Source organism: Malurus melanocephalus, unplaced genomic scaffold (assembly GCF_030028575.1).
Source record: "Malurus melanocephalus ecotype Western Australia unplaced genomic scaffold, MMel_1.1 scaffold_375, whole genome shotgun sequence".
Taxonomy (NCBI): Eukaryota; Metazoa; Chordata; class Aves; order Passeriformes; family Maluridae; genus Malurus; species Malurus melanocephalus.
The window spans coordinates 536212-608300 of NW_026623607.1; the positions used below are offsets into that span (position 1 = coordinate 536212).

General features: G+C 39.2%; 1 protein-coding gene across 1 annotated transcript; it reads left to right on the forward strand.

Moving 5' to 3' along the window:
* Positions 1-24561: 24561 nt before the first annotated feature.
* AMIGO2 (adhesion molecule with Ig like domain 2) lies at positions 24562-33207 on the forward strand. Its single transcript, XM_057378794.1, has 2 exons — positions 24562-24924; positions 31485-33207. The coding sequence occupies exon 2, from the start codon at positions 31558-31560 to the stop codon at positions 33121-33123; it is 1566 nt and encodes a 521-aa protein (XP_057234777.1). The 5' UTR covers positions 24562-24924; positions 31485-31557; the 3' UTR covers positions 33124-33207.
* Positions 33208-72089: the final 38882 nt, after the last annotated feature.

Below are 72089 nucleotides of genomic sequence, written 5' to 3' on the forward strand. Positions count from 1 at the left end.
TCATATCTTGAACACTAATAAGAGTGCCAAGAGTCTTCATATTATCCAGTCAAAACCAACTAATGAACTCCTCAGGAAAAATAACCTGTAAAAAAAAARCCAAAGTAAATAAAATGTCTGGCACTTTCCAACATACAGTTTTCACAGATAACTTTATTTCTCCAATTCAACTTTTTATTTGTGAAGTCTTTAGGATGAAATACTGCTCCAGGAAGGCATGTGACTGTGAGAGGCTGAAAGATGAAGATGTTTGTAGCATCACAGACAATGAAACCACTGATAAGCATGATCAAGCATATATATAAAAGAGAAAACAAACAGGCTCCAGAATACAGCATCAGGCAGCTTTTCAGACACTTTTATGATCTCTAAAGGGTTATTTTAGAATGATAGAAGTTYACTGAATGGCAGAGATACAATACCTCCAATCAAAATTATTTCTCTGTTGTCATTTAAAACAGAAAAAATAAATTAAGTGAATAAATATTGTGTCAATGACTGTATCAAAATAATTCAGYCAGCAAGTCTTTTCTCAGGGCTGCAGAAGAGAGGAAGTAATTGTCACTTAATCTATGTTAAGTGTGCACAGTGGTGTATGGAGGTCAGAGAAAAGATGACACTTCCAGCTAGTTTTCAAATTAATGATTAACAGAGAGTAGGAAATGTCACAGTATAAGATAGACAAAACTTTTTGCATGGGCAGAGTTATTCCTTAGAAATCCCTGTTTCTAAATCTGAATCATCTGGAGCTCTTCCACTTTGGGAAGTCAAGGCAAAGTAGCAGTTACATATAAATTCACACCTTACCACTGGTGTCCTTAGCCAAGTATGCTCCAAAGTGTTGGAAATCTAGAAATATCCAATTCCACCCCATTTTCCKCCTAAGGACAAGGTAGGTTTGCTTTATTCMTCTGTTGGGAAGTCAAATTTCTGGRGRAAAGRTCTACCTGTAATAAAAGCACTTCTACATGGGAAGTGATAGGCAGTCATTCTCATGGTGTCAGTCGATACCCTTACCCTACAGTCACATGCTATTTTCCCTAAGCTGATAAGCTCTCACAACAAACATTGTCTTCCTCAAGGGGAAGCAGACAGCAAAACTGTACAAACATACTGTGGTCACTCAAATCTTTAAAAGGGAACATGCATAAATTCAGTCAGGATGGATAGGTTCTTGCTACTTTATGAGAAATCTCATTTATTATAGATATATTTTCAAGAATATTAAGATTTTGTTTAAAGAGTATTATTCAAGCTTGYCTATTTCTCTATTTGTTCAATTATAGAAGAGGCCATAAGTATTTACAGACAGAGGCACTGAAAACAACCASCTTCTGGCAGACAAGATATGACTGAACATACTGCATTAAGAGTGGCAATATTAATCTTCGCTGTTTAATACAGCAACCCAAAAAGGCCATCTGTTTGTCATTTGCAAATATTTCATAAAACCTACTGAAGCATGGGGATAGCTTGTTGGGACACTGATAAGAGACAGGAAAAAGAGCCACATGTATTAATTATATTCATTTCTAATTGCTTATCCTTTAAGAAATAAACAATACTGCTTCTGCTGAACATGAAACAAAAATGTTGAAAAATGCAGATGGGTGKATGGACACAATCAGCTGCTTACAAAATATTTTGTAGAAATGTGAGCTTCACATGCAAATTCCTTATCCAATTATTTGTTCTTCCTGTTTGTGGCTTATAGTAATTAAACAGCATCCCCTGGAAAAAAAAAATTAAAACCCCCACCAACATGCAAACAAGCAAACCATCAAACAAAAAACAGGGACAAAAAAATGAACCGAGAAAAAGTTACTTGGTATGAATACCATGAATACTTCATTATTGATAAAAGACAAAATGGCAGAAAGCTTTACAAAAAATAATGTTTTATTAAGCAAGGCCAGCCTGATTCTTGCAGCCTGATTCACCATTYGGACATGACGAACAGCACAATATGGGTTCACTGTAATCTAAAACCACACAATATGGGTTCACTGTGATCACTAATGAAAAAGGAAGTACTCAGAACGAAAAACTAAATCCAGCCAATGGGAGGGCCAATGCTCATGAGTCACATTAGCTCTTTGCTCCCCACAATTGTTTGCTGAACAAATTTCAGGTCTGCATAAATAGAAGGAGAAACTATATAAAGACACTTTCGCTCCTAATCCAGAACCTGTTATTTTTCTCTTGAACTCTGAGTCTTTGTCATTTCTATTATACTTGTTCTATTATACTTATTCTATTTTACAGGCAACTAGTTCCCTTTCAGTGAGCAAGGTTGGGTAATTAGCAGTACTGTCAAATTTATGTCTACTAGGGACTTTAATTATCACAGAGGAGGCCTAGTTTCTTTAGTGGGCAGCCAGGTTTGTGACACATTGTTGTGATCCAACTTTTCTAATACTTCATTTTCAGATTCTTATTATAGAAAGAAAAGTGCTCCTAAACTTGATATCTCAACTGATTTCTGTTGCACTGATTTCTATTTCTTTTTAACAGTATCGCAGTCCCTCTCTAGTTGAATAAATGTGGTTCAAAATATTGCCTAACCTGTCTTTTTACCTGATTTCTGAAAGGTTGAGTCTACCTACATTAGAAAGCTTCTTCCAGGGCCAGACAGACCTTTAGCCAACTAGCTGTGATCAAACGTCTGGAAGACACACCAGAGACTAGGATGATTACAGCTTCCCCTTTCTCTCCCACATTATCCAGCAGCACTTGTGCCTGACAACCCCTTTCACAGCATGTCTGGCTCAATCCCCAGATCAGATATATTTTCTCAATTAATTGATGACTGCCCACAATATGTTTTCCACAGTTCTGATCTTGTCTCTCATTAGCAGAAGGGAGTTTGATTAGCTTTTGGTCCAGAGAAGCATGGTTTAGTCTGTTACATTTTCAAACAGGATCCATTGTTGAAAATAGTCTTGCAGAATATTATCTGCGTGGAAGATTATATTTCATAGTGCTGGCAAAAGTTCAGACACTCACTGTCTGGCAGTTACATTTCTGCAGCACTCTCAGAGAGAAGTAAACTATTTTAAAGGTGACTAAGAATATTTATATGTATTTCCATTAAGACACTTCACCTGCTCCTACTGAACAGATGATCATTGATCCTTAAATGAATATGTGATCCAATAACAAGGTAAAGTACATTATTTTATAATGCCACTAATTCCACTATATCAGATACTTTTAAAAACTGGTATTAAGTACCCAAAACTACATTGAGTCTTTCTCAAGTACAAATGCCAAGAAAACTCCCAATAAGCACTTGCTTCTAGGTTACTACCTGCAGTATGACTCACTCCTTTCAAGTTTAATTTAAAGATCTCCAACATCTAAGCTCATCACAGAGAGTAGATACAATTCTTTTGAATAATTCCCAGAAACATTAAAAGACATAACCCAATCTAGGATTAAGCCAGGCTGTTGAAGTACACTTTAAAGTGGTTTTGGATTGCAAATCTCTATAACTGGACTGTCTTTGTCACAATGCAGGTAAATAAGAAGGGAAAAGATCCTATAACCATATAGAATTTGATGGCTATGATATCCTGTTAATAGAGGTCTGCCTCTCTGACAACTTTAAAGYTTTCTAATATATAAATATTTCTGGAAAATCATCTGTGAGGTGAAACTGTGATCTATTTTTCCACCTGATTCACTCCCTATGGCATTTTCCTAAACAAATAGAAATGTGTTTTAGAGACCTGTAGGGCATAGTATGACAAGCTGCAGYAAGTTTCAAGGAAAAATAATGTCCTCTTGATCAAAACCACTGATTACAGCATCTTTGTTAGAAGCTGAGACAGTGTGCATGCAATGCAGGTAGTCCAAAGCATTGCAAGATGAGCAGTGTTGAAAATCATGCTATATTTACTTCCAGCTCATTGAAGTCTTCCAGTGCTATTAATAGAATTGAGAAGAAGTTCTATTTTATTGCCCTCACCACTAGACGAGGAAGCCTAAATATTCATTATATACTTAGCAATTTTTGTAATACATGACAAACATTGCCTAACAACTATCCAAATTCTAAAACAAATTAGAGTCTGCACTAGTAGGTTTTCAGAGTCTACATCAAAGCAGATGCTGCATTGCTGTAAAATTAAGGCAAGATTTTATTTCTAAAATTTGTCACCATTCCTGCTCCTAACTCTGGCTCTGTTAAGTACCAAAAAAAAAAAAAAAAAAAAAAAAAAAAAAAAAAAAAAAAAAAAAAAAAAAAAAAAAAAAAAAAAAAAGTATCAGGTGATAAGCCTTGACTAATTTTCCCAGGAAAGGTAATAAAACTAGGAAAGCTGCTTTTCTCGTGGGAGACAGTATTTTAGCTAAGCTTCTCAGGCAATCTGAGTAACTTTTCCAAACCTTTCAACTTACATGTTTTTTCACCCTTGATAACATTTTCTGCAAATGCAATAGAATTCTGTCTGTATTCTTCTCCCCTTTTCCTAAAGCTTGGGGCACTGAAGTCTTTTAAGAGACCCATTGTCTTTCTTTTCCTCGAAAAAGAACAAATTGTTTCCACTGATCCGAAGATACCGTCAACAAAAGCCTTATTTTACCTATGATCAATTATATTAATCTATTTTGCTGACAAGAAATGCAGCTGATTTTCCCACACCAATTTAGTATTAGAAATATGAGTGAACAAGCTTGAGCTTGCAGATGGGAAAAAGATTAGCTTTGAGCTCCTACTTTTCCCTAGCGGGGCCCTAGATGGAATAACTAATTTTCTGCTCATCTCTTTCTCTCTCTCTCCAGTTATTGGGTCATGTTGAGCTTCTTGTCCACAGACACTCAAAATTCCTTCTCCCCAGGGCTGCTCCCYGCAGCTGAGGTGCAGCATCCTCCCTTGTGTGCAAAGGAGAGAGAGACAGGGGCAGAGGAAACCCTGCCACATTCACTGTATAATGGAGAATCCCTGTAGATTGCTTTGCAGAGCTTCCTTCTCTGGAAGAAAAGAAATGTAAACATTTTTTTAGAAAAAGTTAATGGCAACTTTTAAAATACTTTCATTCTCTTCAGATAGAGCTACTGCAATTTATGCTGCAATCAGCATTTAGCTTCAGGCAACCCCCAGCTGCTAATTTCTCTGGTATGTAATCTATTATTGCCCAGYTGCAAATAACACTTCTACCAAAATGCAGTGGAATTGTGAATGTAGTGCTGATAATTATCTATGACAAACATGTTGAACCATAGAGTCTTCCTACTTTATGTTCAGTCAAGCATCTCTGATGCAGCAACAAATTCATTCTCCCCAGTGGTTCATGAACTGTATACTGAATAATAAATAACACAACAGAATGCCAAGGACTCTACTCAGGAAATCATTTACAGAGATGATGCAGATGCTGTGATGGCAAAAAGTCAAGCTGTGTACAAATGCAGTTGGATTTTATTGCACTCCCTTTGAAGTACTCCTGTGYGCAGTCCTACTTTCAAGAGCCCTGACAATTATACCCTTGCCTTGGCCGTATTTTTTTAATATAGTTGAACATGTACTCAGTCAACAAGAAGTCCTTCATGAAGTGTTTCTCCTTATTCAGCCAACAACACAACGTGTCTGTCTCTGAGTTTTAGAGCTGTAGACATTTTGATCTGAATTCACTTTACCAAATACCCACATGTCTGAAGAGACATGGCTACAACAYGCTGCAGACTGGTTCTTGTCTCCTAAAATGTTTTTCCTTTGCTTCCAGGATGAGGTTGGCTGCATAAGCTAGAAGGGATAGGACTGAGAACCAGTAACAAATACGCTCCATCATACAAGCACAGGTTTCCCTCTAWAACTTTTTTCTCCATCATCAGCAAGTGATGAGGAGGCACAGGTCCACATTCTAGAGAATGTGTCCCTTGCTTCAGCTTCCATTTCAGGGCTCAGAGAATGAATCTCTCTGAAATTCAAGCCAATCTCTCTGAAATTCAAGCCAATCTCACAGCCTAATATTACTCTGTACCTCTACATCTGATTTTGCTGGGGCTCTTGTGCTTGTCTAACTCAGTAATTCAGTTTAGCTCACTGACACAGTGGTATTTGGAAGCAGCAGACTTTTATTCATTTGGCTTGGTCTGCTGATGATTTGGGAAACAAATCCAGCTTTCAAAGGACTGGACAAACACTGGATCCAGCTGTGGGGAAGMAGCAGAGATGTACAGCAGGAGAGGTGAGGAAGGAGGGCTATGACCATTTCTCTAAAAGCAGCTAACAGGGAAGCTGGTGATAGACTCTTTACCTTAAYGGGTTTCTCATTCTCTTCTTGAAACTTTTACTTCTTTTGGGAACAGAGAGAGAGGCTATAATAAAGCCTCCTTCCCCAGCACATTTCAGCTTAATATAAAACTAACGAAGGAACAAAGTTTGGGTTTTTTTTTTTTTTTTTTTTTTTTTTTTTTTTTTTTTTTGTAACATTGGTGGGGGGTTTTCTTTGGGATTTTGTTTTGGGCAGGGGTTTTTCAGTTTGTGTTGGGGGATTTTTTGTTTGGTTTTTTTTCAAAAGATGTGATTCACCTTGCTATCTGCCTTCAATACATTCTTTTGTGCATACCTAAGACACAGCTGATCTTCTACAGACCTCAAATATTACTTAATAATACGCTTTTGAAACCAATGTAGACGAAACTGTGTTGGCATGGGCAAATTAATTAAATCATCTGTTTATTCTTTTTCTGAAGCACATTCATGGCTTTCCTCTCAGCTCTTAACATAAAATTTGGCACCAATTGAAATTTAATACTAGTCACAATTCTTGTGTTATTACTAACTACATTGAAAAGATTATTAATTATCACTTGGAGGGTACTTGGTAGCAATTCTCTATCAATGTTTTTATATACATTATTTACAGTAAAATTTTAGGTAGTAGATGGATTAAACCTACCAAGAATGCTGCTGAGATGTGGAAAAACCTCAAAACCCCCAAAACCTAGAACTGCCAAATTTTTAAGTTTTCAATGAGGTAGGTCAAGAAAGTGCTTGCCATTATTCCAAATACAAAGTACTAAATTAAATGCCTAAAACCAGAAGACTGAAACAGTGCTATGCCCCTAAATACTACCCATCAGTCATACCGACCATAACAAATGATAGTCATTGAAGTAGTATAAGTTTTAGGAATTTTAAAGAAAGATGGAATATATTGGCTAATTGTCTAGAAAAGGAAGCCATTAAAATTTGTAAAACTTTTGTTTTCAATACATTRTCTTTTTGCCTGTGAATCAGATTATTTGGTTGACAAATGAAAAGTCAAGAAAGCAATAAATCTTACCTTCTTCAGCTCAGAAAAAAAATGAGATGGAGAGGATTTATGAAGTCTAAATCTTTGAAAGACTTGGTCTTCTCCTGACTCGCTTCAACCATTAAGTACTGTCAGAATTTCTTCCATGCAATAGAGTAATATAAGCACATAATATTTTTATTGCTTTTATTAAAGAAGTGAAGCARGGTTTCTAATTCAATAGAAAGGAATCTGGTTTTTGTCTAAGTGGGTCCTAATGTCCAATCAAATGCAGCTTGCCACAACTTCCAATATACAAATTAATTACTAAGTAATGAAGAAATATATTGTTTACATTTTTCCATATTGAAAACACCTAATGAACAATTACAAATAATTGTAACACCGTAGAAGTTGATCAATTATAAGATATTTTATCTTTYGTAAGTCAAGATGAATCTTCAAGTGAAATGGTTATATTTACTTGAAAGTCACAATTCATATTATTTATGTTGGGAATGCCACTACACAGAACTTAATTGAAATGTAAACATGTTAGAAAGGTTAAAAAATGTACTTTAAAGTCTTTTTGGTGACTAATTTAAATTTATGAACAGAGAATTATATGACTTAGATTACATTTTATTAATTTAAGGGAAGAGGGCAGAGGCAGAGAGCAGATAAAGAGTGAAGTGTGTAYTGTGATAACAGTCACTAGACTACATCTGAAACTGAAACAAGCAGACTTTTCTCTGAGAATCTAAACACTGAACTGCTGTTGTGTAAATATTAGACATGATCTGCACATTATATTTGAATAATAAAATCAATTTTTCAAACAAGTAAAATAATTAAGAAACTGTGCTTTCATTTCCAGTTATGGTAACACTGTAAAAAGACAAAATCATTATTCTTTCAGTTATGGATTAGTTAAAATGTCCCTTACAATCTTTGTGATTTCAATRTCAGTAGGTTACCAAAAGCTGCAGTTTGCTGGAGATTAAACTAGTGACTTCAACCATAGCCCTTTTCTAATTACACACATAAAGTAAGCAGTAAAGCCCTGGATTACACTTCTTCCTAAAAGTAAGCAAATTGCTGTTCTAATTCTGGCTTGTGTTAAGCTTGAATCAAATTATATGCATGTTAGACATATCCAGGATATACACACAATTTCACAATCAAAAGAATTCCTTRGAATTGCATGTTCTGCTCTTTTTCAGGCTCTGTCTCAGGAATGTTTATTACTCTTAAGCAATGCTGGATCAATTTTGAATTAATCGTAAAACAAAAATAACTTTTTTGTTTATTACATGCACAAGGACTTTTTGTTCCTATTCAAACATAGTCAGCCTTGAAGCTAAATTTTCGAAGCAGAGATGGCTGACTGAGTGATGTGTTGGCATGGTGTAGCAGAAAGGCACAATAATGGACTTTGACAAGGATTTTTGTCAAGGTCACGCTAGATTCTTAGCACCTTGGCAGGTCTTCATCTACCATGCCCATCTGCAAAATGCATGTGTCAAAAACATAACCCAGGCCAAAGACTTAAAAAGAAACCAAACCAAATCAAGCTGAAAGAAAGCAGGGGTTGCTATAGGTAGGATGAGTAAACATTGAAACAAACTATCATGAAAAATGGTGCCCCCMCCCCCATATTTTTTACTCTTGATAAATTGTGGCTGAACACTTTGCTGGAAAACACACATTAAAAATAATTGGAACTGGCAGGGTACCCTCATGGATCTCTCTGCCTGCTTGCATAGACAACAGAAAAAGGCATTGCAGTCCCTTGTTTCCTTGAAGTGTATGGAGTAAAGGAACAGTTAAGAATTGAAGAGTCACAGAAATTATCCTGCTGCTGGTTCTGCCCCTCTTAARTCAAATTATTTTCATTTATGTCACCATATTTCATCAGGCATTATGTGCCTGTCTGTGTTCTTGGAAATTTAGTACTGATTGATGACAATTTTGCTATTAGGAAATATTAGTTTTAAATCTGGGAAATTAACATTTGGTTAGTAAATATTTAAAAGGAAATCAAGTCTTTCAGAAATAGTGTTTACCTTGCATTAAAAGGAGGCCTGTTGTTTTCATTTCTGTGCAAAGCTCATTTAATTTAGTTAAATACTCATTTCACTCCAGAACAGAAACACCACAGCAAAAGCTACTCAGGAAGGAGATGGTATTAGGGTTTTTTCTGTAATCAGACTTCACTTTCTAAAGCCCTTATCTCTTAATAGATGTAAAACTAATTAGATCACTTTATTAACCTTCAAGAAAAGAGTTAGCAACTCTTTCCATGATGAAACCATGTGTTCATGGCTCTAAAACCCCTTCAGAAGTTACATCTCCCACATCAAAAAAGAAGAAATTGTTAGACAARTCCCTGTGAAAAAATGGCAAGGAAAAAGGCAATAAATGCATATACTTCCAGTTTTACCATTTACCTGATACTATTTAGAATGTCTGTTGTTATCCATCTTTGTTCCTTAAACATTTAATATGTGAAATTAAAATAGCCGTAGGACCTACCTTCACAAATATTTTGCAAATCTGTGCATAAACATTGACAAATGAGCTGATCAACATCACTGTGACACTGCCCTCCAGCTAACAATTGAAAGGAGCAAATACAGAGCAATGAAAATCCACTACAGTTAAGAAAAATTAAAAGACCAATTCTTTTCTCATCCTTTCATCTCAAAATRCTGGAAGGGAACCAAAACTACACTGAATGATCCCAAGTTGTCTGGCACAAAACACCATACAAAGCACTTAGTCCTCTGAATGCCCATGAGGAAGTTTGTCACAAAAACAATTCTTTTGTAGTACTTTCTTTAYGACCAGACTGCGAAGAGCTGAGGGCATTTCTCCATTCAAGGGTGTTGGAGATTTTTCACCTCATTTTTCGACATGTTTTGTCCCTTTTCCAGGAGCAGGTGTCCCTGAAAGTGTCTTTATCTGAAAAATGACCTGTGGCCTGGGGGAACGGTAGATCCTTCTGCCTGACTTGAACCTTACAGGACTCCAAAAGGACTTTCTTGACTTCCCATAAGTCTTTGGAAGGTTGGCTGAAGAACTATGGAGTTTAAAAGAAAAGGCCTCCAAAAATGAAACCATACAACCACATGCTACAACAATTATCTCACCACCAGAAATGATCCATCACTCATTTGGTCATACATGTTTTTTTACTATTGACATAAAAGTTTTTTCAGGTTTTAGGTACTAATGCAGCATATAAATATCATTGTGAATTCAATGTATTAAAGAAACAATTAGAGCACACAGTGTACTAATCAGTTTGGAATTAGTGTACTGGTCCCAGGTCAAACACAAACTCCCTAAAAGCATAATTGTGTGTCCACAGAAGTCCAGCAAAGCTTCAGAYCAGTGTTCAGAAGAACAGGAGTCTTATGTAGCCATAATGGATAGATCACTATAAAGTATCATCAAGGCTTAAATTTGACATCTCACTTTTAAGTTAAAAAGTATCAAGTTCTTTTGACAAAGGAATTATTGAGGTTTTTAATCTTACAGATCCTGAGATGCTGTATTTCCCCTTGTCATGACATCTCCAGCTTCTCTTGCTGCGATGAAGCCCTTCTGCCTGTCACAGTGCCACCCATYTTCCCCCAAACCCCCTCATCATCCACGCCCTCCAAACCCAGCACTGGGGTAGTTCCCAGCTGTGCTGTGCTGAGTTGCTGAGCAGCATTCACCCAGGGACTGGCCAGCAACAGCCCAAACAAAGCAGGCAGAAACTTGCAGCTTTTCTCCCAGGGAAGGTTTTCCTTACTCAGCTGCAATAGGAACTGCATTTAAGTAACCTAATAACAAAATGTCTGTTCATCTGAGTAAATGTTATTAACATTGAACAGCAGAGTAAGACTTTGCTCTCATGGAACAGAGATTCACAGACACATGGTCAGAATGATTGCATAACCCTTACTGCCTTGGAAAAGCTGCAGAAAGATTCTGTGTTAATGAAACCCACATAAGGAACTATGTATTTACCACCTTACACTTTCAAATGGAAGCTTAGCAACGGGGCTTTTTCCTGACTTGTTTTTGTCCATTTGTAGATGAATGGGCAAATAAGCAAAAATCTCAAATAAAAGGCAAGGCTGCTATTTCATACAACAGCTGACCATGCTGCCGATCCCAGATGCTAGATGCTACAYTGCCATGACCAAATCTGGTGCTGACATAAATACTGCCCATGCTTCTAAATTGAAATTATTTTTGGATGCAAAACATATGCACTGTTTTTTTTTTAATCTAGGAGGCTTAGACATACAAGTTTGAAACAAGCCATTACTGTTAATCAAAATATTGCTCTAGATTTTTCAAACATTCTTAATTACTTTGTATAACAGGGACAGGGACAAAACTAGCTTATTTTTTTTTTCTTTTTTTTTTTCAATGCTCTTAAAAAAGCTTACCTAACTTGCTGTATTATGTGATGTGCTTGGGTTGATGTGAGGATAAATTGTGAAGTTTATTTCTCTGAGAACCTTGAGCTCTGCCAAGTTAAATCTGCTGAGTGGGGTGTCCATTAGGAGTAGGTGGTTGTTCATGCAGAGGCAGGCTTAGCTGAAAAAACCTTAGTTTCCTGTAAGATCTCCTTCCCATTAGATTAGAAACAGGTAAACTGGGGAAAAGGACAGAAGACAGAGGAAAAAGTACATTTCTGGATGGAGCAAAAATGAGGGGAATACAGCAGAAATCTCCATAACTCTAGACAGATGCTGAAGGCTACCTGTACACCTCATTTTATACAAGCCTCACAGAAAATAACTGTCAGAAAACTCACAAAAAGCTGCCATCCACTGCCAATATTTACACTGAAATTAACAATTTCACCCCATGTTACTAGGCAGCATTGAGTGATTCAGAGGTTTTCCATTCAGGAGACAGCTTGTCAATTATATCTGCTCAGAAAGAGGCTCAAAGTTTTCTCAACTTGGACAAGCTCAAGGGATGTGGGAAAAAGCTGCTCAGAGAGTCTGGAACTAAGCAAGACCCTGRGAAACCTGATCTGACTTCACAGCTGGATCTGCTTTCAGCAGGAAGGTTGGACSAGATGATCTCCAACAGATCCTTCCCACCTAAAAATCTTCCACGATTACCCGATTTTTGGATAAATCTTGGGTTTTAGTAGAGTTTCTGATTGACACTAGTTGATCACACAGTGTCAACCAGAAATCTGCTTGCCTTGTTTACCTTCGCAATTACCCTATTGCCTACTAATTTTTCCATTACTCTTTTWCTCTCATAGCCACCTCTAAGCACTCCTCTGCTGTCACAGAAGGATCTCCCTTCTCCCAGCTGTGGTGAGATCTTGAGGAGTGATCATTAGGAAGAAAAAAAGAAAGAGCTGGACTCCCATTCAGATGTCAGGTTCAGAACCAAAGCTTTTTCCCCTTGCTCCATTTTAGACTAGGGCATTTCCATTGCCAGGCAGAATCTTTAAGATACTTGGTTTATTAATGTGCAAAACATAATTATTCAAAGATTTACAATTTGACTACTTTCGTACAAATTACTGTAAAATGAAGTGCTAAGGGAAAATTCCTCATAAGCGTTAACCCAGGCAATAATGGTTGTTCATTTTTCCTTTTTTCCTTAGATGTTTTTCAGAACATTGCAGAAATATCTGATGTTTCCTGATCAAGGACCAACKGAGGCAGATAGACAATGTGGGATATTTTTGCTGCAGCTGTGAAATATTTACAAGGCTACAAGCACCCAAAACCTGRGACGTATCCCAAAAAAAAAGGTTTTACCAGCCCTTCCAATATGAATCTCTTAGTCATTTCTTAAAAATTGATATGACAAGCTAATAAACTGGAGCATAAGCTTAAGTGAAAACATATCTGCTCTGTAACTTTAAGTATCTATCAGCCATATACCGTCAGTCCAAATTAAACCTAAAATCAAGTCTGGATAAAATAAAATGGTGTTATGTCTTCATCTACACAAAAGCTCTGAGTGSGAATGGCATGTCTCAAAAGCAGTGGCTTGGCTCAGGTGATGCCACCTGTTACATGAACTTTCCCAAACATACCAAACGTATTTTTCGTCTCATATATGAAATTTTATTTCCTTAAAAAAACCCCTGAATTATTTCTCCACAGTTAGGGCAGGGTTCAGAAAAAATGTGAGAAGTAGATGATGCTGAATCTCACCACCAKAGGTGAATAGACAAGGTTTGAAAATAGGATGAGTACTGGCTACATCCTTCCAGTTTCCCAGACGAAATATCTGTAATAATACAAAGATTAAATAATCCTACAGCTACTGATGATACTAATTAAACAAAGGAATAAAAAGCATAAATGACCTGATACCTCAGTAAAACTATTCATGCATACTGTCTGAGGATGTGCTTTGATGTTTGGCTGGGTGCAAGCCWTGAGTCACATCACTAAACTCATAAACAACAAAAGGATAAAAGAAACTGCGGGTACAGACTGTTCAAGATGAAATAGGGAGCAATGGCCAAAGATGAAAAAAAACTAAATTGTTCTAATATTAAAAAAAAAACCCAAAAAACAACTAACTCTCAAAATTGAGTTTTTCAAGTTTAGAAAATTAACCTTTGCATCTCAATTGCCAAAAAAAAACCAAAAAAACCAGAAGGTAACTGATACTTAAAACAGACTCAGATTCTTACTTGAATCTTAATCTTACCATTGTCTCAACCCACACTGATCTTCATAAACTCATTCTGGATGCAAGCATAAATACAGAAATCCATTCTAGGAAATCCAGAGAGAAATGTATTAATGGATTTATGTGAGGCCAAGAAAAACCACAGAAGGTGCACAAATTGTCATCTCCTTGGAGCTTCTTCCAATGCGTATGATCATGATTATTGTAGTTATGCCAAAAAAGAGGCAGCTATATTTAAACTCCAAAGAAGGTATCTGGAGTTCAAAATGCTAATCATATTTACATAGAAAGGGAAGTAAACCTCGTAATAACRTACATATGAATTTTATGGACTTATTTGTGTTCATTAAAAGCAGATATTCTCTGTTGCCAAAACAACCCTAGGAACTTACAAGAAGAGAAAAGCAGACTTGGTTGGTTAAAGCATGCAGTTATTTTACCTCACCATKTGTTGTATTTCAAGCTTCTAGCAGTCAGATGGCTGATGGAAAATAAGTACAGTCATCAGTGAGGGCACAGGGAGCTAACAAATAATAAAGGCTTTGTCTGATAAAAACTGATTAGTTCTTGGGGCAAAAGAGCATAATTCCTTCCAAAGGCTAGAACGGAAACTTATTTCCACTGTCTGGAGTGTAGGCTTCCCATTTAAAATATTTTAGTTACTAATGCAAATAAAACTTTAGGCTGAGTTTTTTTTTCGTATTTCCTTGAACACAGCAGTTCATACCATAATAAACTTACAGAAGACTAGCTGAAGGCAGATCTGACATTCTGCTTTGACACCTGCTTTGTGAATCTCTTCCTTCTTGTTAYTTACTGACAAGAATGATAGAGATGTCCTGGTCAAAAAATTTAAAAAAAAGTTATTTGGATACCATGATGATTTTAGGCCACCTTAGATTTTGCATTTTAAATTTCTAGTAGATCTTAAAAATCKCACTAATAAAAAATATAGCCCAAGAGAGGCAAGAGAGGAAAAAGATCAGTTCAGGGAACTGATGATGGTATGAGTTTATCTGAATAAATAATAGATGAAGGGATCTCCATTCTCTCCTGCATATTCAAAGCTTTTTGAATTCAGCAGGTCAGAAGACTCTAAAGAMTCATTTACCAGAATTACCCAACTTCAGCAATACCTACCAACATGACTCTGTTCAGTCTCTTATCAATTAAGTCAGCCATAAATGAGGCTATAGTGGCTATTAAGTGAAAGTATCTGCAGAAATCAATTATACCATATGTACATAACCATTAGGAAAGCTGACAGCAGTCCCCCACACTTACAGGCACTAACGGCAGAGCCAATGTACAGTATCTCCCACTTTTCCTTCTTCAGGGACTGGGCACTGCAATCCTATCTCAGCTGTTTTCTTTCTCACATGGTGTCTCAAGTAAATGAGGCTTGTGCAGACAGACTGTCTGTCACTGTAGTTGCCTCTCTCCCCAGGGACTTCAAGTTTCAGCCAAACTTCCGGAGGAACGAAAGTCTCAGACACAATGTTGGACCTACAAGCTTCATGAAAATAATCACTGGGTAAAGGAGAAGTAATGAGAAAATGCTCTGACTGTGGGAAGAAGAACCAAGCAAGTAAACTTGAGCTTCACTGGAGATTCCATCTGGACAGGATACCCAGCAGATGCTCTATTCATATGAAAATCTTCAGAGTTTGTAATCAAGTGTAAATGCAAAGACAAAAAAGTTTTCTTCTTTCAGGATTTGAAAGACATAATTGCTTTTTCAGAACACTGAAATGAGAATAAACAGGCAGACAGAGAGAGTAAGTCTCTACCATATGCTCTCCTGTGCTCCCAAACATTTCGCTTTACTTAATGTCACTGGAGGTGGTGACTAAAGCAATGGGATGTAGAAGCTTTTTATTGCAGCATAATGGGATTTTTTTCCACAAATAAAAAGATGCTTCTCTCCTTGATTTTTTGAGTTATAATTTTTCAAAATACTCTTCTCCTCCACTTCAAAATCAGCCACTAGACCTGTCAATTTGTTTTCAGATACATCTCAAGTTCAAAGTATAAGCTGCTTTGCAATATCTTTCAAATATTCTGAATATATAACACTTTCTCAGTTCTTTATTTTTCAAAACCCAAACACTCAGATCTATCAGACATTCAGATGTATTGGAAATTAATACCTATTAGAAAAGACCACAACCTCAACTGAGTACATTGATAGGAATACAAAATATGTTCTTGAATTAACTCTTAATAAAAATGTATTCATTTATGTGCAGGCATTAACCGCTGTTTTGAAATCGGGATTATGGCTTAATCTTATGTGATTAAGCCATAAYTAGGTCTCATAACTTTTGTCAGATCATGACTCAAAACATAGTCAAATTTAAAAACCACATTGTTTTTTCAATGAGCCTTCCCCTTCTTACCAATATCAGGGTTTAAAGGGGACTCTCAGGCACCCATCACTATGAACTTAGCCTRAAACAGATGCTGATTCTGACTTCTACCTCTGCACAAGATACAAGCAGGACTGAGAGAGAGGGACAGGAAATTCCAATTTCTGCAAGCACAAGTATACTTCAGAGCAAACTGCATTCAGCAACATTACAATCACTTCAGTCCTGAAACTGAAATAAGAGAACAATTCTCTGCAAAATCTGAAGTGGGTCAGAAGAATGCCCCATGTGAGGGGCCACTCCCACTCCAGCATTCCCAAAGGCACTGCAAAAAGAAGGCGATATCTGGTGATTATGGAGACACATATGGAGATGCACTATGGAGCTGCTGCAGTGGACCACGCTGGTTTATGGTTGCGGCCAAAAGAAAAAAACAGCATACCGAACCTGAGTCTGCATAGAAACAAAATTCTACCCTTACAGTCACCCTTGCTGCTTTCAAGATGCATGGTTATAAAGAATGGGCAGCGTGTCTTTTTATTTCCAGATTATATGTTGCCTAAAGAAATAAGCAGGGAAGCTTATCATGCCCAGGATCATAGTGTGAGTTCTGAACAGATTTTTCCTTTTACCCTTTTTTTTTCCAAAAGTAACTAATATTAATGGATGGCTGTACTCATCCCTGTTATTAGCTGAAGCAAAGTCATAACAGTTTCAGCTACGGATCATAAAAGCTTTTGCAAAGTAAGCATTGTTCACCAAAGTAATATACAATTTTATTTTTTTACTACTTGGTTTTCCTATGTTATTTGTCAGTTACTTGCTAAAAGCCAGTAGTAAAACATCTGATTTTAAAAGGGCACAGGCTGGGCAAAAGACRTCATAATAATTGTTAGGAGATTGGGTTTGTTCTTTCATAAAAGGTAAAAATAAAACATTGGTTCTATATCTCCTAAAAAGTATTTCTGATTACTTGCAGCCATAACTCATTGCTGTGAGGATTTAAAAATCTTTAACTCCCTTTTGAAGGCATCTGTGTGCAGAAACTTGTCTGTCCTTTTCAGACATGTAACTACACCCGCACACACCCCCTGAGCAAAGTCACAGCACTGCTGCAGTAGATCTGGTGTCTTTGTGTCAGTCTGGAGAGTCCTGTGGCACTGTCACCTGGGGTTCCACACTGGTCACAGAATGAGGCCCACACTGACTCTCACGCCTTGAGTCCTGTGGGGAGAAGAAAACGCAGAGGAAGGCTGTAGGTGGCTACTGACCTTCTAGATGGGATTTTTAATTATTTTTACTTTTGATTCTTTTTTTTCCTATGCAATGCGTCACTTCCTGTACTCTCTCCTGCTCTGTAAGTCCAGGCACACTCCCCTGACAGATCACRTTTAAGACTGACCATTCATGGTCATATTCAGCATGTGGGGTCTTGAAATGAGACGGAAAATGTGCAGAAGCACCATGAAAAGTATGAGGGGGAGCAGGACGTAGGAGCCAATTAAATGAGTCACACACTCAGTATGAGAGAACCTCCTCAATCTCCTACCAGTGCTGCACATACCCAAAATGGGTTTGAACTACAACTTCTGATAAGCATAGCCACTCTAGTGCTCTATCCATGAACAAATGAAGCTGAGAGTGAGATTGTCCATCTTCTTTACCTCATGACTGATATTGCAAATCTAGATTATTCACAAATACTTTATGTATTGCTGTGGGGTAGTATCCACGTTTCATTAGAAAATCCACTTGCATGTTCTCTCTTTAGACAATATTTTACAGTTACTGTRGGAACTCACTACATCCCATTATAACATAAAATGAATCTGGTATTCTARAAAGATTTTCTCCTTTATTTTGGATGTATGAGAGACACATGGTTCCAAGAAATAAGTAATGCCTGAGGGCATGCAAAATYGCCTTTTAAAGTCCATTACCCAGCTTTATTTGCGTGAAGAACTGCATTTTAAAGGTTAAGTTACCTGTTATCATAGAAAAGCTGCCATACTGCTTTAAAATAGACTGCTCAAGGCCATGAAAATAACTTTCCCAAATGTCCTTACTATTAAAGGCTCAATTCAGTGAACCAATAACTTACTGTTAATTTGTAACATTTTCTCAAGTTCTGCCTACGGAATAGAAAATGAAAATAAATTATCCTCCAGTGCTTAACAATGCTTTCCTTGCATATAAATTTGCTCTGAAGACTTGAATACTGCTTAAYGAGGTCTTTGGGTGTTTTTGAGATCTGCAAATTCAAAGACTTAAGGACCCTAAAAAAGCACAGGGCACACAAAGACACTGACACCTCCATTTTTCCAAAGTTATCGATTTCAAGAGCTAATCTAGCCCAAAATAAGAACTTATCTCAGAACGTTCATTTATTTTTCATACAAAGTATGAAACCCACCTTTAGATGGAAAATAATCTCAGTTTAATCTTTATCATTATTTTCTAAATCATCCAGGATGTAAACTGCATGTTCAGTACATTATAAACAAACTTGATGGTGCCAGCACACAGCAAGTAAAGCAAACAAATTTGATAAACAGAAACATTTGAGATTTATCTGATGATCTTTTTCCTATCTTTGGTCTTATAAAATCCTTGAGAAAACAAAGGCAGCAGAGAGGACTGAAAATAGCAGCAAATCTGCCAAACCGAGGAACTGATATTTTGGGTATTAAAGAGTCATTTGATTGCAGAAAGGGCCAGAAGTCAGGGCTATATCAACCAATAAATGTAGTATAAAGCCTTCATTTCAAAACATACACACYGTTAATGAGAAGCTCAATTTACCGTTAGCCATTCTTACTCACTTTCCAGCAGTACTTACCAGCTGATGGCAATTCTGAGGATAGAATGAGAAAAGATGGCACTGGTGGACAGGTGATGTCTTAAAACATCCCCTCTAGAYGTGTAGAGCTAAGAAGGTGAAAACAGGGAGTAACAGATTATGTTTGAGTGACAGGAAGAAAAGTCAGTTCTGAATGCCTAAGTATRGAGAGCAAGGAATTACTTGTCCAGGTATGGAGTGAGCACAATTTTCTCACATCCCCACACTGGTCTAAAGACTCACTCATTTTCTTTGTCCGTATCTAACAAATAGCATTCATTCTGTGTGGGTGTAAAAAAGGAGCTTTTCAGCAGAAAAAAAAAAAAAAAAGAAAAAAAAAAAAAAAAAAAGAAAAGTCTGAGACCTTGGAGATGGAGTAGCCTGGCGAGCAGTGTCCTGGTGAAACAGAAGACTTGTCCTCAGGGCACAGCTTCAAACTGCTTGGAAAGCAGAGCTGAAAGGAATCATAGAACCATTAAGGCTGGGAAAGACCTCAAAAATAATTCAATCCAACCTTTGATCCAACACCAGCATGACAACTAAACCATACCATTGAGTGCCAGATCCARTCACTGATGARCACTTCCAAGGTTGGTGACTCTACTGCCTTCCTCAGTAACGCTTAACCACCCTTCAGGGAAGAAATTATTCCTGATGCTCAACCTGAACCYCCCCTGGAGCAGCCTGAGGCCACGTCCTCTCATCCTGTCACTGGTTGTCTGGGAGAAGAGCCCACACCTGGCTACTGCCTCCTTRCAGGCAGCTGTAGAGAGTGATWAKGTCTCCCCTGAGCCTCCTTTTTTCCAGGCTAAACAACCCCAGTTCCCTCAGCCACTCCTGATATGATTTACTCTCCAGACCCTTCACTAGCCTCACTGTGCTTCTCTGGATTCAYCCCTCACCTCAGTGTCTTTCTTGAAGGGAGTGGCTCAAAACTGGACACAGGATTCAAGGTGTTGCCTCAGCAATGCCAAGTTTAGAGGGACAATCACTGCCCTGGTCCTGCTGGCCACACTATTTCTGATACAGGCCAGGATGCCATTGGCCTTCTTGGCCAGCTGGGCTCATGTTCATCATGTCAACCAGCACCYTCAGGTTTTTTTCACTGGGCCACTTTCCAGTCACTCAGCCCCAGGCTCTGCAGGAGCTTGTTGTGACCCAAACCAGGAAGCTTTCTTCCAGACACACCAGGAATTTCCTAGACTGCCTCCTCTCCACTATGTTGAGTTTCCAGCAGACATCCATCYGGTTAAAGTCTTCCAGAAGAACAAGGTCTAGCGATCGTGAAACATCAGCCAGCTGCTGAGAGAATAGTTCATCCACCTCTTCATCCTGTCTGCACAGTCTGTAAAAGACTTCCACCAGAATGTCTGCCTTGTTAGCCTTCCCACTGAAGCTTACCTTAGGAACTYAACCTTATCATTATTTTTGGTGGCTTCACTTGGCTGGATGCCAAGCTGCTCTATCACTCCCCCTTCCTAGCTGGACAGAGTGAGAAAATCAAATGGAAAAGGACTTATAGGCTGATATAAGAAAAWTTACTAAATCAAAAGCAAAAGTTTGTGCACACAAGCAAAGAGAAAAAACAATAATTTTATTCTCTACGTCCCATCAGCAAGCAATGTTCGGCCACTGCCCAGTAAGCAGGGCTTCAGCATGCATTGCAGTTGCTCAGGAAGGCAAACATTATAAACAATGAAAGTCTCCCCCTTCCTCCTCATTTTATTAGCTTTTATATCTGAGCTGACACCACATCATATGAAAYATCCCTTTGGTTAATTTGACTCAGCTGGCCTAGTTGTGTCCCCTCCCAGGATCTTGTCCAGCCCCAGCCTACGGGTGGGGATTGAAATGCTGAGAGAGCTGATGCTGTGCCAGCACTGCCCAGCTGTAGCCAAAGCACTGGTGTTGCTATCGACACCTTTCTAGGTAGCTGGTCTAGCAAAGCCCAGCACTGTGAGAGCTGCTTTGGGGAAAATGAACTCCATCTCAGCCAGACCCAATAAACTATCTTAAAAGCAGTTGCAACTGTCAAGTGACAGTTTTGCTTATCATCTGGTAAGAGCCTTAAAACACTTGTCTGCCACAGCCATTCCTGCCAGACCTGTGTCTTCTTCTCTCCATCCCCTGAAGCACTGCAGGATTCCCAGAGTCACCCAGACAGGGCAGAGGATATGTTCTGCTTCAGGGCATGCCAAAAGTGTAAGAGCCTTGACAGGACCAACCATTTGTTCTTGTTTCTCACAGTGAGATCCAGACAGGATCCATGGCCCYCATGTTTGTCACTAAGGGGTTTGGCCTTAGATGTTGTCAAACTGTTTGATGGAGACTTTACTGAAGATATTGTGCCAGCTGGGAGAAGAGGAGATCACTCTTTTGCYCAGGAACTCAGAAATCTAAGTTAAATTCTGTATGCAACTTGCATCCCTGACTTCTTCTGGGGGCTCAAAGTTCATGCAGAGGGAGTGCAGGCCACCACTACCAGCTCACTGGAGTACCCTAACCCCCAGCCTGGACTTACACTGAAACAGAATTAATTCAGGATGGAGAAAAAAAGGAATATACTCTCTGACCCCTTCTATTTTGAGGCATCTAATGGCTATAAAGAATGCAACCAAGCCTTAACCTGGAGGCTGGAAATCCTTCTTTTTGCATGGGCACTATGGCAGAAAAATCGTGCCCTCGCCAGAAGCAGAGCGTAAGAGTAGAGGTGGAGGACATTCCTTTCTTTCAGTAACTTCTTCCTAGTTCATCTCTAGCCCAATAGTTACATTGCTTGTTCACAAAGGTATTGTAAACTCCACGTAGCCAAATGGCTTTTGAAAAAGTTTTTCAATGATCAATTTAATTATATAACTGTAAAAAATTTTCTGTTTTAATAAAGAAACTTCATATTGAAGATACTAGAGGCATTTCAGTATTTGTGAGGGGTTTCAAGATCACATAGTAAATATTGTTATTAAAAGACCTTATCAAGCCCCATCAGTCTGTCTGGCACTGCACAGGATGTGAAAACAAGCACTGAAAAGCTTTCTCTCTAATAGATAGCTTGGTGCAGAGGCAGGGAAACACAGGCAGGATCCTGATGGTTTTGGAAGGAACAGACAGCTATCAGTGATTCTCTGCAATAAGAATTTCTACTGGTGATGCCAGAAACCTTATATTTGTATGTATTATCAAAAGAGAGGTTTCACATTCTTATTAATGTACTGTCAGCTTGTGCCCATACATGATCAATAAAGATTTTGGATAGATATGTTTTCACATCAGTGCTATTTGGTAGAGGAAAGCTAAATACCAATTGTTCTCATCCAAATTAGATTTTAAAAAGCAGTCTTCCTTGTAATTTAGTATGTAACAAATTACTAAAGCACCTTTGTGTTGTGAAATAGCACAAAAAAATGAGATTGCATCATGCCATTTGTCAGCATTCAGTGGAAACGAAGAATTGCTGGGTTTACAACCAGCTGTTTCCAGTCTTACAAGAATCCTGTGGTTCTGAACTCCTTTCAGACCGTTCAATACATCCCTTGATCATGATTTCTCTGCAGAGTCTGCTTATTGGCCTCTCTCTGTAACCTGAGCAGCTCATGAAAGGATGATCACAACTCCCATCAATTTCTTGAGCATCTGGGCCCTGAGATCTCCAATATAAAAAGCAAATCCCAGTCAGCATTAACAAGAAATATAAAATTGGAAATAAAAAATTTTCTTGCCTTAAGTATTGGATTTYACTTTGATCTGGATGCTGCCTTCCCCAGAGCAATTATCAGTATGTCCAGACCTCATGGCTGGAATCTATATAACTTGGCTACAAGCAGTACTGTCACTTTGCACCTACCAGTCCTCCACACTTACTGAGGTCTGAACAAGCTGCAGTTAAAATTCTTAGTATTTTAAAATCAGTTTACTTCAAAGGGTGCACAAAACTCACAAATGGACAGCTATTCCATGTGCTACCACGAAAGGAATTTTCATTCCACAAACAGGTCTTTAAGAATAATTCAGGCTCAACATTTTCAGCTCTGAAAGCAGTGGAAGGAAGACTACAAAAGTGATTACCCTCTTCCTGCAACTGTATTGGTAATGTGATTAACTTAAATTTCACCCAGTATTTTGTAATATCGAGGTCACCAGGAAAGTTTAATGGTTTAGTCTAAATGAAGACAACAAGCTTATTCAAACAAATGAATATTCCAATGGAGAGKATGAAACAAATCAGTGTTGAATCGATAACCTCAAGATTAAAATTACTTCAGCGCTGTGTAGCCTAACTGCATAGAAATACAGAAATTCAGCACAAAATAAGAATGATGAATAAAAAGCTGAATTCTTACAGTAAGGTAGTGCTCAAAAAGTCTTTTAAATAAATCAATAGCAGTACCACCTACATCTCACCAGGCTTCAAGCTATATTGAATCAGATCTTTAACMTATACCTGGTATCATACTAAAGAATTTTAGCTTGCCTGTAGGGTGAATTCTAGGACAAGACAAAATCCTTTAGCTTTATATGTAGCCATGAACCCTCCTATTAAAAACCCTTTTCTGTGTGCCCTTAAAAGAAAAGTGTGATTTGCAGCAGCTTTAATATGCAAGTCCATTTGCTGAGAACTGTTCTATAAACTGTATGTCTGGGTGACAATAAATCCACCATCTCTGTTATTTGCTAAAGTAGCCCATGTTCAGTTTCAGTCTCTAAATATAGGGTACTCTAAATTATGATGGCAATGTCGTGAAAAACTTGCCCGGGGGAGGTTAAAAAATCAAAAGTTAAAATAAAAAATTAAAAAAGGGAATGTGTTCTTTGGTTTTCAGCTGCAGCATTGCCTCTTCCTCATCTGGTCACACTTCCCCATCTGATTTGCCATTCTCCCACAGATTCCAGGGTCAAGACAATCGTATATGACAATTTCAGATAACCCCTTGTACCATTTGATAAGACTTCGCTCTGATCAAAGCCTRGCTTACTACGGAGCTTCCGTGGGGTTTGACCATTTCATTAACCGGAGGGAGGACGGTTTTCTGGAGCTATCGCAATGGCTTTTAAATTTATCCGCCCCTTACTTACACCCCGCGGTTTCATCTCCGCTCACGGGGAGTTTTGATGCATTTTTAACCAGGACCGCGTCTTCGGCTGCGCCCTCCCGCACAAGGGGCTTCCCCGCTGCCGGCCGCAGAGCCGGGCTCTGTGTCCCCCGTCGAGGAGCCGCAGACGGGCTGGGGGCTGGCGAGCAGCGCAGGGGCAGAGCACACCCCGGTGGCAGAGCCTCCGCGCTGTCGGCGGGGGCTGCGGAGGGTGAGCAGCGGGGCTAGAGGGACCGGAGGGGGGCTGGAGGGAGCGGAGCGGGGCGGAGCRGCGGGCAGCCCCCGGAGGCGAGGGGCGGAGCGGGGGCAGCCGGTGCGCTCCTCCCCCGGGGCACCGAGCGCTCCGTCCCGCTGCCGCGGAACCCCGGAGCGCCGCGGGGGAAGCGGCGGAGGGTCGGGTCTGGTGCTGTGCGGCGGGGGACGCCGGGAGAGCGGAGGCAGGAAGGGATAAAAATCCCATCGCCACTGTGACTGGGAGTCTCCTGCCCACCCGGTACCGAGCTCCGGGTCGCAACTCCATTCCCGGGGKCATCGGGCCAGCGCTGCCTGCGTCCGCCGGGGAGCGCAGCGGAGCCGCTGCCGCGCTCTCCGCGTCCCGCAACTTCCCCCGGAGCCGAGCGGAGCGCAGCATGCGGGGCAGGGGCTGGAGGCGGCGGCGGGGCCGGCATCGCGCTCSCCGGACATGAAGCGGCCGTCGGAAGCTCCAGGTAACGCTGCCCGGCGGGATGGCGGAGCAGACATCCCCCCGGTAGCCGGGGTGTGACGGGGGCAGAGTCCGGAGGGCAGGAGTCGGGGCTGACAGGGGCCGGCGGAGGCGAGCGCAGCCCGGCAACGGGCGGGGTGAACCCGGTCCGTGCCTTCGCCGGCGGCAGTGGCCGAGCCTGCTGGGGGAAGTCGGTCAGGGACCCCTCGGAATGCCTGGGGGTGCCCCCGCGCCGATGCCAGTTTAGCCTGTTCGGTCGCCGGGCTCGCCGAAACTTTGCCCTCCRCCGACTCCCGGTAGGAATCTGGGGCTACAGAAGACAGTCTCCGCCGTGAGACTGGCAGGAGCGCCCCAAACCGTAGGCAAGGGGGTTTCTGTGAAGTTTAGCCCTCATATAAATTTTTGGAGGTGGTGAGGATCCTTTGCTGGGCAACTAAACTTTCGTAAGATCTGACATTGCTTGGAGACCGGTTACTGATACTCTAATAGGCACTGCCACTTATTGCATTTTTTCTTAATTATTTTCTGATCTCCTTAGCAACTGAAGTAATTTGCAAGGTTCAAGCTTGGTTGCAGCTTGATTTATAAAGTAACAGCAAAAAAGGATGAATTTGTTGTTTCACTGGTGCGTATTTCCCTTGTACTCTCTCAGAGGGATAAGAGCTGCAGAGATGTTGACTTCACGTAGCTGGTACTGCTATAAAGAGACTGTTGATTAGTCCAACTGAGGCTCTGTTGTACGTCACCCAGTTGCTTTTCTGTGTCTCGGTTTTCTTTAAGACAAATGAGTTACCATGATTTAAAAAATAAAAAAAAACATCTCTCTTCAAGGAAATTCAATCTTTAGTGAGGGATTAGTGGGAGATGATAGTTTTATCTGGCGAAGGTTACTAGGACAAATTAATCTCTAATTCAGCACGATTGAGGTCTGGCCAGATGCTGGCTGGAGAGAACACTCCATTTGCCATGCTGACCTCAGGATCAGCTTGCTGCAAATACGATGTAAAGCCATTTTTTCATCACTGTTAGGTCCTGCACCAAGCACAGTTTAGCCCAGTTCAGGGATTTAGTTCGGTGTATCAAGACGTCTCCCAGATGTAGCTCACCAACAGTCTTTGCTGTTCAATCCATCATGTCACTAAATCTCATGGATTACGCTGTTTGGGTAATCTGTATCTGTGCAGTCAGAGATGCTGAGCACAGCTGTCAGGAAGATTTGATGCAGAGAGTGCCTTTTCCATTTAGGAGTGGTAAAGGCAGAGTAAAGCCTGGAGGCTGAGGTGAGGTGGCTTCTGTATGAATATTTCCTCTGACAGTATCACACAAGGAATGAAAGGTAATGTAGATCTTCCTTATAAATGTAACTTTTTAAAAGACTGATTTTGTAGRATGCCACTAGTTTATTTGTGGTTAATGGCTGTGTCATGTACTTAAGCAGGATTCATAAAGTTGGGATTAAATGCATAAATAATTATACTTGTATAATATAGTTGTCATGAATTAATAAAACCCCATTCTAAAAATATTATTTCTTCTGAGTTTATGYGGAACCTTTGTCAAATGTCATGCCAGAAAAAAAAAATCAGGCTGTGAGAAAACAATAACACCTGAGCCATCGCTTTTTCATTTCCTGTATTGTTACATTTAACTAGTACAGCCCTAATTCATCATCATGTAGACTGTTACAGTGGGAGAGCTCCTGTGTGACACTGGAAGTTGATGAGAGGTGCAGAGATGTATGAGCGTTTTACGGACTGGTGAGACGGGGGCGAGACTCAAGACGGTCACAGGAGATGTGGCACAAGGGAGGGAGGTAAAAGATGTAGAAATGGTGTGAGCCTTCTGGAGGTGAACTGAGGTCTTTAATATTTTCATCTTCTTGATCTCTCTAGAGGCTCAACACTATTCCTGCAGTAGTAAAGCAGGGTTGTGTGCAAATATTTGCATTTTCACTGTGCAGAAAGTACGGGCCAGATGTGGGACTATTTGCATCACCAAGGTACAGGAAAATGCATTACAGTAGGAATAACATCTACCAATCCATTTTTTAACAGTGAAAAGACTGAAAGTAGTGTTTGCAAAAGTATTCAGATGAATTGTGAGCTCCAGTCCATTTCACTGCTTAAATTAAGAGATGTGCCACTTAAGGATTTTTTAGCAAAGTCTCAAATGAACTGGGAGAGATAGTTTGGTGTACAGGTTCTGTGGGAGCAATAAGCAATAAGCCTGAAGGTACTTACAGAGAATGAGAAAACTCATGTAGAGATTATTAATGTCACATTAGTGGGAGAGAGAGCCCAGAGAAAGGAGCATTTGGGTCATTGTTGATCTTCAAGTGATAACTGATGGTGACACTGTACGTTGTCTGGCATTCCCCTTTACCATAAGCAGGTCTAGGTGATCATTACTTTAAAAATTTTACAAACATCCCCCCCCCCCCAAATAAACAAAAACAACAAATGTACACAATAAAAAGTTCAAAACCAAGAACTGAATCCTTRGCTTTTCTAGAAGTTGATCAGTTGTAGTCAGATTTGCTGTTTCTGACCACAGAGGATTTTCCCTATGATAGCAGAGTATGTCCTGCATTTCTTCTTGAGCAGTTAAGAAGCATGTGCACCATTACTATTCARATGATTCATCTCAGGGAGTAAGTACTTTGTTTTTGGCAGTGAACTTAAAATACTGCACTTTAACACCACAAAGAAATTGTTTCTYTGAACAGAATTCAAGAACAAAACTCCCTACCATGCCCTTCCCTTTACTATAAATCAGAAAAGGTATTTACCCAGCTCATTCAGAAATAATAGTGAAGTAGTTGGCCAAAGTCTGTTGGCACATGTTGGCTGATAGTATTCAATAGCAATATCTCTCTTGGGAAAATGTGCAATATTGAAATTTGTAAAATAGGGCTTCTCCAAGATCTGAAGTAGTGTTGCTGGAATGAAACAAAATGCCAGGTTTTTTTATATAGAGCTAATTCTGGGCTTTGTTCTTCCTTGCCACTTAACATGTTACGACCCAGAAATGTTTATGCAATCATTTTGAGTAAGTTAAAGTGATCACAAACCCTATAAATATTTACGTTGAACATGCTTGGCTTTCCAGACCATGCTGAGTAATCTGTGCATAAGATATGGGGAACATAGGTTGAAGCAAGTTACAGCTCAACAGTCCTGCTCTCCAAAAGGGTAAAGAACCTGTTGGGAATGTAGGCACTGCACTGTGACTTGGGCAAGAAAAGGAAGGCTTCTGCTCATCAGAGTACTCTCTCAATACTCTTGTGTGTCCTGTGGTATGTTTAGGATGCCTATAATTTGCCTTTGCCCTGCCAGACAAAGCAAGTTATCTGAAAAAGTTTTCATTTTGCAACTCCAATGAGCTTTGAAAATGGACAATCCAGTTTTCAGCCCTTGCAAAGTGTTTTTGCTCCTCAGAACTCAAAGGTATTATGCTGATGCACACCAGCCACTGATCTGCATGTGCCCATGGGATTTGGTTGCAGGCTAGCTTGGAGTTTCTGATGAGATAATTGTATGCATGGACAGAAGCAAACATGCAAGATCATCTAGTGCATTAAACTGGGTAACCCTTCCAAACCTGAGCATTTATTTAGTATGTCCTATTTGGAGTRTCTCCAGGATCACAGTTGCATTCAACATGGGAGCTGATTTTTTTAAATGCAGTATATCTTGTTGCAAGTGCAGTTACATTCAAAACTAGGCTGCATAGCTCACAGAATCAGGCATTCCAATGTTAGTGGGAAAGGCAACCTTTGCAGCAACAGTATTGTGGATGCTTTATAATCCAGTCTTCAAGTATGTGGTTTTACTGTATGTAGTTTTCAGATGCCTTGCTTCATACAGCAGACTAAATGAGCAATTATTAAATGCTTCCTTCATTTGCCAGTGTGTTTTCATTGYGTTTTATGTCTGTCTGCCATACAAATTCACACTGTGATACAGAATTATTTCCTAATGGTAGTTTCTCTAATATTTCATAGGTYTCACCCTTTGGAAGAATTTTTGTCTATTAATTGTTGCTATAGACTAGCTAACTAGCAAAAACAACTAAGCTAGAAGCTTGGSGCTGGTTAAAAAGAATGTTCTTTTGGATTCCTAACTTCCCATTGTAAACCTCATGCAGTTAGAGGCTTCAGGAGACTATAAAAGCATAGAAGAATTTATGAATCTTGATAGTAAGCTTTAATAAACCAATTAATTTGTTTTTATGCTATTTCTATAGCTAAGATCATGTTACTATATCCCTTGTATAGACAGGGAAGCAGGAGAAGCCTGTGCCGTCAGAAGTACCAGACAGAGTCACAGCATTTTGAGTCTTATCTCATTATTTCTTCAGTTCTGCCCTTCCCAATTATTTTCTAAGTGCCAAACTGGTGACTCTAATATGTTCATAGGTTGCCTGATTCACAAGAATTTTGTGGCGAAGGCTAGGATATGCTCCAGTTCTTATGTATTGGGATTTAGTGAGCTCTTGATGTAAACACCTTTCATTTCCCTGCTGTTCCTCAGAACCTGCGTGCAGTGTCAGGAAAGGTTTTGGGGGGAAAATTTAGCAGTCATGTAACCAAGGACTGTATATAAAATCTAAAATGGCAAGAAAAATGTCATTCTGACGTTTCAATTTTTGAGCATTTGACTTGGCAGTCTTGCAATTCTCTTAACATTGTTTCTTTTCTGTAATGCAAATATCTAAAGCCAGTACATATATAAGTTCTTGTGAAAGGTGAATTGTCTCATTCTCCCATATTTCTTCTTTTAAYGGGTCATTAGAAGGTTCAGCTCTTTAGTTTCATAGCACATCTTCTACCACTTGATTGAAGAGTGGGTTTGTCAGCAGAAGACTGCGGCCTGCCAGATTAGCAGAGGGTTATAGACAAGGAAAATAGAGAACTGAGGAGGAGTGAAAATTTTTGCATTTTGCATGTATTAATTAATTGCACCGGTAATTTTAGGTTCTTAAGTAGCAGATGTAAATTCTCTGGAGAGGTCTGTTCTRAGGTTTACCTCCTGAAACTCGTTTGTCTTCTGCTTAGTCCTYTTCTTCCCCTTTACACCCTCCTCATCTGCTTTTCCAGTCTCATATGCCTTAAYTGACTTCTGGATCCCCACACTACCTCATCCTCAGTTGCTTCATTAGTAACAGTGATGATGCTGCATGAACATCCACCTCCCCTGGTTTTGCACCTCCTTCCCAAAGTATTTCTTATGCTTTTCTCTTTCCACCCTTCTTTCATTTTCCCTCTACCCTGCTGCCCTCCACCGTTTAGGTCTTGAATTTAATGTTTTTGTCCTCAAGGCTCATTTTTTCTTCATCCATATTGCATCATCAGAGAGTACAATTTCTTCTTCTATTCTCCTTTCCATTTAAAGGTTGTTTCTCTCTCCTCGTCCCACTGTCCACAGGCTCCTGGCCAAAGCCACTCTCAGCAGCACAGAGCAGATATTGCAGGGTTTGTCCTGCTCAGATACGGCCCCAACAGGGAGGTGAGATTGGAGAAATGAGTTTGAGGACATTAGTGTGAGAGCTGAGTACCACATCTGAACTCTGAAGAGGTAAAGATAATCAATAAAGATGAACTCACCTCTGAATTTACTGACAAACTCTAATCAGGGAGAGCAGAATTAACAGAAATGTTCATTCCTCTGCCATGTATGTGTACATTTTCTCAGAAGATGGCAAAAAACATACCCCTTAGCACAGAATCACTAGTGTGCCAAGTCTTACATTCCTGCTTGAAGCCATATTGACTCTAAAATACTCTCAGAAAAGAATGTGGTTGGGGTTTTTCTATCTACATATGAGCAAAATTTTTTTCTTTACTAASTTTTGGGAAACAACTGACTCATCCTTACTGAGTGTTCCCAATACTTGTGCCTGAGGTAGGCATTAGGCATAGATTTCTTCCTCATTACTTACATTGGCAAAGGTAGAAGAAGCAGAATACAAATACTGTTATTGAACAACTTCAATAACTTTCAAAGTAGGCAGTTCCTATCTGAACCATAAGTTACTGAATTAAAAAAACCCAAATTTATATGACATTTAAAGCTAGAAAGTCTGAGCAAATTATTTTCTTGAAAGCGTGYGACCTTTTCTGATTGTACAGAAAAGTATGTTGTAGCTGCTTCCCACTAGACAAGAAAAAAAAAAAACATGTTAGGATGAGGCTTTTTCTTTCCTGTGTAATTCTATCTGTGTTGGTTTGGAAACAGGTAGGGGATGCCATTGCCAAGTTGTGTTTCACAGAGGAGCATTTCCATGTTTTTTTAATGAACTGTCAGAAATTGCGTTACTTGGTCTAAGATGGAAGAATAGTTGCATTCTTTTTGAAGACAAAAAATACTGTATCTACAGTATACATATTTACACATGAATGCAGAATTTCACGTTTGCATAAAACCAATGTTAAACTTACATCACCTTAGAACTAGATTTTACAGTTATCTGCATGAAACTCCCCTTTCAGAAGGCATAAGAAATCAGGCAGAGTGTGAATGGTAAATGTTAACATGCTGTACCTCTGTATCCCTCTTTTGACAGCAACTAGTGCAAAGCAAACTGCACATGTAATCTGTGGCAAGGAGTACTGGGAGACATCTGAAAGACTGTGACAATGTCTTTAAACTGGCGGACGCTTCCTACTCGACTTGGAGTTTCTAAAGTGAGCTGCAGAGGACTYGCATGCCTCTTGGTCTTCGCTGTGAGTGTTTGTGGCAGTGCCCYGGGGATGTGTCCAGCAGCCTGTATCTGTGCCAGTGATATCGTAAGCTGCACAAATAARAACCTCACTCGAGTGCCAGGAAATCTTTATAAATGTATGAAAAGGCTGGATCTGAGTTATAACAGGATTGGGATTTTGGAGCCTGAATGGGTCCCAATGCTGTCTGAGAAACTGAACACTTTAATAGTCAATCATAATAGCATTAACAGCATTAGCCCTGGAAGCTTTTCCACAATACCGAATCTGAAGTATCTGGACTTGTCATCCAACAGGCTGAAAACACTCGGCAGCCCCGTGTTTCAGGAGCTAAAGGTGCTGGAGGTTCTCCTGCTGTACAACAATCAAATAACACACATCGAGTCTTTAGCCTTTGGAGGATTGTACAAATTACAGAAACTGTATCTAAGCTACAACTTGGTCTCGCAATTCCCACTGGACTTATATGTTGGAAAACATAAACTGACAGACCTTGTGTTGCTGGACATTTCCTTTAATCACATCCAGTCAATGCCTATTCAGCGCCTGAGTTCAGTGCCAGCCAAACAACTTAGTGGAATTTATCTTCATGGCAACCCATTCTATTGTGACTGTGTCCTGTACTCCATGCTAATCTTCTGGTATCAAAGGCACTTCAGCTCAGTGGTGGACTTCAAAAACGAGTACAGCTGCTTGTTGCAGTCAGACCCAAGAGGTCACAATAAACTGCCTCTACTGCACGACAACCTTATGAATTGCTCTGAAAGTACCGTCAACAGCTCTTTCCAAGCCTTTGGGTTTATTCACGATGCCCAGGTTGGTGACAGGCTGATTGTACACTGTGACAGCAGAATTGGCGATGCGGGCACGCAGTTTGTTTGGGTTAGTCCAGACAACAGATTGCTGGAGCCAGACAGGGAGACTGATAACTTCAAAGTGTTTCCTAATGGCAGCCTGGAGATAACAGATGCCCAGCTAGAGAACTCAGGGCTGTATTCCTGCATTGCAGTAAATAAGAAAAGACTATTRAATGAAACCATAGAGGTCAGAATAAATGTTAGCAATTTCACAGCGAACAGGTCCCATGCTCATGAAGCATTTAATACAGCTTTTACCACCCTTGCTGCCTGTGTGGCCAGTATTATTTTAGTACTGCTGTATCTCTATCTGACCCCCTGCCCCTGTCAATGTAAGGCAAAAAAGAAGAAGAGGAAGCTGAACCAAAGCAGTGCCCATTCATCCATACTGAATTCCACTCTGCCACAGGAGCTGCCAGCTGATGAGAAGAAGGCTAGCACTGGGAAGCGGGTGGTTTTCCTGGAACCTGTGCATGAACCTAAGCAGAGTCAGAATGGGAAAGTAATACTCTTTCCTAATGACAGTGCCGTTACTGAGAGTATCTTAAAAACAACTCGAACAAAATCCGACTCTGATTCTGTTAACTCCGTGTTCTCAGATACACCTTTCATGCCGCCAGCTTAGTTTGCTGCCTGTGTTTGTATCGTGCAGTTACATTTCTGAATACCTCCTTTGCCTGTAGCAACCATCAGGACAAACAAATAAAAAGAGATAAAATGTTTTAAAAAATTTTGTCAGTTCTTGAACCGCGTATCCTCTCTGTGCAGGCTGTGATCCCTCACTGGGGAAAAGCAAACAGCTTGTCATTATTGTGAATGTCTTCAATGCAAGCTCAGCCTTGCTTTTGCTCTCTGGTCCGTACCCAGCAATTGCTCATGCATGTTCAGAGACATTTTCAGTGCATACAGCTGACTCTGCAGCGGCAGAGGCTGACCCCTGTGCATCACCCAGCCATGCTGATAACTCAGCTCTTCTGAAGTGAGCACAGAAGCAAATTCTGAGGAGAAAAATGTCCAGACTTCCTGCAGTTCCTTTCATGGGTTCATAAAATCTTTACATAAAATCTCTAGGGGAAAAAAGTGCCGAGTTTTCTTGGATTGCGTGGCACAAAAGGATTAAATTTGCCACCAGAATACCTAGCAGCCCTGGGTAAATGTTTGTGACCTTCAATTCATAATGTATTTGCAAATAATTGCTTGAAAACCTTAACTGAGGGTATTGTAATAATTTTATTAGTCATGAGATTACTTGTGAAATGTACTTGTATTTGTTTATAAATATTTAGTGCAATGAAACAGATAAAAGTTAATGCTACCTTTGCAGTTGCCTTAGTCAAACAATGAAAGTTGTCAGGCATGAAGACTTGACTTACACAAATCAGCAGTAATTAGTTAAGCTGTGATAACTGGATTGATTATAACCAGTTGTCTTAACCTCCTCTGCTCACTCTGTACTTGGCATCACATGTGGYGAACAAATCTTTCACCATTGCCAGGTTTCCCTGCTCCATCTTAGGGGTGAGTGGCTTCCTTTCGAAGACACCTGTGAAATCAGGGAAATATTTGAATTAATTTTTTCAGTGGCACATGGATCCTTCGGCCTTATTCAATTTGCTTCCTAAGGTTTTTTCATGAAAGATAAAATGCAGTATTTGGACAAACTCATGGAAAATRTAAAAGATCTTACACACTCTAAATTCACAGATTTTAAAACCACGGATTTTACCTAGACCTGGCCCTTGTCTTGTGTGTACTGCTTTCTTCCTTGCTCAAATGTATCATAGTTAAAGTTTATGAGTCAGGTAAAACTCACCTGGACTGGTTATACAATATCAGTTGCACAAAGCAAGTTATTGTAACAAGCATACTGTTCTATCAGCTTTTTCTGTTATATTTTCTTTCTTTTTTTTTTTTTTTTTTTTTTTTTTTTTTTTTTTTTTTTTTTTTTTTTTTTTTTTTTTTTAACTTGCTTACCTTCAGGCTGGGCTGTACTTTCCCAATCTTCCCCACATTGATAAGTGGCAACTTCAAAGGAATTTTTCAAGTAATTACAGCTTACCAAAGACAAGTAAATRGAGCATGTCTGTCGTGTTCTATTTTGGGGGAATATATTAAGAGAGTGAAGGATAAACTAAATCAGAATCAAAGGGCTACATGGTATGGCAACTGTAATTTATTTTCAAGAAGCTTACTGTAACAGACTCTTGTCATTTTTTTGTGATTTATTTTGAGAGGCTTGTCAACATGTTAAAGCTTACATCTGGCTGAGCCAAAACTATCAGCAATTGATTTGCTACGGAGAAATCCTGATGTAGCTAATTGTTTGAAGACAAGCTATCTGACAGATTAGCTTGGGAAACTGTGTCTCAGATTAGCTTGGGAAACTTGGGAAAGTGTGTGCCAAGTGTGGAGTTATAAAACTGGAGATTTTAACTCAGATATTCAGTGAAATGGAAAATAGGAATTATTTTTCTAGGTAGAGGATAAAAAATATTGAGGAGAGGAAGATGACCAGAAGTTTGTGCCTTTTATTTTTAATTTAAATTTAAATTTTCTTGCATGCAAATTAAATTTAAATTAAAATTTAAAATTTAAAAATAGCTTCTGGTATCAAGCAGGTTAGTGTGTCCTGTCATAAAGCTCTTTCCTCCTTTGGTCTGTGTATATGCAGTAATCTCAAATCATATTTTTGCATATAAGATATGAYGGAAAAASAGTGATTGTCTTTGCTAAAATCAGATTGGATCCTCTGTCAGTGTGGGAAAGGTTTGACACTGTCTCCTTCTCAAAGCTTTTYTTTTTTTTTAAGATCTAACTAAGCTGCATGATCTGCTGCTGTTTCCCGTGCATGGGTGGTGAGTGGGTGGATGTCCTCTGTGTTGTGCAAGGAGATGATCAGTGACCCATGGCCAAGGGGCTGAAACAATGCTGAGGCAGAGTGGGAAACAGGGAGACAAATACTCTGCAGACAGTTGTACAGATCATTTTCACTTCTGGGCAGATGTTATGCTCTCGTTGTCATAAATGAGGTTGATTGGCCCAGATTTCAGTGTTTACACAAGAGCGCTGATGGTCAGTTCCAAATTGGGCAGAAAAAGAAAACAAGCAGTTGTCAGTATGTCTGGGAGGCAGATAAACTTCTCCTTAGCAGCTCCAGCTKAGCAGGTGCACTCCACTGCTGTTCCCAGCCCAGGGCAGTGGGAGTATCGCATTTCGAACTCAGTGAGTGTGTTAAATCTGGATGGTAGTCCTAAATTAAAAAAGGTAGAGATCCTTCAGCCTTTGCTCCACAGGGCTGCTGCCCTGCAGCAAAAGCATGGGGATTTGTGGGATCAGAGTAATCCTGACAGATGTCTAGAGAAGCTGAGCATTGATCTAAACAGCAGATATTCACTGTGACTATTAACTGCCTCTATTTTACTGACTCCTTCAAAGTGCTCATGGCTGAAAACATGAGTATGAACAAGGTAGTGAAAACAAAGCTTTTGAAAGAGATGGCTTTTTTTCTGCTTCTTTACATTATCATAGCTTCATCAGTTCAKTTGGTGCAAGTTTAATGAAGATTTTTAATCATTAATGAGTATTTTCCATAAAGCACTGGCATAATCTACAGCCCCAGTCTCTTTTCTTGGAAGGCCATGGAAAGCCAATGCAGCTCACCATCTCCTTTGCTCCCACTGCAATGTGAGCCCTGCCGGGACTGTGAGCAGCTCCATGGACTTGCAGCACCCTGGTTGTCACATGGGCACGAGGGGCTGCCCAGATGTCACACCTGCCACTCTGCTGTGGTCTACTCACCTAGAAAAGCTTTGTTGACAGGCCTGTCCTACAGCCATGTCTTCCCTATTAGCCTGTGTCCTGGATTTCCTGTTGATKTTTCCAGCAGCTACAAAAAAGCTGAATGATATTTTTAATTAAGAGGAAGTGCTATCCTGTGAGGTGTTGAATGCTCTGGCACCAATCCAGACATGCTCTAAAATAGGTTTGCAGTAAGGCAGAGGGTACCAAGCTACCGGCCGGAAATCTATGGCTGGGCATGGGGTCACTCACTGCCTCCACAAGACACCTGGAGTGAGATATTGTCTGCAACACTCTGATAACTCCAGGTGCTTTTGCTCTCCCTTATTTCCATTGCCTGAGACCATGCCATGGTCATAGGCAGAGCTCTAAGCTTGAGTTTAACACTGTGTCCTTTTTGGAGGCTCCTTTGAATATACRTTCTCCACCGCTTTAATGGTGGTAAGCAGCTTTTCTCTTACCCAAGGGCCTATTTCATTGGTTTCAGCTGTCTCATGGATCAAAAATAAGGGTAACATCTGCAGGCAGCCCTGGGAAATTATGTCCTTGGCTCTGTCTGTTTCCAGTGCCACACATGCCTGCAGGCATCAGCTCTTGTGGCGTGTGGTGGAAAGAAATCATGTAAAGCCAGCGTGAAACCTCTCAGGTCAGTCCTGAGTGTAGCAACAGCCGCTGCACAACCACACTGTCCCYGTGTTCTCTACCTGAAGTGGCAGGAGAGAGATAAGGCTGCTTGCTGATCGTCTCTTCTGGCCTTGATAATAATATTCAGGGTTTGACTCAGACAACCTCACTAACAACACAATGTCTGGCTGCCCCTCAGATACACTGAGCAGCTGCCATCCACCATCCTTCTATCAATGGAAGCTGAGGGTGAGCCAAAGTGCTATCCAGGCACTTTTATCTCCAGTGGGTTATACGTCCTTTTAGCCCAGTAGTTGACCCCCTGCTTGCTAGGCAAGTGGTGCTCCAGGTTAGTAATATGTCTATCATCTCCTTAGCATCAAAAAGCTTCAAAAAGTCAGATTTCAAAGGACTGCTAGTTCTTGACAATGTCAAGGAACTAGCAGATTGTATACCTCACTCTTCTGAACAACCAAAACCCTAGGGCAAAATTGTGATTAAACCAAAAAATTTTAATTTAGGATTGCATAAGATGATTTCTTCCTTCTAGAGTAAATCAACCTCCTTCAGAGTGCTTTTATACCTTGTCTACAGCTTATTCCTACGCACCTCTCGTCTGTGAACTGGGTGAAAATAAAACAGCTTTCATGGGCCGTATCCTACTGTTGTGGTGTCTCTACAGCATCACATCTCTAACGTAATGCAGCAGTGACAGTCCCCTGTGGATTACAGCCACGGGCCATCCTGCCCAGCAGACCCTTCTTTTCTCATCTTCAAGGCTGAGTTGTCACCATTTGGCCATGGCAGGTGCAGGGTCYTTTTCCAGCTGCTTCCTTCACAGTTTTCAGCATAAAGACTGGGCTTCCTGAAGACGATTTCTGCATGCACTGCAAAGTTKCTGTAAGGGATTATATGAATTGATTAATTCAAACAACTGCTTCCAAATGGCTTCTCACTCATGAGAGCTGACACTGGTGGGTAGTAGCTTTTGAGAAGAAAGGATATACATTTGATTTACAGATGTAGCAATTTAGATTTTACTTTCTTTTTGCCTTTCTGGTAAACAGTACTTGAATCATTAAAYATACAGAGAAAGAGAATGCATATTTAAGGATTTTTTTCTCCCTCGGTTACTCTTTTTCCATTTGTCGAGTAGGGCTCAGATGTTAATAAAAGGAGAAAAATGAGTTTAAGGGGGATAAGGGCAAGAAATCATTTTAGCCAAAGTYCACTTGATATTTTGAAAGAAGGCTAATATCTTAGGTTATCTTTAGTGGATRCATGTTAAAAATCTAAAAAAACAARAMCAAAAACAAAACAAAAACAAAAACCACAAACACTACCTAAATACAGATTTCATGGGTATCTTGTAGGTTCTCTACATTAACAGAGTTCAGACAGTAATAAGGCTATGAAAGTGATCCACACACAAAAATCAAGCAGAAGAGTATTAGTAATAGTTGTTTCTGAACAAAGGGTATCCCAAATTTGTTGATGAGATCCTGTGATATATAAAAGTATCCTATCTCTCTTCCTTACTTAGAAGAAATTTCTTATATTCATATTAAAGAACTGAACAGATGCAATGGAGAAAGTGTTTTTCTTGAGAATTAYTGGTTTATGTTCTGATTTTGTTAGGTGGATTCTATTCCTTGTATGAATCTATTTTCCTTTCCTTTGCAGAATAACATAATTAACTGGAATAATATTATCTCATTTAGTTCTCCTAATGAAGTCTACATTTAGTAGGGAAGGTAAGGAAGGTCAAGAATGATATAATSAGTTTTACATCACTGAGATGTCAGGAGAAGTTAGTTTTGGATTCAAGTGTTTGATCAAACATGAAATTATTCAGGCATAAACCTGTGGGTTGTTTTCATTTAACTGATACTTTCTGTCTMATTTGAATAATTCAGAATGGCATATTTTAGGGGTTTTTAAAGGAGAAAGACTATTCCTGCAACTTCTTGCATCAACATTACTAAACTGATATAGAAACCATCAGTGATGTGAAACAAGTCCACGAGCATAAAGTAACTCTGGTGTATAGAGAGGCTGTCCAGTCTCTATGAATGTTTCTCATGACAGCCAGGGGTCAACTGTAGGTATTTCCTCAGCAAGACAGAGCCAATTGCATTACCCAAACCTTTCCTAGACAATCGGGACGATGTTTTCTTCAATTAGATTAGCTTAATCAACAAACTCAATTCAAATTCCCATTTAGGCCTTACTACAGATCCCATTTTGAGTTTAGTGCTTTTATTTGCACTTTTGAACTATGCATGGAACATAATAGGCTGCTACAGGATATATCCCTGTCAGGGACATCAGGAGAGGGAGAGCAGTGGAGAGAGAGTGAACACGTTTGCTTGAGAGCTGCATAATGTTGAGCCAATTTCTCTCCTCAAGGGTTAATGATCCTAAAATCAAAATGCTCATCAAATCCAAACAAACTTTACACATCCTTTYCAGAGAAGGTGAAGGCTCTGATATGCAGACCTTCAGCATCTGCTGCCCTTTGCATAAGATAAAATGTCCTTTCAGAAAAACATGAGGATTTCTAGGATTTCTTTTTCCCGGTAGCTGAGGTGATGGTGACAATAATAGACCACAAAATGAATTAGCTCTGATAAGCAGCGCTGTTGCCTGGAGCAGTTCAATTAGCCTTTTGCTTTGGAGCAGGAGGGTTTATAGCAATAGATAGAGCCTCAGACCAGGCTACGAATGACTTTTGTCCTCTTTGCATTTTTCATCTGACACCAGAATCATTGAGAGCCGCTAGATTTGTTTTTGGTTTTTWAAAAATATTTAGAACAAACAAAATCTTGAGCCTTTTTCCAGGCARCCTGCCACTGCCTGTAAAAGCATTGGTGGAAGGGAAACAAAGCTTTTCACTACTCAGATACGTCAGTCAAGGCTGGATCCTGTTGTTTTGCAAAAAAAGAGCAGTGGGTGTTTTTGCTTCTTGGACCTTGTTTTKCTAAGCAAAAGTTAATAATTTCAAATCTTTTTTTCAAACTGTTTACGAATGCAAGTGAATGACACATTCGTAGTTGCAACCCTATCAATTGATTTCTAATTTGGAGATGAAAGAATTTTGTGTTATCTCCTTCCCATTTTGCCCATAAAAAAGATAGTGCAACTCTTTTTCAATGCATGTGTATCCCCTCCCCTTTTTATTTTCAAGCATGGATAATCAGCCCCTATAATTTAAACAAAATGATCATGTTGCAGTGAACAGTCTCTATGATCCATATTTTCTGTAGAGATGTGCCAATTTGTTGAGTATGCTGTCCTGTATATCATTYCACATTTTCAAAATATGTTTAGACATGCTGTTATTATTGTTGCTACATTTGTGGCATGTAATTTTTCTAAAATTTTCTTCTCATTACAGATTAAAAAAATCACAGTAGAGTGTTAGAAATCACTRACTGCATTTATTAAAACCAGTAATTTTTGTCCTTTAATGCTGTAATGTTTTGTCTTTTAGCAGTCCCACCTAGTAATTCACACCAAATGCAGCATCAGAGGRCTTTCAAACATCACCTGCTTCATATCAGTTGTGAAAACAGGCTTCTTCCCTTCATGTAGCAAGGAAAACACTTCTGTTATAAGAGTGTAGAGGACACRTTMTCATCACTTATTCATCAAGAATTTTATTATAGTGTTGGCAGTGTGGTTGGCATTATAATTTTRTATTAAAGAAAAATATAGCATTGGTGCTCCATGTGGAAAATTGCTGCAAAGTGCTGTTTGGTGGACTACTTGTGATGAATTCCCATCTCAGTCATGTGTCTGTCACCTCATCTAAGTGCCTAGGAATGATAAGAATGTGCATGGCCAGCCCTCCACTACAGTCAGACCCCGCTCCTTTTATATTCAGCAGGGAGAAATTGTTGGAAAGCATGCCAGAAGAATCGAAGTGCTGTGTACTTGGCACATTCATGGTGATTTATAATCACTTCATAATAAAAGTGATAGAAGAAAGTTTTAAAATTCTCATCATTATGATGTGTAAAAATGTTATAGAGCTATCCTGTCACTACTGTGTCATTTTCATGTTCTTCAAAAATACCAGTAAATCTCTCCCTGTCCAGTATATGCAATTAGGCCTATGCAAGATGCCATGGGGTCTGGTAATAACTCAGAGTTATGGGGATATTTCCTGAAGCTCTCCTACAGATTCTGCCCAGTAAGTCATAACTTGCAAAATTTGTGATTATCTACTWCAAGGAATTGAGGACTACACTAGTTTTCATTATCTGTGTGGTTATGTCACCTGCTGTAGTATGCAGGGGGCATTTCATGGTGATGACATGTGGGAGGGGGCCCCATTTTCTTACCAAAACTGTTCAAAAGGAAGAGTGAAGGCTGGGCGCCCAAGGAGTGCTGTTTTCTTGCTGCCCAGAAGCCATCAGCTTCTTTTGAGGAGAGCGCAGGCTGCAATTTGTTAAAAATAGAAATGTTTCAGTGGGAAGTTTTTGCCAGAAGGATACTGCCTTTTGAGTTAAAAGTGAGAAAAAACTGTACAGAAGTCAGAAGTCAAAAGTGAAAAACAAAAGCAGTACCTGAACCTTGGTAGGGGCTCAGGCTTTTGAAAATATATGAAATTATCATACTGTCTTGGTAATCTCCTCCTGCCTAGGGAGCTGTTGTCTCAATAATGCAGGTAACGGATCATTCATCCCAGAAATGAGAAGACCTTTACACATGGACAAAAAAGTACTTTCTGGTTATCTTTAATTGTCATCACATCATGAGTTCAGGCCACATTGCTCACAGTAGGTAGACCATGTTAATATTAATCCATCATTTCCCTAAGAGGCAGTGGATAATTGGACTGATTTCTAAGCCTAGCAGAGGACTAGTGACCTGGAAATTGCTTGAAGTTTTTGTGGTTTTGGGTAGATTGCYTCACTGTCTTCAAGTCATCACTTATAAGATGCTGAAATATTGTCACTGAAGTAGTCTTTAGGATTTTTATTTTTCCTCTGGAGAAAATGAAGTAACTAACTTTATTGTGCCCTAAAGACAGAATGTAACATTTTCTTTAGAGATGTATTTGCAGCAGGGTATGTGTACTGCTATCAGCTTTGCCAGTTAGTATTTCACCCCTGTAGTAGGAGGAGAACTGAGACAGTGAGAAGGGAAAATGCATGTGCATCTCTGGAGACTAAATATAAAAGATGACRGTTTCTCTATATGGTTTCCTAAACAGGCAGGATGGGGAATTGTGTTCTCATGGATGGCAAAAGAAACACTTCTAGCTCCTCTAGACCAACTGTGTCCTGTCAACATGTGCCACATTTCAGGTATTTCAATGCACAGTAGGATTAGCCTTATCTTTCTGACAAGGAATTCTTCACTTTCCCAGAGCTTATGAGAGGAGTTTGACCAGGCTTATGGGACTTTAAAGAGGAGYTTAATGTATCAGCTTAACTGATAACCACTGTGGAACACTGTGTTAATGGCATTTTGGTAATGTCTGCTTTAAAATCTGGCTCTGAACATCCTCGTGGACTTTAGTTCATTAATAGCTGCAGAACATTTTGATTTCTGGGGACAGGAGGTATTAGAGTAGGGTATAGTATATCAGGATCTTTCCCTACCTTGGGTGCTTTTTGAATGTTTTATAAAGCACAGTAAACATGCTTTGTACTTCAAGGAGCAAATATATTCACAGGTAGGTATCAATATACAATGTATGTGTTTTCAAATAGATGATGACATTCTTGCTCTGATTATTGCATTTTAACCCAAGAACTCCCAGACTGTAGCCTGCTGCCACCTTCTTAGGTTGAAGAGATTTTTTCCTCCAGAGGATGGTTTAGAGCTTCAGAAAGCCTTTCTCTCTGCACTGACTGTACAAGAAAATGGAAGACTAATGTCCTTGAGCCTACATTAGTCTGCAGGAATGTTGCCATAATGGACCATTTGAGTGGTCTGAAGTAGCAGAGCAGAGTAGCTCTCTGAATCCTTTCAAAAGGCCATGCTCTCAGTTGTGACAAGTGATTTTCTGTGATATTCACACTGAAAGACTGTCCATAAACTGACACTGGAAGGCAGTCCTTGAAGKTGATCTGCGTGCTGTAGTCACCAGAAAGGAGCCTTACTGGTCAGTGAAGATGTGATGCAGCTGACCTTTCCAGGCTGCCAGAGAAATGCTGATTTTGGCTATGTGGATTTGAAGCCTCTTATTGCCATCACTGACTGCTCCATGGAGTAGCACTGGCAYATTCCTGACATTAATCYRCTGACACAACAAGAGTTTAGGCTTTGCTTTCTGTCAACTGCGCTTCCTTCTTTGAGTAATAACAGCATCTGGAAGTTTTTCTGGAGRCTTTTTAAYATTTTGTTTTTATTTAGTTTCTASACGAATTCATGAATATAAGCCAGACTTAACTACACTGTCCCTATGCATCCTCTTTATCCTTTATCTCATTTTCTCTCTGCCTCATGGGCATTGCTTGTGACCACGATGAGGTTGTGATGTGCCCCTGTCAAAGGAGCCCTTTTACCCCTGAGGWGTCCCTGCAAAGACTCGGGTAAGACATCACATAAGACATAATTATTCAGAATTTAAAATTGATTTTTGATATTCAAAGCAGGGTTTCTTGAATGTTTCAAAAATCCTCTAAGATTGTCAGTAATCTTTACATGAACAATATATATAAATATACTGTGTCTGTGAGCAATTTTAAGTTTCACAGCTGAAGCACAAAAGCACTTCAGTTTTCWATCATTGTTTCCAATTTAAGAATATCAGTAACAAAACCCTCTAATTTAGTCACCCACAAACCAGCAATCACTACATCAGTGAGGCTGTTAAAGCTAGAAGATAAGTGAGCTAAATTTTACAAGAAAGCACAATGAGAGAAGCCTAGAGATCAGTTAAAAKAAACGTGACTTGAGTTTCTGAAATATGTAATCTGAGATAAAGTACATCAGGAAAGAAGATAGGAACTACATCAAATGTACAGTGATAAACTTACAGGAGATAACTTAAAATATTAGGAGCAAAGTGAATTACAACTGCATCAAGACCTTCCTAAGAATCTAAAATCAAAAGGAGTCATACAATATGGAACATAATTAGATAGGAGTTAACTGGAGAAAGTTAGAGGGTAAAGTGTTAACATTTATTTTCAAACATGAAGGCAGCAAAATTATGCAAGGTAAAATAAGAGCACAAGAAAAGAAAGAAGGGCAAAGTAAAGTTTCATAACTTAATAGGCAATTCAGAGTGTACTGAAGTGTTCACTGTCTTYACATAAAAAGATTAATTTCCGGTCAGATACTTAACCACATTAAATTTAATGTGAAAATAGAAGCATGACCAGAATTGTGATAAATTAAGTTTAAAAGTGTCTGGAAAAGTTAAATGTCGTTTAAGTCATCAGGTCTTGATGACATTCAATTTCTTCGAAGAAATATGAAAAAAATCTCTGAAATAYGCTGGTATCTTCGAAATCTCACAGAAGGTGGACAGGTCCCATACAAGAAAAGCAGAGACAACACCTACCTTCAAAAAAAAAAACAACCACAAGGATGGAATTATAGGTTATTCAATGCAACCCCAATTCCTGGAATGATTCTGGAATAGGTGGTTAGATAACCATTTTTAAAGTGCCCGTAGCATACTAAAATGGTAAAAACAGCTGACAGATTTGACAAGAACAAATTGTATTGACCCTGTTCACTGCTGACAAGTTAACTGGCCTTGGCTGGATAATGAGGACAGCCTTTTGGCCACGGGACAGTGAAACARTGGGGGAGATTATGGACTGAAGCTGTTGCAGCTTTTTCTTTTCTTCTTTTGCTAGAGGATTTCTAAAAACAAGTTAGGCACACAACTTCTGTGACAGCTATAGGCATCTTTGGTCTTTCTTCAGTGTAGGGTGTTGTACTAGAAGAGCTGCAAGATCTTTTCCAGGCCTACAGAATTACATAGGCARTGTTTGTTTAGGTCCCTTTTGCCCCATAACTTGCATTACATGTTTTCTGCGCTGAATGCAGGTTTCCTGGAGATTGTCTGGGACTGCATGCAAACTCTTTTATTCAAATTGATCTGAAACTGGAATTGTTAATGTGTGCTTCATTTTCCTTTGGAAACTTYAGCAAGAAGCAAGCAGTAATTTTCCCCAGAAGTTTGTTTTGATTTTGTCCTTAAATTTCTATAAATGGTACTTCTGAAATCTGCTCTTTCTCAACAGCACATCTGAAATAAATGTCATACACAGAATGACTGAATAATAGCTTGGGGGGACAAACTGTGGCCACTCCATTGCAGAAGTTAATGTAATTTTTTCCTGAAACTGTCTTGCACTAAACATGAGCATGTTGGGAAAATCTTGACCCATGCTATTGCTTTCCAAGCAGCTCCACAAACATTTGGATTCACTTTTCAAATATTTCCAGGTCACTGGACTGCAATATTGCCTTAGCTGTAAATGCTGATCATTCAAGATGAGTCCTTCTCTGTTTCCCAGTTTCTATCAGTGAAGGAAGGTTTAACTTATCCTTGGAGCACAGAGATACATTTTTGGGACCTCGAAGGCTAAAGTTTGCTCTRCAGTAAACACAGTCCAGTATGAAAGAGAGAGGCACGGTCAGTGGGATTGCTGGCAGGATTCACCATGACTCAGCAGGAGGAAAGTGTACAGTCTGGGTTGGATTTCTGAAAATGAGAGAGGTCTGTTTCCCCACTCCAAAYGTGGGCCCTGTCACTGCAGAGTGCCCCAAATGGAGCTAAATTATTCCTCCCCACTTCCCTGAATTTGTGAGTGTAACAAGTTTTGAAAGACAATGTTGACAATCCTGTTTTGAAAGACAATGTTTTCTAAAGTAGGGTTGCCTTCACTGTGTTTTATGTATCTCACTTGACTCGACTATTCAGTGGTGTAATAGCTGGGCAATATTTCAGGTAGTAAAATACTTCATCTCCAAATGGTAGGAAATCCTTGCACATTTCCAGTAGCATTACCTCTAAAAGGAATCATTAGTCTGCTGACTGAGCAAGAGTCACCCCACTGCAGTGTCTCCTTACTACATTTCCTGCCTGGTCTTTTTTGTGATATAACCTCTTCGGGAAAAAAATGGAAGATTTATTGTTAAGTAAGTAAAATATTGTAAGTAAGTGGAAAATATAAGTGTTCAAACCTATTGAAAATATGTTTTTCTAATTTCATCTTTAAGAAAACCAGAAACAGAGTCTGAACAAGCTTGTGAGGTTAAACACATCTTAAAACTGTTGTTTTATTAAAATAATGAGTCTTTGTTAAAAATTAATTGGCACATTTACTTTTAAAGCAGGAGCTTTTAAAGAATACAAGCTATATGTTAGATACATAGAGATTTAGGCTTAATTGTTCTGGAATAGCTGCTTTCTGGTGTCAGGTAGATGTCTGGTAGGTTTGGCTCTAGACGAACTTTCAAGTTACTGTAAATTTTGTAATTTTCTTTTTTTTAAATAATCAGTTTTAGCAATTTCTTTTGAGAATATGATGCTATTGCAGAAAAGGCAACAGTTTCCTCAGGTTAAACATGATGTCAGTCTTGGGTCCCATTTGCATCAATAAATTGACTGAGAGCAGACTCAGTCCTTCGTAAGTARCCCTTACTGCAGTCTTCTAGTATCCAAAGGGAACCTATGAGAAAGATGGAGAGTGACCTTGCACRAGAGCATGGAGTGACWGGACAAGGGGGAATGGCTTCAAATGGAAAKATTTGCATTAGGTATTAGGGAGAAATTTGTTATGGTGAGGGTGGTTAGACACYGGAACAGGTTTCCCAGAAAAGCTGTGGATGCCCCATCCCTGGAGGTGCTCMAGGCCAGGCTGGGTGGGGCTCTGAACTACCTGGTCTGGTGAAAGCTGTTACTGCCTCTGACTGGGGGGTTGGAACAAGGTGATCTTTAATGTCCCTTCCAACTCAGGCCATTCAATGCTTTTATGATTATGACCATCCATGTTTCTGTGGCTGAAAGTCACCTACATTTATGCATATTRGACGGGTCTTTCAGACAGAGAACTCATAAGAGATGTTTTGCTTCACTGAGCAGCATTTYGCAAAATATTCCAACTGCCTCTTGCATTTTGCAGATGCAATTTCCATTCTATTATCTTTCCTCCTACACATTATTCTAAAAGAGTTACACAAGGAGAGAAATCTCATGATAATGAAAAAACTACTTGTGATCAATATAATGTGGGCACTGATTAAGTTCCCTGTGGAGTCCTCAACTCCATGTCATTTCTCTGAGCACTACATTTTGCCTGTATGTCTCTGATGTAGCCAAGATGTGTAAAAATTAATGTAAGCTGACAACTTGTTATTAGTTACACRTCTGAAGAGTCTCAAGTGGATAGGCTGTTCCTCCCCAGGTCAGTGGTGACTGAGGCTTGTTAATTGACTCAAATCTTCCTGGTGTGTGTACTAGCATATTAAGGGACAAATGGTGGCTACAGCTAGGGCTTTGGAGTCATATCAYGCCAAAACAAATTTCATTAAAGCCACCTGCCATAATTATATTTCCTCAARCCCAGATCCTTATATAAGGAATGTGTATCAGAGCCAGTCCCAACGCTCTGCTTGGCTCCATGATTGTCAGAGATTTTGCCCTGAGCTGGAAGATGTGATTGCTGGATTCCTGTGCAAGAAACAGGGCAGCCCACAGCTCTTTAGTGCCCAGAAAGAGATTGGGCACTTCACTCTCCCACTGGCCATCGAGTGGACACAGAGGAGGGGCTGGGAGGAGGGAGAGAGAAACAGGCTGGAATGTGAAAAGGAATGGGAGCAAAACAGGTAATTAGAGAGGGCATTGCTCAGGTGTGAGCTAAGGCATCTCCAGGACATACGAAAGTCCAGGGAACCTGACTGAGGTGCTTGAAAGTCTGCTGGACATTGGGTGTCATTTTGCTGCAACAGCTCCAAAAGGAGCCTGTCTTGTGTTGTCTGGATGCACTCAACATAAATTTATATAGTTGTTATAAGCTATTTTGATTTAAGATCATTTTATTGTGATAATTTGAAAATGTATAATACTACATGTTAGGAAATACGTATTTCATGCTACATTTAAACATACAGCAAATTGAAATGAATAATAAAACAAAATAAAACAAAAGAAGTGTATTTCTGTGTGGCCAGCATAAAACATTTTGGTACTATCATGGCAGTTTTGTTGTTTCAGTTTTTTCCTGTTGCAATTTATTCACCTTCTGATACATTCATGGTAAAGATCTGTTCTTTGGAGTATTTTCAAAAGAAAATTACTCTCCAGAAAATCCTTCCGCCACCTTTATTAAAGTTAGCCTCTGGTAACCACCATCAAACCATTATGGTTAAAATAAAACACATTCTCAGAGGAGTCATTCTGAAGCTTTGAGGGATATGGATTAAAAATGAAATATTAAAAATGAATAGTTAGAGATGATTTCATCTCTAACTCCTCAGGGAGAAAAAAAGCTGAGTAAAAGACCCATGTGTGGGAAGGAAGGAAGGTGAATAAATAAGCCAGAAGAAAAAATGTAGGCCACTTATTTTGTATAAAGCAAGTCTTTGAATTACCATATTAAATTGTGAGTATTTTTCTTTRTTATAATCAGAAGATTTTAGTAAATAAAATAAAAAACAGGAAAAAAATAGAAAATATTTCTAGGAAAAATTTTGTAGCATGGAACAGAAATGAGAGCAGGTGCCCACAGTTTTTACATACAATTTGAAGTGTAGTTTTAAGGACTGATGTTAGCTTTATATTTCCATGTGAATGCTTGTATCTGTGACACTGGAGTATTTTAGACCACCTTAAAAATAAATGGGGTTAAAATATCCCAACCTTTTCCTCTCACCATTGGCTACTTTTATACTCCATTCCAGAAAATAAAAATACTTGGCAAGACCTGGTATTTTGAGCACAAGCAACAGCAATGGGCAAATGGAGCTGAAGTGCAACAAGGTTCCATCTGTCAGCCACCGGCTACGTGGGCATTCCCCAACAATATCCATGTGTCCTTAGTATGACRTTCTGGGATAAAGTGCACCAAATTAGCCTCTTTAAAAGCACCTGACATTTTCCTAAGATTCTGAGGACATCGGTGAAATTGAGCATTTTTTTCTGTGTATCCTTTTTCTTATTTTCTATCTAGCAGACAAACTTTGAGTAAATTATACACGCAGATATATACATGAAGATGCAGAGTGACTGAGATTTTGGGACAGGATGAGTTACAGGTGTAAATCTAGAGTGACAGCGTCACAGTCAGTGATGTTCCTTGAGATTCAGGGTGGTTCAGCTGAGATCAGATTCCAGCCAAASTGACATTTATGTGCACAGAAAATGTAGGTCTCCTTCCAAAGACCTGCCACTTCACATGAGGGATATGTGAGCATAAGGCAGAATTCCTGCAGGATTCCCCTGCATCACAAATTGTCAGGCATTCAAACAGTTCATTTATGACTACTTTCTGTGGCTACACTGTGATTCTGTAACTGGAGAACATATGGTTTACAAAATACTGTCTCCTCTGAGCCACATCCCTGTGATTTCAGCTAAGGTCAAATTTCACAGATTAAGTATTACCCTTCTACAAAGTGTCTGCCTTATGTGTCTTGAGATCCGGAATTTAAAAATAAATCRGCTTATCTTAGTCCCTCAAAACATTTATCCTTCCAAAGAATGTAGGCCATGTGCATAGGATGGAGAACCATGTTTTGGGATTTGTTTATTTGAAAAGGATTTGAAGCTCATAGTGAGGCATGAAGGATTGGCACTGTGCTGTCATAATCCTTGCAATCTCAAMTGGGAATCCCAAGTAGGAGCAGGAGAATATGTTCCTTGGAAGCAAGAGTGTCCACTTCTGGTGTCCACTCATTGAGAGGAGTGTTAAAAATCTCAGGAGAATTCAATTGACAGTARCATAGACTATAGAAAAGGGGAAGGAAGAGGAAAAAATAATTAAAGAAAATATTTGAAGGCTATTTCCAGCAGCTRGTGTGCTTAATTTAATGAAACCAAGGTAAAGAATGTCATGAGCACATCTCAGAGGAGAATTTATTCCACCTGGTCTCAGCTGATCTAGTGTCACCTCTTCCAGACCTCCTCTGTARCTGAAGGAAAGTGTCATCACCCCAGGATGCTTTTCCTCCAGCAGAAAACAAATGTCCCAAGCAACTTGGATAAATCATTATCTGTCTCCATGGGCTACGAGGGCAAAGTAAATGATTTATTCAGACTAGACACCTGATACTGAGACAAGTGAATTAAGAAGAGATAAATCCCCACATGCACTGCATGGGAGCAAAGTTATGCAGTGACTTCCTGGAACAGGCCAGGGTTTAATGAGATCTATCAGCTAGAARTTGAAGCCAGACTAATTCAAGCTATAAATAAAGCAAAGGGCTTTAAAAACAGTATAAATACAAATATCRGTTGTATTGATTTACTAGAAAATGCAGCAGTTCCTTCATGACCGATTATTTTAAAGACAAGATTTGTTGGGTTTTTTTCCATAAAATCCTGTAGCTCAAAAATTTAATTTCGTAGAAGCCCTGCATCTCACTTAAGTTTAGTAGTGAGATTCAACTGCCCTAAGTTAGGAATCTAAACATACATAATTTATAACTCAACTTGGCACCTCAGGCTGAGGTGCTGTCCTTAAAAAAAGCACCTTCAGAGGGTGCTGTTCTGAATCCTAAAAACAGGGCAGAGAAATTGTTTACCAGAGGCAGCTGTTTCTTTCCACTGTTTCTAAAGTGAGCACTGGGCAATTCACRATGATATGGGACATTGAGCTTCCATCTAAGTGAAATTATTTTCATACTGGATGCTTTCTCCTGGTTGACAGCTCATGAAACTCTGACCAAAGGGATGGGCAGTGCTTTCACATCCAGTCACAGTTTGCACATATTTCTTGTCTCTCATGCAGATCTTGTCATAAAACACAGAATTCCCTCAATTCCCCCAAAGCATGTCATTGTCTTTCAGTGCTCTTATATTATATGTTGACTATTAARATACAATTCTGTTCAGTTACATGCCATGTGGGAACAGTAAAATTTTATTCATTGATTTGATTCCATGCTCATTCTAAGTGAGATTAACTTATTTCCAGTTATATTTGTGGAAAAYAGAAAAAACTAAGCTATTCCCAGTTTTCTACTCTAGAAAGTCTAGTAAAACATTATAAGCAGGACATATTTATTAATGCATTCTCAGCTGCAGAAGTTCATTTGAAGAATCATCAGGCCTCTATCACAATAGCATAAGAACAGAATGGTGTTTATATATTCCCAGCCCACCATTAGTAAAGTATTTGTTCTACTTCTATCCTGAATAATTTGAGAAGGACATGTGGAAACAAGGAGACAAAATTTCCCTCTGCTTTCTCTATGTATGTTTCATACACATTTTCAGAGGCTCAAAACAACCTCAAAATACCACCTTGTACCAAAAAAAAAAGGCACTGATATCAGGTGTTTCTTCTGWCTCTTGACTGATAAGAATATGATTCTTTCTGAAGTCTCCAAATAGCCCTTCATTAAATGCAAAATTGTTTCCAGAGTTCTCCTTGCAGGCTTTGGGATCAGTTGCAAAGATGACTGAAAAGCTGCTACCAATCCCCCAGGATCAGCACCGCTGTCTTTCTCAGAGAGATCCTCTGAGAGACGGATTGTGTTTTGCAGAGAGAAGCAGCACAGTCTGTGCAGAAGATCCACRTTTATCCCTCTGCTAAAGTGCTTTATGCATCTGCGGTGCTGGGATCAGATTTGCCTCTGCATGCCAATTTTTCAAAAGAAAAGCCTCTGCTTTTCCAGATTAGTCGTGGAATACRTTTCAGCAAATCAGACAGACAAACAGATCAGCTGCACTTCCACCTGTACTGAGCCTGGACATAAACCTTAAAAATTATGCCCCTTCACAAAAACTTCTATGACAAAGTTTCTCTATCCACCATGAGACAAGAAMCCCTAAATAGGGGAAGAACTAAGTAACAATCTTTGTCAAAGAGCTACTGWCTGACAAAACTTCACAGAAAAAAAWTCATTCTAAGTACATRGACAAATGTATGCTGASAAAGTCAGCRATAGGCATMCCAAATCTGGGAGCAGGTCAACACACGAGTTGAGGGCACCATGTCTTYAGGGCCACAGCATGCTTATGGCAGCAACAAGGCCATGGAAATTGACTCTGCTGGCCCTGTTTCCTGATGGGGGCACTGGCAGGTTCCAAAATGCAGAAGCTGAGCAGCAGAGAAGAGAAGAATACCCACAGTGAAATCAAACAGAAAGTGCAGCCATCTCTTCAGCTGATGTCTCCATCTGAGCTGTTTATCTAGATTTCCTTGACAGCTGGTGAACAGAAGCATTTCCTGATACGAGTTAATATGCCCTACATGGCTCTGTTGACTAAAAAGTCCATCTGTATGGCTAGCTCTGTGMAACCTATCACGGAAAAATTATCTGAGAGTGCAAAACCACCGAGGCACAAAATTACCTGTGATAGAAGCATCAGGCCCACCTTCTATTCTGTGTGTACGATTGTGGCTGGGACATGCTGTGGGGCCTCTTCACAGATGGAAGAGAAGGCCTAATCCTGCTCAGCAGATGTACCTCCCTGATGTGAGGCTCGTCCACAGGATCAGGCTTTGGCACTGAACTTTTATGGGGGTACACTCAGCCATAATCATACAGTGCTAGAGGGAAGTGCTTACAATAAAAACCACAGATGTTCATCACAAAATACAGTTTCACTAACAACAACATATTACAAAATGCACAAGCTTTTTAAATTGCAGTAAAGCTTGGGTGTCTCAGAGCCACTGAAGGGCAGTTCTCATCATTAAGCATATTCCAAATTATTCTTGTATTCATGTATAATCCATGACTCCTCCTTTGTTGCCTAAACTTGACATTTCTGCTTGTTTTCTTTGCATTCTTTTTGCACAAAGCAGGCAGCTGACAAAAATGCCAGTCCCTTTCAGTTGCTGTGTGAGTCTGAGGAAATACATTCATGCAGAACTGGTTTACTCTTCTCTAAATTACAACAGTACCATTATCTCTTTTTTTTTTTTTTTTTTTNCAGAATTAATCCATCAAGAGCAAGATCCGAAGGGCTGAAGGAGACAAACTTCAAACTTCCTAGAAGCACAAAATCCCAAATATATTTTAAACAATTCTCCAGGAGAACAGAATCAAATGAGGAGGAATTAAGTGTTCTCGGCTCAAGAGGTCTTAACCATGAATAATATGAAACAAGTATTATAAAATTCATTGTGCTAATAGTAACAAATTAGTAACAAATACTAATAACAGAGGGTGCAGAGGGGGCTGTTTAAAGCAGAATGCTCACCAAGTTGACACAATGAGCTATGGCAGATGGCGCTTCATCCACCACATTCTCCCCTGGCTGGAAATAGTGCCCCTTCCTCTCCAAGTGTGACAGTGKTTTCCCCCGTCCCAGACACGATGTAAGATGGTTTGGGGTAGCAGGATGTATTGGCCACACCCACATTCCAGACTCCCCCATTATGGCTACTGGGAAAATTAACCCTGTCCTTTGCTGAAGCTAGGAGAGGCTGCAATCCATTTTTGGAAACACATAGCTCCTAGAACCAAGCTTCTGCATATTCAGCAGCAAAAATGTGGAAAATGCTGCAGGGTTCAACATTACCTGCAAGACCACCATTCTCTGTTGACCATGACAAAGGAAGATGGAGGGCCCAGAAACCCCACTGAATAAAACCATCACATCTCCCTTTTTGAAACAATGCAGATCCCTCTGGCTTCAGGAGAAACCCTCCTAGCTGCTGGAGGGATGTAGCTAGCCCTTCTTTCCTCATCTATGAATCTGGAAGTAACAGCAGGTTCATCTCCAGAGCCCCAAAGACTAGCAGAGGAGCTGCTGGAGGAAAAGCCCTTGGCCCTCTGAGCTGCCCAGCAGCTTCCTCTCATGCACTCCAGGATTCTCTCTGAGCAGTGGCTGGAGCTGCCATCTGGATGGACACAAATCTGGATTTTAGAATGGCCACAGCTAAACACTTAGAGGAAACACTGACTTCCACTCTGTGTTTCTTGTAGGGAGACAATTACTTTCTTTTCTAGTTATTTTGGCTTCTCACGCTTCTCATGGCCCCTACAGAAATGTTTTCTGGCTCTGCAATACTGTCAGTAGGCAGGGTCCCCACTCGCTGTACTTGTGTTATCATTTTTTTCTAGCACAGATAGAAAGTCAGCAATGTCACAGGATTTGCATACAGCTTGCTCTTCAAGCTTAGGCTTTAATACAATTACAAAATGACTGACATGCAAGAACTGATCAGAGGGAGCATGAAAATACAGCCACCAAATRCACAGGCACTCACTGCAATTTGACAGAAGCCAAAAATCGCAGTGCAGAGCCAAGTTCATATGATTCACATTTAATTCAATGACACCTCTTACCCACAGGCAAGCCACAAGAATTTCTTGCCATTTCTGTCTTTCCCCTCAATACTCTCCAAGATCTGTTTAATACTCCAGCTACACAACATTTAAGCTTTTAGATAACCTTCCCATTCCCAAAGCAAAGATTTTCAGCCTTCCTATGCCATAAACCAAAGTTATTGAATTACCACCTTTCTCATCATCTCAGCACATCCTGCTTGTCCAGCTACAAAGATAGGAAGGAATACCATGTACCATGAGCTCATTAATTCTCTTTCCATCTCTCAACCAAAAGAACTGTCACTAAGCAGAAGTAACCAGCAATGTACCCTCTTGATGCACAAGCATAGATCTAGTGCTGGTGAGATGTTGTTTCCTGGGAGCTGAGCAACCCTGCTGCTTCAACAGAATTTTCTAAGGGTCATTTTTCAGTAGCTCCTGAATAACTTCTGTCACAAATATTTACTCAATAAAGTGATTACACTCTGAAACAAGAAAATTAGTATTTTGTCTGTGTAGTACTGGAGTTAATTTTGAGAAAAGGTTTCTAAACAAGCATTTCTAATTTCACTGCAGCTACCAGTCTCTGCTGCTGTTATGGACAGTAATATGCTTTGACTACTGTGCCTCATTTGCAGCAACCTTAAGTTTAGAACTGAAATACAAAGCAGGAAAACAGTAAAGATTTCAATGACTTCTTGGATTCTATGTCAGCATTTTCATGTTTCCTCCAGTCACTGCTGAATGACAACTCCTCAGTTCCAAACAAAAGCTTATACTTTTTCATTGATGCTGATCACTTCTGTTCACATTAAAAGTGTTCCAGCTAAGACACCATGGACGGTCTAAATMACCTAATCTCCACACATCTCAACCCAGTGCCTCCTGTATCCTATTAAGCAGACAAGAAGAGCAGCAAGCTCTGTGCAGAGGGACAGCATAGATGGTTGGACTTCATGAATGTGGGAGACAGTAAGCAGGTAAGTTAATGATGCACTTCTGCTGATTCTTCAGTGATGATTTCTTCATTATTTAATATCGTTATCTCGATGATTTGAATATCATTACTGTTAGCAATGCCTGTTAATAACTTGCTGTTGTCTTATCACGTGATCTGCATTGCTACAGTTCCAAGACAAAGATTTCCTTCATCTAATTTACATGTTTATCACACAGCCTAAGCTAATCAGCTATGATTTTTCATAACCATCAAAGTATATCTAAAATAATTACCTAAGTATGTTTGAAAAACTTGCTTTGTGATGGTATCTGTTTCTCTCCCATTATATGAAAGAAGTTAAATTACTGTCTTTGATAGTCTAGTTCCCCTGTGTGTTCCTAATTTAGCTTTGACAGCTAGAGTTAAGCAAGACAGGTTTCATATTAAATTGCCTTTTAGTCTTACATTCGTTGGCCTGTTATAATTAGCATATGTAATATAAGTTCTTTTTAATTTCCTTCTAAAACTATTTATTTTAAGCCATGGGTTTCTTGATTAATTCATACATCAGAACTGGTCTTTCAGAGCTGTGCCACTTTAGTGAAACAATGGAAATGAAGAACCATGTGTAACGCAGATTCTGTGSTTCTGACTAGAAAGAGCAAATATGTGCATTCACTAGCTTTGCACAGGAAGGCCAAGTGAAAATACAGGGCAAACACTTGTTCAGAAAAATTACACCAAAAGTGACCACCACCAGCCTACCTCTCCATTCTCCCTCATTCCGTTCCTCTTGCCAATAATATTACTCCAGAATACAATTATGTAAGAAATGTTTTCCTAGCATATTTATTTCCAGAGTCCCTTTATTATAAGGATTTGCTTTCTCTTCCAGTGCTTCCAGTTTCATCACTGAGTAGAACAGAGTGTTTGTAGCTATGCAGGTAGCAAGGATCCCTGCTATCCAAGGGCATCCCAAACCAGTCCAGCTGCAGTCTTCAGATAGCTAAGGGGCGAAGATCAACAGCAACTCAAGCACAACACACAGATGACCTGTGGACACAGCATATTTAACAGAAATTTTGCATTCTTCCATAATTCTCTCCAGGACACCTTCACACCTATCTTTGCTCAAACTGGCTATGAATACAATAATTTTAAAAATATCATCATTGAGTTACTTGAAGAGGCATAACAGCAAAAACAGATGAAGACTGTCCTGGGTCTAGAGGATATGTTATGATTAGGTCCTATGGTCTTTGTGTAAGACCTTACCCTGCATTATAAATATACAATTCCTGTTGCAAATATCAGAGTTAAACACGTTCTTTACAAACTCTGCAGCAGCTGGACCACAGAAAGGTCAAGCATGTGTGCAGTGGGTCTTACTGAAAGGTCACAAGAGATGCAAATAACAATGACCTTTAGCATGATCCACACCATTTCTCCCTTTGGAAAATGCACACAAAGTCCCTTTGGCTAAACCTCTCCCCATCCTCTCCGTGTGCAGAGAGAGCAGGGTGAGGGGTCAGGGCACTCCCCTAGTGGCTTTCTGCTAAGGGCAGTGCTCCAAAAGKTGTCCACTGACAGTATAAGCAGAGAGGAGAAAGAGAGCACAGCTGGGTCACATTGGGTCCACAAGTACATTACAAACATAACAGTCTATCTTTCTTAATACTTTTCTGGATTTAAGTATTTTTGTTTTGTTTTGGGGATTTTTTAAATTCAAAGTGTGTGTGTTATCTACATTTACCAGGGCTCTGAAATACAAAAATGTTCATATACATTCATATGGAAAGAGAGAGGGTTTACACTTACTGTACTTTACCTCATGCTCTGCAGTTAATCACGCCTCAAATCATGCCCTTAAAATCAAACACAAGTTTAAGAATAGAAATTATAAACTCATAGGTAACTGCTTCAGGTTTGAGACCCAACTCATTGTTGGCAATTGATCAATAGCCCTAGCACTACATATTAACTTGTAAATAACAAAGATATAAAATCAAAATAAATTAAAAATATTTTCCAAATAGTACTGTAATTGATGAAAAAATTTCACTTTGCTGTTAAGAAAAAGTTCCGTTCCATACCTTTTAAAGAGGTCAGTTCTTATTCCATGCATTTCTTAACCTATTGGTTTGCCCCAGGAGAGGTTTGTCAGACAAAGTCAAAATACCCTTTAAAAATGCAGAATCTCAGTGAAGCAGAGCAGGGAACACCCATGCAAACTCCTCTGCTGGTGGGAATGAGCAAGTCAGGCACCTGCATCACCAAGTGACACAGCCCTTAGCTGATGGGWGCGACTGTCAAAAGTCCTGAGTGGGAGAAGGAAACATCCGGTAAGGTCTTCTSTTATGGAGAGCATTCTTTCATGTTTGTTTTACTGGAAATACTTAGCGAGAGAAAATGTGCCTTCTGGTCTATTTAATGCCTCTCAGTCCTCTGTGGGAAGCTTTTCTACTGAGCTAAGTGTCTGTCCACCTTTGTGAAGATTTAACTCTATATGCATAATTGTGAACTTCATTTTTAAGGTAGACAGAATCAAATAAAATATCTAGGTATAAATTGTATAATAGTATATATAAAATAAGCTAGAATGGTTGCATTGAATCACAGAAAGTTATAGAAATAGATTAAAAAACAGACCCACCTGCTTAGTTAAGGAATATAATAAATGAAACAAGAAGGCAGAGAAACATGTTTGTATTAAATTTGTTTAAATGCCAACAAGCAACCGTGTACAATAGACGAGTTAACATTTTGCCAATGAGAATATTTTCAAAATCAGCTGTTGATTTATTACCTAGGGCATTGTGCTTGAGAGGTTGGAAGGAAAATCTTTTATTCTCTGAGGAGTGTTTCCAGCATCTTCCAAACCCAGAGGTTGGGCAGAAGGCAGCTGAACTGGAGGTGATCTTTTGCCCTTCCCTCCAGGCATTCTCTCAGGTTCCTGCCTTTCTGCCCCAGCAGCTCCAGCTGCATGCACAGAAGGGTGGTGAGCACCAGGGGTCACCTCAGCTGTGGCTCTCATCTAAGTTTATTCCACTGCCAACAGGTGACAGAAGAGCGGTTTGTCCTTATGGTCCTCACTCAGCCAACAAACACAGCACTACCACATATGGCACATGAATCAGCTGGACGTGGACCTTAATTTCATTACATTCGAGGGAAACTCTTTCTATGAGCTCTTCTCAGCATCAGAGAGAGCCACCTCACATGCAATCACTGCAATGACAGTGCAGACAATTTTTTTAAGTTGAGTAAGGCACTCAGAGATAAAAAACTTTGCTATTAGTGCAGTGCAATGAAAATAAAATCCATGGCAGATGGTTGCCAGTGAGTCTTGTTCAGACACTTCAGATAAAAAGGGAATGGCAGAGAGACACAAGCATGAAACAGAAATTGGTGGAAATTAACATTGTTTTGAATTCACCATTCTCTTACAGACTCCTTTAACCATGGAAAAGTCAAGATAGTTGCAGATTAACCCCTTTCTGCTTCCTCCTCTCTAACAATTTTGTTTAAATCCGTTTAACATACAAATGTTAAAAATAAAAAACTTGACTTAAGTAAAAAAATTTGAACATTGAAGTCTAGAAGAATGAAATATATTTAAAACATAATATGCCTTCTGAACAGAAAAGGAAATAGTAGGGAAAGTTTATTATTATTATTATTATTGTTATATTATTATTATTATTATTATTATTATTATTATTATTATTATTATTATTATTATTATTATTATTGTTAGAGCTTATTGTAGAATTGTAGAGTTTTTGTAAGAGATTATTGATCTTAAACACTAGGGACGAGTTTTAGAGTCGTATTGTTTGAACATATATTTTAAGCAAGAGGTCTGAAATTAGAGAATGGAAAAGTAACAATTTTTGCAAACATCTCACACAAAGACAGACTAGTTATATTGAAGAATAGTACTTTTTGTTGATTTATCTTACATTTAATTGAAAACAAAAACCCCTTACTTCTGTTACAAGTACTTAATGAAAGACAAGAATATATGATTTCATATTCATGTGTGGGCCTATGCACATTTAAGTGCTGAGTTTTTTTCAGCATTTTACTATCAGATGTCTCAATGTTCCCACAAGCAATGGTCAGCCCAGCCAAAAGCTGTGATAGAAATTGCAAGGAGCTTCAGGCTAACAGCATGCTGTGTAACAACACATTTTCTTTTATCAGCTTTAAAATGTTTTTTTTTTCAATTTTACAGTAAGTTGCTTTGTTCTTCTACTACAGAGATGAATAGAAGTGCTATTTTTGTGTCATGTTATATAATATTGTCAAATATCTTCATTAAACTAGATCAGTCCTACTCTTTTCAGAATCTACTACCTTCATTTTCAGTTTTAATTGCATCTGTCAAATAAATWTCTAGATACTGATCAAAGATCTCTCAGAGCAGCTTCTCTTCCTGTAGAAGCTTCTATAACTGAAGAAAGAAAAAGCACATGAAAAGATCCATTGCTCCTTCATTTCCCTCTTCGTCACCCCCTCTAGCTTTGTGGGGAGGAAATCCCATTAAAATACCCTATTTACTCCCACTGACTTAGGTTTTTATGACAACACAAGATTTGGAGAGGCCTTCCTTGCACAACGACCGTCTGACATGTGTGCAGTGTCATCCACAGAAGTGACATCCTGTAGGGATGCTATCAGCCTTAGGATGTGGCAGGGAACATCAAAACCCACTTCTAGCTCCAGACCCCTGCCCACCATGAAAAAGGGATGGGGCAAGCAGGGGATGTATGGTAAAAAAAAAAATTGCCGTATGGGACAAATGGTATGATCACAGCCAATGACAAAAAAGTTAATGTTAAACAATTAAGGAATGAGAATGCAAAGCAGAAAATTAAGTGTAAAAAAAACAGATGAGATCCGTGTTGTGAAAAGTAAAAGAAAAAATACGTTTACGGAGAACTGCTTATTTTCTCGCAAAGCACTCTGCATTCTTACCATCATTCATTAAAATTTATTCAGGCATTATAGATGCCCAGACCAACTTCAAACTACACGCTATGCCTTGCAGCCACCACTTGTTTTGAGGACTCAACTTGGAGAATATCAGAGCAGGGTCAATGCCACTGAATCAGGGTCTCTGCTGGTTGAGTTTCTACTCCAGTCAAATAAAGAGTAGGAGTGCATGCAAGTCCCCACTACACCAAAAGGTGTTTAATTCCCCAAACCAGAATGATTCTCTAGATGGAAGAAAACTGATGGGAAAAATAGATGTCTTTCAGGAAAACTTTTGAAGTATTTTTCTTCCATAAAATTTGGGTGTGGTTTTACCACCAAGTGCTACCCTAAATCCTGTAAAAGCTGGAAAAGTCTGACTTTGTCCTTCCTCTAACACTGACTTTTCCCCCTTATGTCAGGGCATTTTCTATTCTGATTTTGTTTTTTACCACTACTAAAACAAATTAAGTAAAATAAGCCAAAACTTCAAGGTAAAATTGTTAGCCACCTTATCAGGGAAAGTTGGCAAACCACCTCTCTTACTCCCTCAGAGAAAACAGGACTGTTCATGCTGCAGCTCTATCAGCGAATCATTACTACTTCACCTTTGATTGTTGCCTTCAAAATCAGTGCAACAGTTCTTCTTCCAAATACTTGAGTTCTAAAAGGGGTTTGTGACAAAATTTTCTGTGCATTTTCCCCTTCTCAGTTGTTAGTGTGAATGTAGCCTCTTTTATTTTTCTTGATGGTACAGAGTGCTACTACCTAATAAGATCACCTAMGAAAGTAGTCTATTTTACTTTTTTAACTCTTTAGCAGCTACAAAATGCAATGTTTCTCGGCCAGACAAAAAATTGAAACTGAAACATTTTGACAAGGTTGCAAAATTAAAGTGTTGAATTATTTATTGCTGAACAGGATTTTTTTATGACAGAAATATCATGTCAATGTGCTTTCGGCATTGCCCATTTAAAACAATGTAGTGATTTTATGAAATCAAATGAAAGAAAATAATTTCTGTTTGGAAAGTGAAGCATTTTACTTCAAAAAATGTTGAAATTAACCATTGTGACAACTCCTTTTGATTATTGTGTCAAATCTGGATATTAACAAAAGCTCAAAAAAATCTCAGTATCTTTTTACTTTCACTTTTTTTCCTGAGCCATTTTTCTACATTCTACAGTTTTCCCTCAAAACATGCCAAAAAATTCTGTTTCTATATTCTTATTCATACAAATCCTTATTCTTCCAGGTCTACTGGTTGCTGATCTCTTTCACCCGCTGGCCATTAAGGGAAACAGAGAGTAGATATGAATGCCTAAAAAAAACCATGGGCTTAATAACATTATTTAAAAGACTAATTAGGTCTAYTTTCTAACCTTCAACCAGGTTTTTTGTAAAAAGATAATGAAAATCAAAGTTAAGCTGGTGGTATTCCCAAATATGGTTTAATCAGCTACTGCAAGTGAGGTGATCATGGCTTGAAAAGTCATGGTCTATGACAGAAGCTTTCTGTGTTTTTTCTGTTCTAGGATAAACATTTTTTCCCCAACATCCCATTTGGCAAACTGTTGACAAATTATATTAGGCTTTTTTTCCTCAACTTATAAATTATTAAATTGACATTCAACCGGAGAGAATTTAAACCCCATACAAYTTAAGTAAAGCTCAAACACCCTACCTTTCTCACAATTTTTGCTCTGTTGAGATAGGAACTCTATTTGTCTTTTGCATTGGTAGGTGATCTTGCACCTGTGTTGTTAGGTCTCATAAGATGGGGTCAAAGCAGACAATAAGAAGTTCTACCTAAAACTTAGTCCTTCTACCAGAAGCTRGTACTGTTGTCACACCCACAAACATCCACAGTGCAGCCCTTGTGCTYGGTATCATCAGAAATACAAATTTGCAAACCACCTTAGGGACCTCGGCAATTCCTGGAAAACAGCATTTCCCAAAGAGGATGGGAATAACACTGCAGCCTCCACAGAAAGGACTTGGAAGGTGATTTCAAAGACCACAACAAAGCATAATCAAGGACATCTGAAACACATCTGTGAAAGCAAATCACAGCATTAGAACTTTTTTTTAAAATTTTCTAATTCTGTCCTTGGTTACAACAGTGGTATCTTATTAAAATCAATGGAGTTTGGCAAAAGAATTAGACTACAACATTTTGAATAAAATAGTTCGTACTTCAATAATATGTGAGAGAGATTGAAAACATCAGTACATTTCTGAGCATATAAATGTGCACTCTACTTTTAACAGACTACACTTTGCATTTAAATTATTTTCTCCACTTCAGTACTTTGGGCCTGATTCTTATTTTATCTGTTTTTATTCAGTGAGTTCACTTGAATAAAAATACAGATTAGGTGACACTGAAAAGTATTGTGAATTTCTATTCATTTTGCAGAATTTTAGTGTCAGAATATATATTATATTATTTCTCAAGGTGTTTTCAAAGTGAAATGAGTGAGAAAAAAAATTTGCAGGGACTRTAGTAAGAGCAGATTCTTGTTTCTTTGTACTCCCTATAGCAGCAACATTTTGTGTGATTGCAAATTCTTACCAGTTTTCTTGGTTTATTGTTTGTAGCCCTATTATCTTTATAGAAGCTACAGATTTCATTAACTCAGCATATAAGACTTATCTCTTCTTATTTTTCGTCTCWGTGTAAATATTCCTGTTCCTGGGGAAAGCTGAATTGCTTGTGTTGAATCTAGTGCATCCATAACTCCTTCAGCTTTTTATTGCAACAAAGTAAGAAGTAAAATCCATCTTTCAAGGCCTTTACTGCCTGACCAGGCCAGGAGTAGAGGGCATGAGATGGAGGGGATTCTTTTCTGTTTTAACTTGTATTTATCCATTTGCTTTCTACTACTTTCTTCAGGCAGATCGTGATGATTGAAGGCAAAGGTTTACCTGGTGCTCTGAGGTAGCAATGAAAAATGCCTCAAGTGCTTGCTAGTGCAGTTTCTGCTCCCATCAGAGCTGAGAAGGGGCTTTCCAGTGCTCTGTGAGGGTTTTTGGGTCTCACAGTGCTCTGTGATGGTTTTGGGGTCTCACAGTGCTCTGTGATGGTTTTGGGGTCTCACAGTGCTCTGTGATGGTTTTGGGGTTTCTCAGTGCTCTGTGAACTCCGTTACCCTCAGTGCTCTCTCTGGGTGAGTGCGTTTCAGCTGTGCTGCAGGTGCCAGTGATGCCCACCGGGACGAGAGCTCTCCTGAGCTCTGGAAATACAGCTGAGCTCCTTCCTGGATCAGCTCTCCCAGTGCCCCCAGTTTAACGAGGGAGGGAGCCAAGCTCCTCTACACAGGAGGCTGTCAAAGCATCTCAGTTGTGACCCTGCAGTGAACTGCTGTCCCAAAGCCCAGCGACACCTGGGACTAGGCTGTGTCCATCTTCCCTTGTGGGYAACACTGGTTTCATTTAGGTACACACAGATTGACCTCAACACTGCTTTAAGTCTTGATAAATTGCTCCAAAAGCCTCTGAATGCATTTGCCAGATCATTTCTCTCTTACTTGAGAACCCAGCACTGGACCCAGTACTCCTGGTATTTCTCAGCAGCCCTGGAGACAGTGACAATGAGAGAAATAATGAAAAGAAACATAAATGGATCTGAAATTCAAGGAGGGAGTAATTTGTATGAGGCTGTCACGAGTGTCCTGTTAACTGCATGGGATCAATCAACAAGATTTAGCTGTGATGATATCATATTTCTAAAGTTACYTTTTGTCAGCTGAATATGTTATTATTCATTAGCCTGAAGGAGGGTGAGATAAATTCTATTTCAGAAATTTTCTCTTTTCTGAGAAATAAATTCTCATCTTTTTCTTTTTTTTTTTTCCTGAAAATTAAATTCTTGTCTTTAATTTTTTAATTAAATTGACTTCCTATTTTTTCCTAAACTTCCCAGCAGCATTATTAAAAACAAAACCAAAACAACKCAACAGGCATCCATTGCTTGAAAGGMATTCTTGCACCTCATTCAATATTGAATGAACCACACAACCAGCAATAAACTGCTGTATCTTATCCAGAGATATTTTATATTGTATATCATGTCTCACTGCAAGAACACTTTCCTCTTCCCCATCCAATTAACACTCTAGATATGCAAAGAGCTTTTTCAGCTTGCTTACAATTGAAATGACACAAGAAGTGATGAGATCTGATTGCAAAAGAATACAGAACTGTTCCTAATGAAAAGGAAGAGGATCCTGAAAACATGTAAAGGCTTACAGCAAGTCCTTTAGACAATCCCTGTTTTAAATTAGACAGGAATGTTTAATTTTCTTGCAAGGATAAAACATTATTCATGCTGTCAACCCAACATATGAGCTATAAAAATAATATATATTCTGTCATCCTATACGGCTGTGTCTCAAAACACAAGGGTTTTAAGGAGAAAGGTACTTGGAACTAACACGTGTTTGGTATGAACATCACTCAAGACCCAAATATGCTTATGAAAGGAATTAAAATACTATAAAGCCTTTTATAATTCCACTTATGCCCTCCTAAAAAAAAAAAAAAAAAAAAAAAAGTCTGAGTTACTGCTAATTTGAATCACTTCTTAATAGAAAGCTTTGTTGTTTTAAGAATAGAACATTCACTCACAACACAGGTGAAATATCTGCAGTAGCAGACCAAACAAGAAATCAGAGATATATGCAAATACAAACCATGAAATCAACTAGACTCCTTTTGCAATCAAGGGAGATAAATGAATACTCCTCAGACATGAGCTGCATAATATATTTTAGTCATCTACCTTTAGATTTAGTGAAAAATTTTTCTGGAATTGATTTTTTCCCCCTTTATATACTGTAGAAGGAGCCCAGGTGACTGAGTCAGATGATAAAAAATTATCTGAGATTAATGCCATCCATTCTATCTTGCTGGTGAGTTAACAAGTCTTTGTATACTATAACATGGTGACTACTCACATATACATTAATATCTTTTCTATCACTTCTAATAAGGAAAACAGTTGCTTAAAAGAACAGGAAGGAATGTTTGTCCTTCAGCATTATCCCAGATCACAATGACTAGCCCAGCAGCCATACATTTGTCTCAAATGTTACTTCTTATGCAAATGTCTAATTCATTTCTGGAAAGGCCAAATTATCTCTAAAGGAAAACACACAGTTTATGCCTGATTTGTATTCATGGACAGCCCTGGAAAAGACAGGGCAGTGTTGGCACAATGCATTAAGTGGATAACAGAGGCCACTCTGAGCAGCTTCTCCTTACTCTGGGGTGGAAGAGCCACTGATGTGATTCAGATCATTCAAAGCCAAATGCCAGTGGAGCCAGCCCACACTGCAGTATGCTTCCTTACATGTCACAGGCAAACTGTTTTAGGAAGGTTTCTGGCAATTTTAATATTTTATTGTTGCAACCCATTTTGCCCTTTCAATTGCTTTATCTGTCATCCATCAAATCATAGGGGTTTCAGCAAAAGCCATGAAATTTATCATGCCATTTTTATATTTCAGTGCCCAACATTTCCAACTCTTCCAGGACAGGAGAGAATGGTTGGCCCCAATGTCATATTCTATCTTCATATGATCCAGCCAGAGTTTCAGTCCTGAGACGGCTGCTAAAAAATTTAACATCATTTTACACATCCTTATGTAAATGTCTCTGATCAAGACCATAGCATGTGCATTATTTAATACTGTATTTAATACCATAGTATGTGTGACCATTATTTAATTAAAGGGAACGGGGAAAGCAAGTGGAAAAAGGAACAAGAAGGAAAAATTTCTGAGGTTATTTTTAAACTTTGCATGCATCTGAACACCTTCAGAGATCTAGTTGTTACGCTGGACTGCAAGGAGACAGAGCACAAGGAAGAGCTCTTCTTCAGGATGACCAAAAGCCCATAAGTTCTTTGTCCAGAAACATCTGAAAATGCAGAGCAGAACAGCATTCCTGCCCACCCATGCAACTATACAAGGAGAAAGAAACATTGTTCAAAGGGAGCCTTCTCTTGTTTACTGAAGAACTCACTCTGTTCATACCTCACACTCAACAGAGAGCATAACCCAGCTACTTCACTCTTCCAGAACCGAAAATAAGCTATGGAAGTAAGAGTGTAGGTGAGGTTTAACATATATCAAATATCTTCTTAGGCAGTGGTATGAAATCAAAAGCCTCCTGTGTACTCTCGGGGAATCTACTCCGTATAGGTCTGGCTCATAAATAGAAAATACACGGGTGAAATCCAGGCACCGCTGAGGAGATGCCACTCCCATCAAAGTCCAGAAAGCCGTGCAAGACCTTAGTGGACAAAGTCAACCATGATTCTACCCTTCAAGATATCTTCTTCCCCAAATCCTTATTTTCTTGTGATTGTGTTCACCTTACATATTTCATTGATAGCAGCAAAATGAGAAAGCACTAGTATTATCAAAACCACGCTAGCTTCTGCCTATAGCCTCTCCAAAAATGCCGAAGACAATCTGTTAAGGTGGACTTCGGGGCCCTCTAGTGGCTTGGGAGAGACAGGGAAGAGGAATGACACTTCCCAAAACTCAGCCCGACCACTTTCAAACCAAAACACAAWCTGTAATTAGAACTCCTCCACCACTTCCAGTAGAATTAAAAGTCCTTACTAGGTTGTGTCTCTAATTTGCTTTTTTTTATCAACTTTTTTTCAATGACACATGACTAAATGGGGTATTGCTATTTGCCATCATTCTTGTAGAGTCAAAGGCTGACTGTCGTCCCGACAGATATCCTGAACCCTTATCATCAAGGGGAAAAGCATTCSCAGTCTGTCAGAGGCATGTCAAGTCTGTAAGATCTATGACTTCTCAATGCTTTTGCACCAACAGTGGGACACAAACCTGGCTTTCATCTTATTCTGCTTAAGGGCAGACCTTTTTGCAGGATACACATTTGCAGCACAGCTTTTCTAGTCCTATCTTACTCTGTAGCTTCAAAAGCTGGGAAACAGCTTAGTGGGCAYCTCGAACCTCTTACTGCCGTGTATGAAGATGTCCCAGCATGTGAATTAAAAAAATGTTGCAGTTGTAACACAATACAAAAAATGCTGCAGTTGAAACACAGCACCATATTCAGCAGTAAAGTAAGGGGTCATTCAAGTGTTTTCTCTTAAAGGTGCTGTGATGTTTTGCAAGACATGAGTGGCTGTAAAGATGGAGACTTCCTTTTTGCAAGGAGTCACATGGAATAGACAGAGGATAGTGGGTACAAGCTCATCCTGGAGAGATTCCAGACACAAGAGAAAAATTTTCAAGTATGAGACAAATCAGTCATTGGGGCAATTTCTCCACGGAAGTGGTAGTTTCCCCAGTGTTGGACTGTTTAAAGAAAGAGCTGGGTAGGGTGCTGGGACATATTGTCTAGAATATGTTTTTGCCAAGAAAGGTTGGATCAAATGCTCCCTGAGGCCCCCTTCCACCTGTATTATATGAAATCTGGACAGCTAAATCTTCACCTAAAAATTTTGGAAGCCAGACTAAAGATTTCCAAAATATTTTTAAACATCTGAAACTACTGTGAAACAGTAGGAGGAAGACTTAAAGGTATAATCACTGTATAATCATAAGATTTTTATTAAAATCTTGACAGAGTAGGAAAGGCATTATGGGTTTCTTTTTACCTAATCTCYGGTCTTCAGCCTCCTGTATAGCATTTTATGTATAAAACTTCCTTTAGATTCCAACTAGAAACCTATTTTTATGTAAAATTAGAAACTTTTAGAACTCCAGAGAAAAGCAGCTTCTAGGGAGGACAATAAAATCACATTTGGCAGCAGAACAATTTTCTGTTCCTGTCTTACATACACACATCTACTGCAGAGGTTCTCAGGTCTATTTTAATCAAGGAAAATTTCACGCCATGTTTTTCTCCAGTTTCAGGAGAGATTTCAGAGCACATACAGTCTAAGAGGTAGGAGAAAGGTCATGGTTGTGCTGCAGCTCGGTTTATGGGCTGCTTCCACAAGTGTGATAGGAACCCCCAAAAGCCCTACTGTGGTCAGTGCCCTGTTGTGGTAAATGACCAGTGTGGTCAGTTAGTTATGAACACAGAAATATCTTCAGCTGACCAGTGCTGTGACTGTCAGTAATCATTATGCATTCAAAACCCAAAATTTGGTGGACATGACCCTATTCAAAGCTGGTGCCCTCTCTCCTCTCTCATGGAAKCCTGATTTCATGACTTGGCGATGCTGTGGAGAGGGTGCTGACTCCACAAGCTGCAGATGACAGCAGGTGGTTCATATGTACAGCACGGCAGCATCTCAGGCAAAGCTCCCTCACCCCTGGACGCAGTCTGGCTGCCTCAGTACAGTGTTTTATCATGTTAAGTCATCACAAGGGGGTCTGTGCTGCAGTAGCACATCAATACTGCCTCTGGTAACACTTACCTGTGCAGAGAACGGCATCGTGTGGGTCCTCACACCTGAAGTATGAACCAGCAGCTCAGCTCTCCCCCTGGAACAAAAACAAAAACAAAAACAAAAAAAACCAAACCAAACCAAACCAAACCAAACCAAACCAAAACAAAAAAAGCTGTTTCTTTAAATTTGTTTCCTGTTCAAAGTCTAGTTTCTTTTCTGTCTTGTTCATTGGATAGTGTTTACTTTGCTGATTTCACACCAATTATTGCCTCTGCTTAAATAATAAAGCATAAAGGCTTGTGCAGACTTGCAAGATAAAGCAGATTTACGCAGAGTGTGAATTTACACCAACAAAATAGCTATTTCTGAATAATTTCCTGTGCAGACAAGCCCATTGCTGCTATTGCTGTTATGGGGTACGGAGAGCAAATCTCAAAATCTCAAATCTCACATACCTCTCATGGGTTTGTGATCCTTAGAGCACAGCTAAACTACCTCAGCCTAATTCTAGAGGGCAGTCAGGAAAGGACTCTCCAAGTGCCCCAGGTTCCTTTCTTGGATGAGACATGGCTGGGGAAAAAGAGCACTGGAAAGGCCTGAAATATTGGCTGGAGATCTCAGGGCAGTGCTTCCTCAGTGCCTGCAGCACCAATAGTGACAGCTGTTCTCCACACTCCTTCCTGAGAAAAACCTGAACAAAGCAGGAGATRTAACCTTACACACCTTAGATTTGCTCTGCAACCTGAATGCCCTTTTCCTCCCACATGCTGTCATACTGAAATAACAGCTCATCTRCAAGCTATTTTCCTTGTATTAGGGTAGAACATTGTTTCTAAATGACCAAAACGGAATAAAATGTACCGTGAGGAGCCCCAAATGATCAAACTGGTGGAGAGCAGTTTAAATGTGCAACATTTTCAATTTCTCTAACACTCAAAGGTGAAGAAATTAATCAGTGGGATGTTGGGAAATGCACTAGTTGACACTTCTACCCGACTGTGACATTTTCTGCAGAAGTCACCCATTAAATCACAGCATGCCTGATCAGTATAYGTGGTAATGTATTGTAACTGTCACACTGCTTCAAGTACTCCATCCAGAGTATGCTACAAGTAAAATTACTTCACCTGCTTGTGCTCTTGTTCTGTTTTGTTCCATAATTTTTTCCTAAGATCCTAATTTCCTTAGTTTCACAAAAAGATGGTACAGTAATTACTCTAATTGAAGACCTACAAATGCCACCGTTTTRTTTTGCACTTCTCAAAGCTGATCATGGCATTTAAAATGAAAACTGTTGAAGTGTTAAATATAACAAAAGGGAAAACRTGGTAAGGAGAAATGACTATTAGATATGTGATATATTTTTTAATAATGTCCAGTCTGTATTTGAATTTCTAGTTCAGAACACATTTAGGTAAATGAAAATTCTACCTTTGACTGTTTCTTTTCTCTTCTTTTAGAATCCTTGCCCAAAAGTATCTGGTAATATCATTGGCAGTGAGAACATAACTAGTCAATGGTTGTGCGTTTTTAAAGATTCCTTTGTTTCTAAAAGTTATATAATTTGTATTCTGCTAAGCTCACTAYGCAGCTTCCTCWGACATGGTTTTCTAGCAGTTTCTGAGCTTCAGCACATCTAAAATKCTCTGCTATAAACCTTAGCCCAAAGTGCAGTCACAATGGAAACAAAAGAATGTTAAGGGAATGTAATGGAAAATAACTCTAAAATATAATTATTTGCCACTATGCATTCATTGGACTAATGTATTTACAACATTTGACAAGCATCTGCCAACCTCACCTCCATAGGAAGTTACTGATTACACATAAAGTGTGAAAAAGAACTGTAAGAAGAATCAAAGATGAAAAAGACCTCTGCAGGAGAGTAATATGTAGCAACTGTGAGAGCTTTCTTCAGAAAGAATTTAACAGAGGCATTAAGAATAGCAGGAGTCAGACATTGACTGACATTGGATCAAACTTTCCTGCTTGGTCTCAATTATAATATAAAGACTTGGAAAAAGAGTTCTGCTACTAAACAATAATACATCAATAAATAAACAATTTTCTCTTTGTCCATTGTAAATTCTAACCTTCCACTGGACTTTGTCAAAAAGCCATAGTTATMTTAAAAGCTTCGGGTGGGGTAGTAGGGAGAGGATTAGATAATGGTTCTGGTGGAGACAATATTTGTGAAAGGTTGGAATACAGATGGCAAAGACCTTTCAGCCTCCTTAAAGCAGTCCTGGAGTTGGAATCTGTCCTGTGTTTCTCAACTGCTACAGAGACATCTCAGTTGCTGGAATATCTGTTTCTCACTGTTCCTTAAATAGGTGGTTGTTCTCAGCATGCAAATAGTTTCACCAAAATAAGCAAGGGGCAATGCAAACAGTTAAGAACTSTAAATACAAGCTGTGTTTCTCCTATGGTTACATTTTCTTTACTCAGAGAAAATACTTGGTTTTTTTTCTCCCCACGTCTAATTAAGTGTTTGGGTTTACTGCTCCCTTATTTTGCACTGCTTCCACAAAAACACAACTGAGAACCATACATGGGATGTTATTTTTCATCCTTTGGTCATCTGTCAATCACTCTAAGATTTCAGCTTGTCCTTCAAATCCTCATAAATAAGACATCAGCATTATAAAGTGAAAATCCATGTTTAAAAAGTAATTTCCAACATAACTTGCCCCATRGTGTTTCAGCTCAAGTTTCTCTGTCTTCTAATTTCTCCATCTTATGGTGTTTTCTTGATAGCTATCTATAAACTATATGACTCACAATTCAAGAATAGAAACTTCTAAAGATTTAAGAGAAATAGGAAATTTCTCATTGCAGACATATTTTAAACTGTTTTGCCAGAGTTAAGAAAAGAACTCAAAATACAGACACATGCACACACAAACATTTTTGAATAWCAAGCCTTATGTTTTATGCCAGGAATGTAGACTGGAGCAGAGGGATTACAAACGTGAATGTGTGACTAAAAATATATGTATACAGATGGGCGGGTATTAGAATCCATGTTGCTTATTTCAGAACAGATGGAGACTACGCTGTATTATATCTAATATTTGAGGAAAACATTAAGCWGTGAAGTTCCCAAATTTAATTGTAAGTACAACAAAGCAGGTAGTATTTTCTGTGTCAGTAGTCAGACTATTTTAGAGGAAATGTGTTTTTGAAAAAKGCAGCTGAATCATATAAACAGTTTTGTTGCTTTCTCACAAGTGTCTAAGCCTAGGCAAAACAAAGACCTTAAGCACTAATTGMCTCCTTGTAATTAACAAGGCGTTCTAATCTACTTTTGCTTTTTAAAACCTGTTTTAAACCACTGGTCCCTGACTCAGGGTTATCCTGTTAATATTGCAGGGTGATTTTACGGCACTCAAGCTGATATGATTACCTTAAGAAGCAAAAAACTCACAAACACTTAGTTGAC